A 51,586-nucleotide genomic window follows, 5' to 3' on the forward strand; every position below is an offset into this window, starting at 1 on the left:
AGAAGAGCTTTTTTAATGCAGAAGGCAGCTGGTTTATTAAAAACACCCCTGGAGGGGGGGGATTATTGTTTCCACAGCCCCCAAACCAAGGCTGGAAGCGCAAACCAACGTGGGAACACAGCCCCAGGGGGTGAGCTCCAGGCAAAGAACAGGGCCGCGGCTCCCCAGCTCCATCCCCATTTCGGGGGGTCCCGTCCCCATCAGCACCAGCAGCGCCCCTGGGGCTCGCCCCGTGCCAGGGGCCGGGGGCGGCTGGGGCTGGGGATGAGCCTGACGGCGCCGCAGTCATGGGGTGGGGCGAGGGCCCCGCAGCCCAGCGCCCGCAGGATGCCCCCGGCCAGCGTCTCGAAGGCCAGCTCCACGTTGCGGTTGCTGCGGGCCGAGGTCTCCACGAAGGCCATGCCCAGGGAGGCTGCCAGGTGCGTGGCCTCCTCGGCCGACACGGCTCGCTCGGCCACCAGGTCGCTTTTCTGGCCCACCAGGACGAAGGCGGCGGCGCGGTCGCCGGCGGCCTCGCGGTACCACTCGGGGACGCGCTCGAAGGACGCCCGGTTGGTGAGGTCGAAGACCAGCAGCACGCCCGCGGCGCTCCGGTAGAAGGACCTGGTGATGGACCTGGGCACGGCGGGGATGTGGGTGCTCAGCACCCCCTGTGCCTGCTCCGGGATGAATGGGGCCGGGGGGATATCCCCCAGCGCCCCGAAAGGCTCCCGGGGATGGGGTGGAGCAGGACCCTGATGAACCCAGCCCTTTCGCAGCCCGTTTGAGCCTCCTTGGCCATCCCAGGCTGATGCAATCAGGGAGGTGATCGCCTAACCCCAAGCCCAGTCCCCTTGGCTCTCCCCCGAGCCCAGCAGTGGCTTTGCTGCCAGCTCAGCAAGGAGCTGCCATGGCCCCAAAAAGCGTCCCCGTCACGGAGAGCCCTCGCTGCCCATCCCCGTCCACCCCGGGCCTTTCCCAACGGGGACTTTGCTCCCGCTGCAGCCTCCTCGAGCGAAACCCGAAGCAAAACACCGCAGACCCCAGGCACTGGGACAGGGACGTCCCTCTCGGAAGGGGCTGCTGGGGCAGGGAGGTCCCAGGATCCATCCCCAGGTACGTTTTTGGGGGATTTGTCTGATCGCACCGGGGTGCCCCAGCTTCCCAGGGTGGGGGCGAGCCAGCCGGGTCCCCGTCCCCGTCCCCACCTCACCTGAATCTCTCCTGGCCGGCCGTGTCCCACAGCTGCAGCTTGGCCCTGCCGGCGGGTGGCAGCGGGACGGTGCGGCTGTAGAAATCCACGCCAACAGTGGGGCAGGGCACGGCCCCCCCCGGCCCCTCGGCGTAGCAGCGCAGCAGCGACGACTTCCCCACGGCCGCGTCCCCCAGCACGATGACACGGAACTGGTAGTGGCCCCCTGCGTCGGGGACATGGGGGTCCGGGGGGGCACCCAGCGCTGTCCCTATGCCGGCAGCTGGGCTGGGGGAGAAGGGATCCATGGGGCTGGATGGATCCCGGCCCCAGGGGCTTTGCTGTGCTGGTGGGACCGGGGCCAGGTCTCCACCCTTGTCCCCACCCCACAGTGTTGTCCCTGGGGACAGGGACGGAGCCGTCCTGTCCTCACACCCACCCCCGGACAAACAAAGCAGAGGAGGAGGAGGAGGAGGAGGAGGGAGAGGCTGCCACGCTGTGAGCAGCCCCAGGGGCACAGCCCGGGGGGTGTTTGGTTGTTTGCTCCTTGCAGCTGTCCTTGTCACCTTCTGTCCTTGTCACCTGCCACTGAGCACAGAGAACAGCCCAGAGGTGGAGGAGGCTGCGGGCAGGAGCTGGGGCAGTGCCCCAGGGATGGGAGGAGGGGTTGGAGACTCTCTTGCACCCCCAGCACTCCCCCCCACCAGCTCGGGTCACTCCCATGCCACTCCCCCCACCAGGTCACTGCTGTCCTCCCGCTGGTGGCAGCTTACAGACAGGAACAGCTCTTTTCATCCCCAAATTGCTCTCCACAAAGCACCCAACTGTGGGCACAGCTTCAGCACCGCCTTTCAGTGGCACCTCTGTCTTAAAACAGGCAGCTCCCTCCCCTCTGGCACCCCAGCAGCTGGGGGAAAGGAAAGGGAAGCACCACTGGGCTGCTGCCCCAGCTCCCCTGGGCCTTCACCTTCTGCACCCAGAGGTGTTCTGAGGAGCCCCGAGCTGTGCTCCCCTGCACCACACCGGGCTCAGGACACTCAGCAGGCGTCACAAACCCCAGACACAAACACAGACACGGCAGGAACTTTGGGTGACTGCCTTTATTTAACCCCAGTATTCCACACAGTCTCAACTATTCACTTATTTTAAGTATTTCAAATATTCCCAATCCTCCCCCCAAAGCTCTTTTTCTGCGAAAACTCCCTGGAAGGGATCATTCTTCCACAGCGAGCACACAAACGGCAACTTCAGCAGCACCAGAACCTGCAAGGTTCCCACTGCCTGCGGTGCTCAGCGCTGGGTGCAGAGCAGCAGCTGCCCCAGCTGGGGGAGCTCACGGCTCACTGAAGAGCTGGGATCCCATCACACACAATTGCAGCTGCTTCGGGAGCAGGATGCTGAAGTCTGAGACACCGAAACCTCACTCGGCTCCAAAAAAAACTGGGGAGGGAAGAAAAAAGCCCAGTCAGAAAGAAGCTCAGCCTGACACTGCGCACAGGGGGTCAGCTCCTGCTGGAGCCTGGCCTCAGCCCCATATCCGCAGGACTCATCCAGCAGTCTCCCAACAAAGGCATCATCACTGACCAGGCCGAGCTCATCCCACAGGGACTCTGCCCTGAAGATATCGGGCCACCCAATTACGGGCTGCACTAATTAATTTGATCATTCCCACCTGCAGAGCCCCAGCAGGCTGCCACCTCCAGCACAGGCCGAGCTGCCCCCAGCAAGCACTGCTGAGATCCCCCTCAAAACCACCAAACATCTGATCGCTCACGAAGCCACTCACCCAATCCACTTCCCACTTTCTTCATGATTTCGGCTTTCACCAAACTGATTCCCTTCACGGAGAGGGGCTCACAAGCTCTCAGCCTCTTCCACTGAGGGAATAATTCCTGAAAGAGACAACGGAGCCACTGGTGGGCACCTGAAGCTGGTGGGCTGCTGGGCGCAGAGAATTAATGCTTCAATTCAAATCCAGCCCCAGTGAAACCAGCCCAGGAACCCTGATTGCATCTCTGGCCTCTACGCCAGACGCATTTCCCCGTTCTCCTGACTCCCACTCCCACCCCAGCCCCTGCCAGGGGAACACGCTGACACTGTCATCAAACTGGCCCCTCTCAGAGCTGGGCTGGACCAGCAAAAAGGCCAAGACCAGTTTGAATTTTCCTTTTCCTCCTTTTTTGACCACAAGACCGGTATCCAGATCTGATGGGAAAGGGATCTGGAGGGACAGGCTGCCGAGCTCTGACGAGGGCGCACGCTCTCACCTCGTGTCCATCCCGGCAGGCAGGGCATCAGCTGGGCGAGCTCGGGAACATCGAGGAGCCCTGAAACACATCACAACAACACATCACAACTGCTTCGTGAGTACACGCCGCTGACACAGCCAGCCCACGAACCCAAGCCCCTGTGAGGGAGAAGCCCCCTCAAAAATATCTGAAAATGTATAGGAAGGGCGAGTGACAGCAACAGGCAGAAGAGGCCCAGCAGTCAAAGACCTTCCCCTTGCTCTCGCATGTCGTTGGAGACCTGCAGCTATTTCAGAGCCACAACTCTTGGTTTAACATGCACAGGAGGTAAAAACCAACCTGTTTTGGCAAAACCTGACACAGTTGGAGAAAGAAGCAACAAACGCATCAAAAGCAAAGTCATCTACTGGCTTTGGATCAAATTCGATCCTCAGCTCTGCCACTAGGGCCAAGGGACGCTGGAGAAATCCTCCTTCTGCCCCTACTATACATGATTTTGGTAAGAGCAGGAAATAAGGGGAGTTCACAGATCTTAACGACTGCAGGGAATATTTTAACAAGCCCACCAGAGGGAAATCCTCCCCCGCAGGGCCTCATCAAAGGAACAAGCCCTGCAAGGGATTCAAGGATCCTCCTGCAGGGGACCTGTAGCACCTGGAACAGGAACCACCTTCAGAAATATCTGCGAGCAGAGGGCTGGGCAGTGCTGCTGCCCTGAGGACGGGAGGCAGCGAGGGCAGTGAGCCCCGCTGCCAGCAGTGGGGGCAGCCTGCAGGGCCTGGATCACGCCACTCACCTGCCTGGTGCTGCGGGGCCACCTCCCACGCTGCAGACCACAGCAATCTTGAACTCCAGGTAGATTCTTATGGAGAAAAAAATAAACATTTTAAAGCAGCAGAACAGCAGCAACACCCCCACCTCCCATTCCCCTCGCAGCAAGGCCCCTGGGGAGCCCCTCCGGGCCCCGCGCTCCCCCTCAGGCCGTGTATTTCCCCTTCAGGCCGTGTATTTTCCCCTCATGTTGCCGGGCAGCTACGGAAGCTCCAACTGCTCGGCGACCGTCGAGGAAAACGGGTGGCTCTGGGCTCCTTTTTGACTGCATCTGCCACGGCACCGAGGCAGAGGCAGCTTCGATAGGGCCGGGCAGGCTCCAGTCTTCCTCCCCCCTCCCCTCCGGGCCTGGTTTTTACCTCATCCAGGGGCAGGCCGGCGGCCATGTCACCCTGCATCCGCGCCGCCCGCCATCAGAGCGTCCCCAGCCGCCGCCGCCCGGTAGCCGAGCCCCCGAGGCAGCGATGCGGCGGGGCAGGACGGAGGAAAAGCGCCGGGAGCGGGCGGATGGCGGCGGATGGCGCCCAGGCCGCAGCCCTCAGCCTCCGCCGCCATCACAGGGAAAGGCCGAGGGCGGGCGGCCGCCGGTCTTTTATAGGGAGAGAGCGCGGGCGCTGATTGGCTGCTGCGGCAGGGCGCTGCGCTGCCGCTGCGCCTGCTGGGAGTTGTAGTCCGGGGACCCCCCCCCTCACCCGCCGCCATGCCAGGCCCTGCTGCTCCCCCAACCCAACGTGCCCCAAACCGCCAGCAGCCGGGGTGGGAGGGGGAAACCTCACCCCAGCGCTGCAGGACCTGCGTTTCCAAGCCCTGAACTTGCACAGGGGGCAAGCCGTGCTGTGCCACCCGCCTCCTGCACGACCCCCCAAGCTCCCTGGCACTGACACACAAATTTCTCTCTCCTCCGCCCCTGAGGCGTGTGCCAGGGGCTGCTCGTTGCAAGGTGCAGCAGCCGCTGCAGTTCTCCTGCTCCATGTTTCTGGAAGGCCAAGGGGCACACCCCACCCTCAGGGAATGGAAGAAAAGGTTCTTGGAAGCCAGAGCCTATCTATCTGCCAAGGCAATCCCTCTGTCACATTCCTGGCTCCCGATCTGTAATTAGTGGAAAGGGTTTAAAAGGAGAGCACCTACCCGCTGATTGGAAGGGACTGATGAAGTTTCTGCTGGTACGGATGCTGAAGGCACGGCCACCATGAAGAATCTGGTCGAAAAGCTGGATCTTAGAGCAAAAGCTTTCTGTCCTGCCCCTGAGCCCTAGAGAAAGGGCAAAAAAAAAAAAAAAAAAAAAAAAAAAAAGAAGACAGAGAACAATACTTAGGTTTTAACCTGTTCTGAGCAAAATCCACAGATCAGAAATTCACATCACCCTTTCAAACCAGTAACCCCTCACCACAGACATGCCAGATTACTGGCAAAATAAGCCTGTCACCCATTTAAAGCAGAGGTCTGGAAATGAGCCCCAAACCTTCCATGAGCAAGCTCTTCTAAAAACAGTTCTTGTCAAAGCTGCTGGGACAGGTCACAAGCAGGTGGCCCCAGACTCCACAGCCCCTGCAGCTGTTCTGCTAAGTCACAAGGCATTCCCTGGGGACCCAAATTCTTCCTGGGACAACAGCTCACGAAAACTGAAGCTAGAAACTTCCCGCTCAAATCCTGAGACAAATTGGGAGTTCATTGTAGGAAAAAAAAAAAAAAAAAAAAGAAGAAAAAGAAAGAAAAAGACAACATTGGTAAACATCAGGTGTTCAGGAAGTAAGTGGGGAAAATCCCCAAAGATCAATATGAAATCCAGACACTGCTCAGTAGACCTTAGCTCATCACAGTCTGAGCATGAAGACCGATGGAGGAACAAAGCAGAGCAGTGAAAATCCTGCTGCAGTGCTCGACTGTACGGTCACAAGGCCCTGATGGAACCTCCACTTGTGGTTTGGAGCCTTACATCAACCTGCAGGGGGAGAGCAGATGCTGGAAGAGGCTGCAGCTCCTTCACTGGACACGTGGGAGCAGAGTAAGCCGCAGGGAAGCTCTCTATAAAAAAGCAGGCACCCAGTACTGGTGCACTTGGCTTGCTGGTCCTGGGCACTGAGGGACAAGACAAGCCCTGGCCATGCAACAGCTCTCAATCTGCAGCATTTTAACAGCTTTATCTGCAGAAGAAGCATGAAATTGGCTGAGAGAAATGGAGCACGTACCAAGCAGTACGCTCAAAGCCCACCTTGCAACACTTACTGCACCTGTTAAAACCATCTGGGCTGGGAAATGACTGCTAAGAAAGAAAAGAGCAATAAAACTTGATGAAAAAAAAGGAGATACCTACTGAAGAGTTGTCCTGAACAACCAAAAAGGTAAAGAAAGCATTGTCAGTGCCCTTTTTTCTGAGCTAGTTTTATCAGCGTTCAAATGTAGCTATTGCATTTAAAACGTGCAGCCCATCCTGTCATAAAATTAATTTCTTGTCTAAGTAAATCCCAAGTTAAATCCAGAAACTGGAGTATCCAGTACGGTTTACAAGCGGCACTGGGAGATTGCTAGTCTGGAAGGTAAAAATTCCTCTCTGATCTCATTTAGCAGAAGCTGGGGATTAGCAAGGCAGTAATGAGGAAACCAACAGCACTTAAAGACCAGAGTACAACATCTCCCTTTCTCAAAAGGGATTTTGAAGGATCTGAAGGGCGCTCAGCACCTCTTGGCAGCGTGTGCGACATGAACCTGTCTCCTGAAACTGGCCCAAATAACAGGGATTTTCTTTAGGCAGGCACAGAGGAAACATCACTGCAGGTGCCTGCTCAGACCCTGTATCTTGCACACACTTGGTAACCAAGAGGTTTCACGCCCCTCGCCTTCACACCACTGGAAGCCGGTCAGAATTTCCCCCAGGCTGTCCCCGGTGCTGGCTTTTAATTAACCACACAGTAATGACAACAGGATACCCTGCAAGCCTGGCAGCTTATGGTTTGGCAATCGCCACTCGATGCCCGACAGGAGGAACACCCACCTCGCTGCAGCTCCACGGTTGGCTGAACTTTTTCCAGTCTCCATGACTCAAATTGTCATCCAAGAGCCCCTGCAATTTAAAGAATAATCTACACTGGATCATCACAGCTCAGCCACGTAATGCCATAAGGATGTTTAAGTAATTTCTGTGAGTAAATGCTGCACGCTGAAAGGCAGAATGCTTCGGAATCTAAATCACAGATTTTGATGCAATTTACAAGAATTACATAATCTCAGTGAGCTGTGCTATCACCTGCCTCGGATTTCTTGCCTTTAGCACATAAAGATAAAATGCAGAATTTACCTTACTACATGGAGTCCTCATCTTTCATCCTGCATTATACCAGATGGTAATTAGTCAGGGCTTTTCCTGTAGCCATCCACAAGAAATGAAATCCCACACTCTGTTTGACTTGGATTCCAAAACAAACCCTGCACATCCAGGTGACTGGCTGTTTTGCCGCTCCACATAAAAGTCTCCTCTGTGCTCCAGGTGCTGCAACAGTGGCCAGGAGCTGAAAGTGAACGTTAAGATGGGTAAGTGATACACGAAAAAAAAAAAAGTGCAGAGAGATTACCAGCTCAACAGAACATTGGCAGAGATTCACAAACAACCCCAAAAGGCTGGCAGGGATGATTTAAACCCCACACCTACAAAGTAACGCGAGGGAGGATGCTTTCTCATCTCACCAGCCTGGTGCTGCACCTCTCCCATCCGTAACACAGCAGGGAGAGGAAGCTGCCTCCCGTCTCACTCACCCCAATTCCCTGGGTGGGGAAGCAGTTCGATTTTACCCCTGTCTCTCCAGGGTAATTCCCAGCTTTGATAGACAGCTGTAAGAATTTGTTTTCCTCTCCTAATGCCCTGGGCTTTTCCTGCCCCCCTTCCCTGTTGCTGGGGGCTGCCTCTCCCTTCCTCAGCCAGCAGAGAGGGATCGGCCTCACGCATTAAGGGAGCGTGGCCCAAACACTCCCATCAACCTCCTTCCTAAAAAGAAATGCACGAGCTGTTTTAAGCCCTGTAGCACCCTTAAAGAGGCCTCAGTGGGTAATCTCTGTTGGCCTCTGTATTCCCAAATTGTTCTCCCCATAGGGGCCTGAGGGTCTGTATGTTGGAGCTATCCTGGAAGCTTGGGATGCCACTAATGATGGATCAGACCACTACCAACTTTCTGTGACAAAACCAGAAGACAGCAAAATGATTTTGCCCCAGGGTCACTGTCTGTGAGGGGTGCTACTCTGTGATAACCTGTCCCACTGTCCTTTACACAGTGCTGCTTCCCTTCGTCCTCCATCTCCTGCAATTATCGGCTCTGTGACAGCTGTCAGGCAGCAGCGTAGCTCACGGAGCTTAGATGGATGTGGCTTACCCATCCATTAGGGAGTATTAAACAGGACAGCAATGCTGGCCAGCCACAGAACAGCAACACAAAAAGTAATCGTGGCTTCAGGTCACCTCCTGCAGCGAGTGAGGAGGGCTGCTTTATAAAAGCGAAAGTTTGGGGGGCGATAGAGAACAGCAGGTCAAAAAGGGAACGAAGGGCACACAGAGTAGCACTCCTGTAGCACAGTAACAGAACGATCTAGAAAGCGTGTCACTGCAGAACACAAAAACCTCCTTTACATCACCTCCAGAACACCACTCTATTGAGGGGCATCGTTTTGTTCAGTGCTCAGCACCGCCGAGCAGCTCCATCCGAAGAAAAAAGCGCTCTGCTCTCTTCCACCTCTCTGCTGCCTTTCAAACACATTCATTTCCTTAAATTCAGAGTAACTCAAGGTTAGGACACTGTCTGCAGCCCACAGCAGTCAAAAACATAGCAGGAGGAAAAATTTCACAGCGGGTGAGAGCGCAGGGGTCCAGCACTTGGCACTCTTAGCACTTGTTCAGAAATTTGCTTAATCCAGAGTACGTTACCACCAGCCTCATATCCACGGTACGTTTACCATTGCAGTTGATAAAAAGACCACAGACTGACAAATATATCATAATTATGGACACAAACAAAGGCGTAGTAGAAGTAGGTTTTATGAAAGTATTTAAATTTTGTGGCAAATCTCTGCATCAACATGGGGAGGGAGGCAACTTAGTGCTTTGCAGTAGCAATTCCAGTTACCAAACTATTTCTCGGATAGACATTTATTACAGGTAGTTTATCTGTTCCTGTTTCTCAAAGAGTTTAAGGCACAAAAGCCTGAAAAGGGCTTATAACACATACATAAGTGCTATCATTTTCGCTGTCACCTCTAACGCAACATAATATTAGCTTAAATATATTGCTCGTCCATCCAGCTTATACAACATCCAGTAGAAAAATGCTTTCCAAGTTAGCAACAATTTGTTGCACAAAATATAGATTGCTCTGACCCGTTTTTGCTGCAAGATCTTCAGTTTCACCATATACACTCTGACAAGACAGTGGAAGACGCTGTGAAACCGTAACATCATCACGAGACCATCAAGGCCTGTCCACAATGAGAAAGGCATGATACACAGAGTAACATTTAAACAAGGTTGTTGGGAAAAGTGTTCTAAACTGCTCGACTGCTGAGGAATTATTTCCTCACAGATGGGTGGAGAGGCAAGCCAAACACGCTAGAGACCACCTGGTGGAAGGCATCGGTCTGTAGTAGAGTTATAAAACTCCTTCCTGTCTTTGCTTTCCAAAATGCTCTTCAGGCAGATTGCTTCAGAACACCACGCTATAAGCTCGCTAGCTCAAGATCACAGCTTAGATTAAGCAGAACACAAACTTTCATCGACACAGTTCTTTCCCATACTCAGTTTACAGCAACCTTACCCAGTCACTAGAAAGCTTCTGAGACATTTTAGCGGTATCTGACAGTGACTCTTTGAAAAATAAACACATTTATGGGAGTTGGATCAAGTGACTAAAGACAGTTAAATGGGCATCCAAACAGAAAGGGGGGCAGGAACCAAAATGCAGAGTGTAATTTTACTTAAAAGACCAACTTTTTTATTGTACGTTGGAGTGGAGTCTTTCCCCTGTGCCATCTGGTTGAAAGTTTATAAATTACAAGTATTAAGAGTTCACTTCAAGACAAAAGGAATAAAACTGCTGCAGTTCTAACTTCCACCACGAATCAAAGTTACCATGATGCTCCTACGACACTCATGTCGTACAGGCAACGCCACAGGCCTCCTGTACTTTGAGTAACAGACCTGGGTGCACAAAGGGCCACCCCTCACTACCGCAGGATCCAGGTGCAGCGTAACAGTCCGGAGCGCACTGGCGGGTTTGTCACACAGTCAGTGCCTCAGCAACGAGGCTATAACATGGCTGGAATCTCTGACGAGACAGTGTCCAAAGGCTGCCAATGACAGTCCATCAAGGCATCGTAGAGCTCTTCGCTCTGTTCCATAAACTGTTTATTTGCTTCGTGGACGTCCAACTGAGGCGTCGGGTCTGAAGGAAGAAAGACAGACAAACAGGTCACATGCTAAATGCGTTAGAAAAAAACCCACCCCATAAATATGGTAGTTTTATGAGAAAAATGTGGAGGGAGTCCCAAAACATTCCCATCACTCGCCCAGTCATGAGCCTGACTAGAACAGCCCTGGTAAACCTTTGTGCAATGGGATAAGAGCTAACAGGGTGCAGGTATGTCCCTCTTGCCAGTGGTGATTGCCCCCCTAGCAGAGTCAACAGAGAGAACGCATACCTGCACCTCGCAGCCCGGTGTAGCCACTTAAACTGCCCAAGAAGGCACCGGACTGCAAAGGGGAGCAGCGGAGGCGCAGGCACACGTTCCGGTCTGCTCCCTCCGCTACGGGGTCAGAGTGGATGGCTGGGGACGGGAGCGTCCTACGCTGCTGCAACAAGAGTCACCAGAGCTCGTCTGCCAAAGCCTCGAACATCTCAAAGCATTTCACAGTTAGTAACCACAGAAGTGCCAGTGAATTAAGCCATGAACACGTCCCCTGTTTTACAGCTGGAAGAAATGTCTGTAAAGCATTTCGGGGCAGGAGAGCGACCCAGTGGGTACCATTCTGCTGCTGCCAACGTGTACTTAACATTTTGCAAAAATTGACTCATTGCATTACCCAACCCCCCTGTAGGATTTAAAGCTCACCTACCCCCACCCCCAATCTAAAGGCTCAGTTATCAAACTGTTCCAATCACTTAGGTCAGTACGCAAGTACCAGAGTGCAAAGAAACTAGCTAAGTGAATGGAAAAACTACAAAGCACATCTGGAATAAAATGCTTGTAAACATGTTTGGGTTTAGCTATATCATGTTGCAACACATCACAGGGAAACACAATTAAGAAAAGAGCGATGCACTGGCAAAACATTATTTCAGCTTCCTACAAATTTCAACATATTAGTACATAGGAAATTTAATCAACGAGCCAAAGACACCCCAGAGATATTCTAATTACGCACTGGCGTATTAGTTTCAGCAGAAAGGAAAGCTCTCGTGTAATGCCTTTAAAAGCCAGCGAGGGCTTTCTCATTGACACCATTACTTATAGCCACAGATCATATACAGGGTCTAGCTGCTTTCTACTTCCACTGTTTTTCATTTTCTTTTGTTTTTAAGAGAACAGTAAGATACACTACATCGTGCATACTCCATTCAAGACAGAAATTTGGAATTACTAGTACAAAATAAGTATTTCTTGAGTGAATAAATGAAAACAGCTCATATGTACATGTATATTTAATACCACAATATATTTTAGTGGTTCATTTCAACTAATGACTGCTAAAACAAATATTTTACCAGTATGCTAACTGATATTATTTGTTTTTAAAACAATAAGCACGGTTTAAGTAGCCTGGACTCTAAATAACAAGAATCTATATACAATATAATCTTGTATATTGTAGAAGACCAATATCTGTATTTTCAGGGCAAAGGAGATGTGAACATTACACCACAACTGGTCTCAATGCCAGTGAAGTCAATTTGTTTCAGCCCTGACAAGGTCTAGACTAAGAACAGCAACTGTAAAATAAGGTTTCAAGCCAGGTGACAGGGACCAGAAAATTTTCTCAAACCTCAAATTTACTCAAAGACAAAGGTATATTATACATTGAATTTAGGGGCCAATTTGAGAAAGACTCTCCATCTGCAACCAGTGCGAAGGAAATACACAACTTCAATAAAGAACTGAAGAAACATACCTTCCAATGCATCCTCGCCAACTTCTTCATATGACTGCAAAGACAAAAAAAAGCCCTTAGGACAGCAGATACTATTTTTATTTCAAACAAACATCACCTGTTGATTACTACTGTCATACGCTGACTTTTATAACTGACTGATTACAACACAGTTCTTCACGCACAAGCCCTCCGATCCACTCCCGGGGGAGATCACACACTGAGCTTCTAACAGAGGCAGCAGTTCTTGAAATTCCTGTGGTGCAGTGGGTGGCTGTCTTCATCTGTTTTATCCTCTAAACCAAGGCCTATGAAGGATCCCAGTAGTCAGTCTCAGCACTGGCTGTCCAATTGCCCATATAAAGGAAAACCTTCTACCATGACAACTGTATTTAGAGCCCCCTTATACCCCACAGACCTTTTTACCCACCCAGTCCTAGCAACAACCCCTACACATGACAACAGTGCAGGCCAGGGTCTGCTGAACAGTTCTGCTTCCTCATCAAGTAGCTGTATTAAAACAGAAGAGCTTGAAGATAACGTGCCTACTAGAGTTTAGAAAGCTGTTTTGTGCTGATGGATCACTGCAGAGGGAGCGCTCTGCCCTGTCCTACCTGCATTGTGCTCTGCGTGTAGCCGTACTGGGGGTAGCTGTAGCTGTAACTGCCCGTGTTCTGGTCGTAGCCCCACTGGGCGTAGTAGTTGTGATATTGTTGGTAATACTGGTTATAATTATAGCTGTACATCTGATTGTACTCCATTGGTTTCACACGATTACTTGAAAAAAACAAAGCAGGAATAAGTTACAAATAATGCAGAGCAACTATGAAAAAGCAGAAGTGAAATAGCTTAAGGTACAGAGGGTTTATTCTAGCATGCAAATTTCATTCTTTACAATACGTTCACTATTTATTGTGGTAATTTTTATCATTTGCATAAATGTGCAGAAAGAAAGAAGTGGTTTATACTTAACCCCCTTTCCTGTATTCATATTCATTAATAAAATAAACACTGCTTTCATTCTTTATGAGTAATTTAGTATCACCTCCTGGCTTTGGGAAGGGAAGAGTTTGGGACTACAGGTCTCAGCTTAGAATATCCTGAGCCATGATCCAGATTCTTGGGTCCCTTTTTCTTTCTGACAAATGAGAGGTACTACTCTGCAGCCTCCTGAAACGAGATACTGAGTCTTACTTTACATGAAGAGCTAAAGACTTAGAGTCTTGCAAAAGAACTGGGGTTTCTTTTGGTGAGAATGGTCCAAAATCTCTCCCTTCTGTCACTGTCACAAAGCCTAAGCAACAACGGGTTGTCCCCATTCTCACTGAATTGGATGGTCTTCAATGCAAATAGTTTAAAGAGCTCATAAGTAAAAAGGACTACAAGTAATTAAAATGTATCTGTTTAATAGCCTGTCAGCTAACTAAAATTCTCTTTCCTTGGCATAAAGAGGAAGCAGTCCCAAGAAATTGGGAATCCCACCTAATTATCAGGATTTGAAATAATGAGATGACAAATGTAGCTTGCAAATGAGAATGTCACACGCAAAGCTTTATCTAATGATGAAATCAGTGAGAAGTAGGAAGAGGGAAACATCAGTCTTCTTACCACAGTACATTCCCTTTTCCCTTCCTTATCCCCCCAAGACTTCTGAGGTCACTGAAAATCTAAATATTATTCAAATAGGGAGCAATTACTATTATGTGTATTACCCTAGTGCTACGAGCCCCAAGTCAGACCAGGATCTCATTGTATCAGGTTCTGAACAAACACAGAAAAAAAAGTTAATCCCTGCCCCAAAAATCAGTAGACATTGTAATAGAATCAGCAAGGTAATTGAGCTTTGCTATCCAGAAGTCAATAAGCAGATTTAGATTATTTCAATGCAAAGGAACATATACTTCAAAAATAAACACATTTAAGTACAGTGTGTGTATGTGTGTGCATTTAATAATGTATATAATTAAAAATAGTGTAAAATGTCTAGTCTTGATCTAACGTTATAATTTTTTGATTCCTCTGCATTCTGACACTCCAGCTAGTCTACTATATTTGTGTGTATTCCTTCACTTTGTGATGGAAACATCCAGGATGTGCACCCAAATCACCAAAAATTATTAAAAAATGCACGTGTTTTCATAAGATACTGCTCTTAAATCTGACATCTGTCTGCTCTTATACTCACGCTTTTGGTATAGCCACACTCAAGCGTACAGGTTTAGAGCCCAACCCCACGGCTCCTTGACACTCTGTCAGCGCTCTTTTCTGTTCCAGTTCATCCGTGAATTTCACAAACCCGTAACCTCTGCAGAGATACGGAATAATTTGTATCAAGCAAAAGCAAAAAAAAAAAAAAAGCCATGCTGCTTGTTTTTTTAACATTTACAGTGAAATCTAAATTGGTTTTGAAAAACACAGCAAATAAAACGCTTGCGCTAGGGCTTTTAGGAGAGATTAAATGATTCCCTGTTCCAGTTGTTTTGCGTTGTTTGCAGAATGTTTGACACATGTCTGAGCTTCGGGAGCACTTTCAAGAGCTTCAGAAAAGTAAACTAAACCTTGTGCCAGTGGATTCTGGGGAACTTGAAGTGAGCTGACACGAGAAGTGTTGAAATGCATGAACAGACAGCAGCAAAGCCTCAAATCTATATTGGGAGGATACCGATAATCTGAACGGTTGCAAGTCAGCACAGGATTGACAAGACATTGGCATCATCGCCATACCTAAAACTGCCCCACTAGGAAAGAAAACTTTGCCTTTCCATAGGATTGAGCAGGATGCACTTTCTAATCAAGTCCTTTTTCCAACACAAAGCTATTCAAACAGGCTTTCTGTCATTCCCAACAACCACACGATCCTGTCAGCGTTCTCAACAGTGGACTCAAAAACAAGCTCCTAACATCAAGTTGCTAAAACCTGCTGACAGCACAACTTGAGCAGGGTAACGTGCAGCCAGCATGCCCTCACCTCTGCAGCGATGCTCCCCTGCAGCACTAACAGCAGGGTGTACGTTAGCCAGCGAAGAGACATCAATTGCCCCCAGCCCCAAAAGTCCTTTGCGTGGGATTTGATGCTGTAGTGAGTCAGAAGCAACGCAACAGCATCCAAGGGGCAGTGCCAGGATCCCAGGATGGGATGGGCCGCCTCACGCAGCAGAAAGATCAAAGACTTAGGTGTGGGAGGGAAAGAGGAATCCATCTAGGTGAAGGAAAGAGGTTGGGAGGGAAAGGGCTTGTCTACCCCGGGAAAAGAACGAGCCGTAAGCGAGGGTGTAAATTTACAGCGTATTATCTATTCTGTGGGAACAATGAAATGCAAAATAACACACACAATAATTCTGAAAGTGGCATCACCTAACATTCATAGTACGGCCACACTGGAAGCTATTACAGAGCAGTCAGTGCTCCAGAAAATGCAACGAGCTACACAGACAAGTCCAAATACATATTTACATATACGTATGTGTGTGTGTGTATGTATGCTCCCCATATAGAAGCCCAAATCAAAGCTCAGACTTGTCTATATACAAACTAGATAATTAAGCAAGAGCAAAACTCTCCATGGGTACCCATTCTGTTTAAAATTGGTTATCTTAGTTTAACTTGCCCTCTGTGAAAGCGCTGTGGTGAATTAAACCAGTGTAAATGACATTTAGGTGTTCACACACATCAGTGTGTTCGTTTCTAAGCTGCTACAAAGACTCCTGTAGCCTTTCAGATAGGACCAGGACTGTTGAAGTGAAGCCATGAATATTGCCAGTTCCAAACTAGAGCTGGATGGAGAGTTAGATGTAGTGCACTGTTGGCTGGGTGCAGCAAGGCAGAGAGCCATCCTTCCAACATTTTGGGATTTTTTTTTTTTCCGTATCAGTGGCTAAACCAGATTTTGTAAAGAAAGAAAGAAAGAAAGAAACAAACAACAAACCACAAATCCCCTGCCAAAAATAACCCCAACAATGAGTCATTTCTATGAGGTCAGGACCTCCCTGGCAGACATTCTGTCCTGTCCCAGCAGATAAGAGGAGACCCCCAGCCTGCACCCATGGCATGAAGCAAGGAACAGGCAGAGTACTGCAGCACCAGGCTCCAAGGTCCTCTCCTGCCTGTGCTGGAGGTGCTGGGAGGAGCCTTCCTGAGCCTGGAAGGGCCTGGGCTTCACCAGGCACGTCCGCAAACCCCAAGATCCTCTCTCGCACCACACCAGCACCTGCCTCAGCTTTGAGTAACTGCACAAGTCACAACAAAGCCCTGGCAGCAACAGCCCAGGGGAGCCTGCTGTGCTCTTCCCAGCAATACGTAAACCCCCGTCCCTTCCCCAGCTACCACAGGTCACCTTTCCTTAAGGTCTGCACCTAGGAACTGTTCCCAAAGCCACCTAATAGCCCAACATCCGTCACCGACCACCTATTTTGCACCATGTACAGCAAAACAGGAGCTGGAGGAGGCACCTGGGCACAGCTGGTCTCAGGTGAGGTGGCAGTAACAGCACAGAGAGTGACAGAGCAGCTCTGCAAGAGGTTCGGGTTGGACGTCAGGGAGAACTTCATTACTAGAGAGCTGTTGCAGCACTGGAACAGGCTGCCTGGGCAAGTTGTATTATCTCATCCTGGGAGATTTTCCAGGCTGCACAATTCATGGCTGACCTGATCTTGTGTTGGCAGCAGCCCTGCTCAGAGTGGGAAGTTGGACAAGACACCTCCAGACATTCCTTCAGAGCAATGTATTGAAGAGTGAGAAACCCTTACGTGAGACAGAGGGAGATCTACGGCCACAACACAGAGGCATTGTATCAGAACACTGTGTGTCACTGAAGCCATGTTCTGTTCTGAAAAATAAGGATGCTGCCTAACTGGTGGACCAACTGAGTGATCTCTCTTCTAAGAAAAGAGTTTCATTTTCTGCTATTTAGAAAATGTTTGGTTAAGATTAAGAAAACCAGGGTTTTGACATCTGTTTTTGATGAGACATTTCCAGTGAAGACGAACAATACAGCTACTAACTACATGACAATGAATCATAGTTTTGTTCGCCCTACCCCATGTGAAACAAAAAACTGTAAAGCTTCCATAAGAATGGAACTCAACAGCCGAAAGGCTGCAAAAGCAAAATTCTACCTGAAAGTCCAGGAACCAGTGTCTATAGATCACTTAGACATTTTTTAGCATTTTCAGAAGTGCAGTAACATACTGCCAACACACAAGGAGCCCAACGACAGAAGAGTGACAATATGCCACAGTGACCTACCAAAACCCAAACACTGCAGAGTGAAAATCCAAGAACACTGTATTTTTAGCAGGTATGGGATCTACTAAAATCTAAACTTATATAACTAATATTTTTCCCTTGCTGCATTACATCTTTCCTATTGCTGCATGTGAAGCGAAAGAAAAGAATGAATAAAACATAACTTACTTGGATACTCCTGCCTGGTCCAAAACAACTTTTCCACCTCTACACGATGGATAAACTTTAACAAAAAATTCATATAACATGCCATCATCCACATCAGGAGTCAGATCTCCCACGAAAAGGGAATATTCTGGACTAAAGAAATCAAAAGAAAACTTCTTCAGCACAAATACACACACACAACGCGCTGAGCGACAGCTAACATTGAGCCTACGAATTTGACTTCAGAGAGAAGTGATATTAAAGGACATCTACTTGATATTGCTTTGTATTTAAAGGTAATTCCATCTTTTAGTTCTCAGAGGATACTAAACTGGGCACCATATAGGAATTTCTAACACAGCAAGGAAACATTATTGTATTGTTTATAAATCTGCTATTTCCTACATACTGATCTTAACTTATAATATATAAATTAGATACTTTGATGTTAAAAAGTTTTAATATTTAAAAAGACACTCCTGACAAACCAGCTGAGCCACAAAAAAAGAAAAGCATAAAACTGACAGGTGGTCTAAGTTAACCTCTCTCTGCTAAAGGCTCACGGAGCAAGTTGCTGGGGCCAGAAAGGTTGTGCTATCCATCTGTAACACACTACTACTTCCAGAGCAAATAGAACCACAAGAATTGGTTACCAGCTGTAAATCTCATTCCTTGCCCCATCTGTCATGCCTTGATTCTAATCTCAAGTTGTTATTTTTTTTAAAGATTCATAAATAATCATCTAAAATAAAAATATAATTGCAGAGATATGACTAACACTGCCCTTGGAAATTGCAGGACTGTGTTGTTTTCACCCTAGTACACACCTGCCTGAACATCTCCTCGTGTTATTATTAATTCAACTGTGTAAGCGTTTCTGGGCAGGCATTATGAAAGGTATTCACACCACCCAACTTCAGAAGCCTAATTTAGCCCATTCACCTCCTTACACACCTTTCACTGTCAAGGGAGAAAGATGGGCTCCTCCAGAGGGCAATTCCGAGCGCCTCTCCCTCTCTGCTGACTGCGGTGGTACTCTAGCCAGTTAAGCCAGGTGGTGCGAAACCACTGCATCTATGCCCAGGTGCCAAACACATTCATGGCATTATACGGTGCCAGCGTGCTGCAGCATCACGAATATTTATAGTGTGTCCCAAGACGGTTTAATGTAACCCACATTTTTAATTGTGGGATTTACTTATCTGGCACTGCTCGACAAAATGGTGCAAGATTTGGTTCTATGCATCCCGTGAATTCTCTCCTGTCCAAATCTGCTAGCTGTGCATCTTGTCCAGCAGTGATGAACTTGTGGGTTTACATATTTTGAATACTCTTTGCAAGGTAATTGATAAGGAGACATTAAACAGGCAAAACTAATATTTGAATATTGAGTGTTTACCTGTTATCGGGCTGTTTTCCATACGTTGCATAATTCAATTTAAATCGCTTTGCCTGAAACAAGGCAAAAATGAATCCATACATTCAAATGTTTCCATGTGAATCCAAACAATTAGGAAAAAATACAAGAAGCTAACTTTGTATACTTTAAAAAATGTAATACTGACAGATGTTCGGCGCTGTCAGGCCAGTCAGTTAAGGTAGCAAGAACAACATTTTTGTTTTACTTCAGTACAGCTATAATAATGAAAATCACCAAACAACCTGCACCAAGAGGCTTGGGCTGTCTTTACTTCAACAGTTTATAAAGCTAGTGAAAGATGGGTGGACCTTACATAGCATCAGATTTTTATTTCTTTACGGAAGGAAGGAAAACTGAGGTACTAACAGCAAATATTAAATGACTTCTTATTTTAAGGTCTTAAACTGAAATGATAGCACATGTAGTTGGACATTTGTGAATTACAAGAATACTGACAGGGCAGAATCTGCCACACTGGAAAATGGAATTAATCCCTGATTCTAGAAGCATGCCTACATATTCTGCTCTGGATGATGCACTCATTTATTTGGGGGGAAAAAAAGGGGGAGGGGGTCATCTGAAAGACTTACCTCTTGTTTGATAGTGGAGGCCTCCCTAAACTTTGCACTTAATCTTTTTTTTTTAAAAAAACAAACATTCCCCAGGAGCCTAGATTTGTGTCACTGGCACATCTGGATCTCATAGCCCCCATCCTGTCAGGTTTCAACCCACCTCACATTTAAATTTGACCAAGATCTAAGGAGCTGAAGATCTTCTACCTCAAAATCCTGCGGGTCTCAGTCCCAGAGGCACTCTTACGTGATGCTCAGCACACAGTGACCCAAGCAGGCTCACTGCAGAGTGCAATGGTAACTGCTATTTTCTTCCAAAACATGTCTGACAGAGGAAGAAGCAAAGGGTTGCACTCCTTTACAAGAATACTGGTTTCATAACTCACCCGGGCAGTGGAAGACCTAAGCTGGATTCCCTTGTCAGTATGAGGGGCTTCAAAACCATTTTTCTATCTCCCAACAGGCTTCCAAAGCAGACATCCCTCTGTACTACACAGTGGCATAGCATCAAAGAATTCAATTTGGTCAAAGAAAGCAAGCCTACTGTGAGTCCATAACCTAGAGATCAGAACGTTTGTTTAGTACAGTGGAGAGCCTAGAGTGCTCCTGTGCCTTGCACGATGCATTCCCTCAAAGATAGCGTAAATAATTCTTGGGAAATAGAGCAAAGACTTAACTCTAGGCTATAATCATGTTCCTTGCATGCTTGCATTCACTGGTGCACAGTGGTACACAACTCTTTCTGTGGACCATTTACAAGCTTAGTTTCTTAACATAAAATTGAGATTCCATTCTAAAACACTTTGATCTTTTTCTTTGGATCTAGTTCTTCACTGCAATACTTTGGGTTTAAAATCAATGAAAAAACTGAGAGTATTTCCACTCTCACAGGAACTGGGGACACTAATTCTGTAAGAGAAAGACAATAAGAGCACCACAACTCTCTGTTAGTCCTTTGGCAGATTCAGGATTTAAAAATAAATAAAAGAGTGAGCCACATTTAGTTCTCTGCAAACAAGAGAAAAAGTATCTAAACGCAAGAGACGAGCTGGACAGCTGCCTGCTGAGGGCACTGGTTTAGGCTGCCTACACTGGGGCTCTGTCTGACATCCATAATTCCCTCCATGCATTATGGAAATCATCCCTCCAAACAACACTACATTTTGAATTAAACTCTGGATAAACGCCAGCATTTCCAAAACCAAACTTCAATCATCATCTTCTCACAGGAGCTGTTCTCGTTCTCTCTCTGGTGGCTACGGAAGGCATCTAGGAAGATTACCTTCCCTTAGTCAGGGCCTCTGACTTGCAATATATGGGTTATTAAACGGGACAGGAGAGGACCTCCAAGCCTCTTACCTACCCCTTTTGACAGGGGATGTCATCCTCTTAGGAAGGCTGATGAAATAGTTCAAGGAACACCACCTGAACTTCTCAGTTTCCAACTCGGTGCATTAACTACTCTGAAACAGACGTCCATTTACCTTAACATATCACCCTGTCATAGAGGCGATTCTAGAGCTGCTTTATGAACCAGTCATCCCAGCTACTGCAGCCAAATTCTGTGGGTACAACGGACAGCTGTGTCAGCCATCCCATTTTAATATTCTACACATTCAAGCCAACACCCTAAAATTAGCCTCTATGACTATTCCTCCTCTTCTTCCTAACGACCTAGCTTTTAGGTACCTGAGACATGTGGTATGTGTTGCAATTATAAAATGGACTAGCTCTTTCTCCACCGTAAATGGGTTTGAATAACTTTTCTTTGCTAAGGGCCAAGAATAATGCAAGGCTTGAAAGTCGCTTTTCTCTTGCAAATCAGTGTTACGCAAAACTCAGTGTAAACTTGCAAGTTCAGCTTGTGCATACATCACAACGTACAAACTATAGGAAATGCATATGGAACTACAAATGGAGACAGAAGGACTGTGGTACGTATACTCAACCTATTTTTTCCTTGATCTTCTCTGGTTTCTCATCAGTCCAACTTTGGTAACAGTAGAAAGGCTCAGAAATAGAAAAACACACCACAACATTTCTATACCTGGATATTATCCAGACATTCAAACAAAAATTAACATTTTTTTCAATAATTATCTGAGTAAGAACATAACAGCTTTATGTTCATTAACTTAAGTGTAAAGAAAAGAACAATCCCACTTTGCTAACTAGTTGTATGTAATCATTATTCAAAATACAGTTTCTACCTCTATTTCTTCACAATTTGCTTTTCTACTGGCTGATTTGATTTACTTACCGGTGTAGCGCCAGGAAGCGGTTTTCCATTGATTTTGTGTAAACACTTCTCTGCAGTAGCTAGATCTGCAAATTCTACAAAGCAATAGCCTGCTGGAATTCTGAACACAGACACAGGAGAGGAGAGAAAAGGATTTCAGATTTAAAACATTTGAGGAGGACTACTATATTTTCAGATAACTGCTAGGAAATTTGCTATAGCAGCGATATATGGGACAATTTCCTTTTCAAAGTATAAACGTTAGCTACCAAGCAGAACCTAGCACAGTAATCTTGGATCTTCACTGAAGTGATAGCCCCTACTTACCAGTAAGTCAGGTCAACATAAGGACACAGAAAATACTTTTGCTCAGTTATTCCGCTTCCTCCTTTCACAGACTATAACTTTTCCAACCCAAATTAAACCAACCATCAACGAAATTACAGCATTTACAAAAACACAAGACTACGTTATCCTGCGTACAGTCACCCATTCTAAACGAACTCAAAAGGTCTTCACGTGGCTCTTTCTAAGTCAGACTTCCCACCTCTGCTAGCATCATGTAGCTGCACTAGTGCAATGATTAACAGACTCGTCACTGAAGTCTTCATTCAGCCCAGAACACGTAATTCCCCGATGGACTGTATGCCATACGTGGGCCATTCTGAAGGAGTGCTGAAGCACTGCAGGATGGTTCACTGATGGGGAGGTCGAAGAGCCAGCAACTTCCTCCCCATTGCTATCATCAATACCCTCATATTGTTGGCAGCAATGGTGAAAAGCTGAAAGGGAAAATCACTCTCGTACGGACAGGACCACAGCGATGCCACGTAAAGGGCAAACAGTTCAATCCAAATGTAGAGATGCAGTGGCAGAACGAATTGAGAACAAGCAGAAAGAGTTACCCTGTCAACCTGTTTCGAATGATTTTTACACTCAGTACAAGCTCTCCCATGGTGGCAAAGGCTCTTGAAACAAAGTTTTCATCCATATACGGCTCCAGCTACAAAAGCAAAAAAATAAGTTAGATCAGGGCAACTACAAAAAGGAGAATATATGTGTCAATGTCACCCTAAGCAGTTAAAACATTATTGAGAAGTATTTTACCCTTACACTTCAAAAAGAAGACTCATTTAAGAGGGTCGATGCCACTCAAAACCAGCAGGCATGCATGAACCAGGCTCAACAGTCTGCAAAGTGGAACCCAAGAGACAGCATGAATTTCAGAGAACAGGGAGCTTTCACAGAAGGACAAAAGCCACTCAGAGACATACAGCAACAAACTGAGCGTTCACTACACAGGAGCAGGGGGGTAAGGAGATGGCGAGCTCCTTCTCTCTATGCAAACGGAGGTTGGGCCAGCACTGACAGTACACAGCTGCGGCACAGCCCAGGGTGCTGTGACGAACGGGTGGCGTGTGTCAGGTAACACAGCCCCCATCGAGCTCGGGTCGGGGTTTGCAGAGCCGTGCCAACCTCACGCAACCACGGAGCTCCCTGGGGCAGCACTGGGAGTCCTCTAGTCGCAGCCCGCAGCAGGTCTGTGGGTGCAGTGATTGTGTTGTGGGGTGTACGCGGGAAAGCAGCACGGTGTGTAAGAGGGACGTGATGTGGCTGCGGTCCTGTGTGAATGATGCCATGTGTGAGTGCGGGTGTCTGCATGGTGTAAGTGGCTGAAAAGCACGAAATGGCACTGCAAGTTGGACTGAATCCACAATGAAGGTCCTGGGACACGTTTAGTGGGTGAGATTGCTGGGAGGGTGAGGGTTGGACCAGATGACCTCGAAGGTCTTTTCCAACCTTAATGATTCTGGGGTTCTAAAAGGACGCCTCCGTGTAACGCAAAGTGGCACGGGAAAGAAGAGAACAGAAATGAGGATTGTGTGTGATGCCCATGGGACAGGCAGCACCGTGTGGGACAAGCAACAGGGGTACGGTGGCTGTGTTTGTGAGTGAAAAGAGGGATTGTGCATGCATGGAGTTCATTCTGGCATCACGGGGGTGGGGTGGAAGAGGTGAAGAGGTGTGGGGAAAATACAAATAGCTCCGTGTGAGTACAAATACCTATGGCCTTGTGGTGACAGCCCTGCAGCATGCCTGTGTGCCTGTCAGGTACCGGGTGTTTCCTACACTCGTGTGCATGAGGAAACGTGCAGACTTGTGTGGTCTCTGTGTGCACCTGACAACAGGCGGCCGTGCTGCCTTGCACGTGCAAAAGTTGGCAGATCCCCTGCTGAGGAGCGAGTGTGAAACACCAATGGCTTTTCCACGTGCAAGTCACCGGAGGTAGCCCTGCTCTGTAGGGACGGGCTGTGCGGGTGTCCCTGTGGTGCGTGTGTGTCCATGAAAGGCAGACTCGTAGAGGCAACAGGTGATGGCTGCTGGGGTCTGCACGTTCATGTTCCAGAGAGTTTGTGAGAGGGGTGGCTGAAGGAGATGCTGTGGAGAGGCTGGAGGTGTCCCTTTGTGTGTAGCATGAATACGAGTGCAGAGCTGTGAGTGTGTCGGTGCTGTGAGCGTGTCCCCTGAAGCTTGTGAGCACACAGGTGCCTAGCAGCAAGTCAGCCACAGGCTTGTGAGTGCGTGAGCGCCTGCGAGACCGCAAACACGACAGCGTGAGTGCATGGAGGGACCTGACACCAGCGCGAGGGACACTGGTGCAAGTGTCACGAGCGTGGCTGCGCCCACAGCTGTGGGGCACACGAGGGTCCCTGCGGGGGTGTGCGCCTGCCCACGAGCCTGGCTGTGTGTGAGGTGCCTCCGTGTGTGCGTGTCAGCCGGCGTGTGTGTGTGTGGCTGCCTTGGAAGCTTGTGTGTGTCAGTCAGGGTGAGTGTCGGTGTGTGTGCCTGTGTGAGGCTGTCATTGTGAGGGTGTCACAGGGGGTGTCAGGGTGGGTGTCAGGGAGCATGAGGGTGTCACTGTGCATGTCAGTCAGTGCGAGTGTGCGGGACTCTGTGTGTGTCAGTCAGTCAGTCTGTCAGCGTGAGCTTGCGGGACTGTGTGTCTGTCAGTCCGTCAGCACGAGGGTGCGGGACTGCGTGTGTCCGTCCGTCCGTCTGTCTGTCAGTGCGAGCAAGCGTGCGGGACTGTGCCTGTCAGTCAGTCAGTGCGAGCATGTGGGACCGCGTGTATGTCCGTCCGTCTGTCAGTCAGTCTGTGTGTCAGTCAGTCAGTCTGTCTGTCAGTCAGTCAGTCAGTCTGTCAGTCAGTCTGTCTGTCTGTCTGTCAGTGCCAGCATGCGGGACTGCCTGTGTCCGTCAGTCCGTCAGTGTCAGTCAGTCAGTGCGGGGCTGTGTCAGTCAGTGCCAGCGTGCGGGACTGCTGTGTGTCCGTCAGTCTGTCCGCCCGTCAGTGCTCCCCAGCCCCCGGCAGTGCCCGCAGCCCCGGCTCCCTCCTCCTCCTCCTCCTCCTCTCCCCCCGCCGCACAAAGCCCCGCGCGGGTCCCGGCCGGACACTCACGTCCCCCATCCAGAGGCTGGCGGCCATGCTGCTCCCGCAGGCCCCGGGGCGGGCTCGGCGGGGCCGCGGCTTCGCCCTCCCGGCTCGGCCCCGCCGCTCGCCGTGCCCGCGGCCCTGCTCCGCCGCCGCGCTGCCCCCGCCGCCGCCTCCTCCGCGGCGCCCGGCGGGCGGAGAGAGCGGCGCCCCCGCCGCCACGGGCGGCCCCGGCCCGCGGCAGCGGCCCCTGGCGGCAGGAGGAGCGACGGAGGGAGGGCGGGGGGCGCAAGATGGAGGCGGGCGGCACCGGGGGAGGGAGGGAGGCAGCGGGGAGGGAGCGGGGATACGGGGAGGGAGCGGGGGGCCGGGGGAGGGATCCGGGGACCAGGGGAGGGATCGGGGGTCTGGGGGAGGGATCGGCTCCAGGGGGAGGGGTTGGGGTCGCCGGGAGGTGGGTTGAGGACACCGGGAGGTGGTTTTGGGGCTCCAGGGGTAGGGTTTGAGGGTCTGGGAGGTGGGTTGAGGACACCAGGAGGTGGTTTTGGGGCTCCAGGGACAGGGTTGGGGCTCTAGAGGGAGGTTTGGGGACACTGGGAGGTGGTTTTGGGATGCCGGGAGGAGGGCTTGAGGCTCCAGGAGGTGGGTTGAGGACACCAGGAGGTGGTTTTGGGGTTCCAGGGGCAGGGTTGGGGCTCTGGAAGGAGGTTTTGGGGGTGCCAAGAGGAGGATGGGGATACCAGGAGGTGGTTTTGGGGCACCCTGAGGAGAGTTTGAGGCTCCAGGAGGAGGGTTTGGGGCTTTACGGGGTGGTTTGGAGTGGCAGGAGGTGGTTTTGGGGCACCGGGAGGAGGTTTTAGAGCACCAGGGGGAGGGTTTGGGGTGGTGGGCTGTGGTTTTTGGGGTGCCAGGAGGAGGTTTTGGGACTCCAGGGGTAGGGTTGGGGATGCCAGGAAGTGGTTTTTGGGGTCTAGGGGGAGGATTTGGGGTAGTGAGAGGTTTTGTGGTGCTGAATTGAGGGTTTGAGGCTCAAGGAGGAGGTTTTGGGGCATTGTGATGAGAGTTCGGGGTGCCAGGAGGAGGGTTTGGGATGCTAGGAGCAGGTTTGGGGCACCAGTTGGGGTCCCAGCCCTGTGAGGACGCCTGAGGTGAGGGGCAGGCCTGGGTGGAAGGGGGCGAGATGGGGCCCGGGGCTGGAGCTGAGGAGGAGGAGGAGAGGGCTGAGGGGACCAGGAGATGGGGTGAGGCCATGATGTGAGTGGGATGAGTGCAGGAGCACAGGACAAAGGGGGCACAGAGGCTCTTCCTGCAAAGGGAACGTGAGTTTCCAGCCCCTTCAGTAGTAGACCATGGCAAGAAAATGGGTATTACAAACTCCAGAGTTTCATGTGTAAAGACAAATACAGCAAACCTCAAAGTTTCCTAATTAAAAAATCAATCTTTTTCTGAGATGGGGGTTGAATTCTTTTCAGCTCTCTAAACTGTCAGCCCAGGCCCCCACGCAGCATGGGATTGCCTTAAAAAATTGTGAGGCTTTTAACCAGAGAAAAGAATTAATTACTTTGTATAATTGTACACTAGATTGTGCTGTGCAAAAATATCATGGAAACTCATTGCATATCTCAAATAACTTGGTCTTAAAGGGATAACATTCCTGCCATTGTGTTGTTTTAAAAGCACTTCGGTCAATTTTTCAAGGTTTTCTTGAAAGAGCCATGGGAGGTGTATGGAATAATAAACGGTATGGAAGGTTGTGGGTGGGTGACTCAGACCGCTTCTGTTGGTGCTGGCCCATGGTTTACAAAGCAGGACACTTGTTGGCAATGCCAGCAGGAGGCCAAAGGCTTGGTGTGGTTTATTGGGGTGAGGAGATGTCTGAGCAGCCATAGCCCCTGCTCCCTCCGTCCTGCTGTAGGACTGGCAGGGCAGAATCACCTCTGAATCCCACGTGGAGCAGCTGTCTTGGCCAAACGGGGGCTGCCCCTGGGTGCAGTGTCTGTGAGGTCAAATGCTGCCTCTTCACTCAATAGTTGTGAGATTTGGGCTTTGAAGTCATCACTCCAGCATGTGGGGTTGGATTGGGTATGGTGTGACCCCCCCTCTTCTCCAGTTTACTTTGCCAGGCTTTCGGCATCAAAGGTGGCAGTTCCTGGAGCAAATAAGACCACTGGTTATGATGGAGCAGAGGTAAGTGCACCCAGAGGATCGAGGGCTGCGTGCCAGTGAGCTGGTTGGTATTTTGATGCTGCCAAACACAGCAGTTGTAGTTGCAGGAGCTTCTTGTGAGCCTTGTACCCTCTTATGGAAAGGCAGGCATTGGGCATAGCTGCTGAAGCACTGGCTGTGGTTGTGCAGTCCCTGCAGCATGCCATAAATCGAGCTGATGATGACAGGGACAATCCAAACCCTCCGTACAATGCTTTTGTAGTTTCTGGGTCTCGGCGAGCAGAGGTGGTGTTGCTCTGTTGCTTGCAGCCCGTGAGAGGGCAGCACAGGACCACGGGTTGTTGGCTGAGGGTTTTAAGGTGGTGAAATTTGGCATCCTTAAGCCTGATGTGAGCAGCACAGAGCAGAGGAGCTAATCTTCTGAAACTTCTTGTGAAGCAAAGTGTGAATGTTCACTTCAACCTTGCTCCAGAACATTCTCATTCCAGAATAATGTGTGAAATCGACCAAGAAAAGTTGAAATCGAAAGAAAAGTTGATCACGACGGTTTTTCCTGCAGATGAAAGGTGTAATAAACGTCGACTCTTACTACATTTTTGCAGGAGACTGAAAATCGTCTATCTTCATACTGGGTAGGATCTGTATCTCTGTCATCATTCTGTAATATGGCCGGTACTGAATACTCCAGAATATTAGCTGTTTAGAAACCATGAGTGTGTACAAGTCAGATTAAAAACATGTTTACAGCTTGATTTATTTGTTTTCTGATTTTTGAACCTCTAGGGCATCGTCAGGTCATGTTTCCAAACTCTTTCCTACAACATTGCAAAATCTGGCAGAAAATCAAGACAGCTAGCAAGACCCACCACGGCTAAAACTAAGTTGAATAAAGACATTCAGTTGCCAACTAGCACTCTTTGTGCCTAGGTGTCACTTGCGATCCCTTCACACACTCATCCTCTTTGGAGTCCCTGCTGTGACTGCCTTTCAGGTGTCAGCTTTCAGGATCTTTTTTTCAACATGGCAATTCATCCGCTGGTTAGCACTAAGCTCCGCTTCGCAGAGCCCAAAAAGCTGTTGCTTGTTCTCTGTTATTACCTTACAGCTACCCAAAGCCAGTAGTTTGGTCTTTGTCACTTGATGAAGTGAGTCCAGTGTCTTTAATAACTCCTTTCCATTTTTCTTTCCAGCTGAGTAATACAGAACTTGCTTTTTCCTGGGATAATCCATAGAGATGGATATTGGGCAATGAAAGTGCAAGAGGAAGCCAGGATCATGTGATCGTGTTGGACTGGGAGAAGGTAAGAATTTTATATTCTGTCCCATGTCTGAAGTGATTGCTGTTTATGCGCCTAACCTTGTGAAAGAGCAAAAACACTGCCAGAAGAATATTACCTGAAAAACTGTTTATTTCCCCTTAAAAACTTGAGAACTGGCAAAGAGGCAGCTGCTTATAATAGAAAGACACGGGGATTCCTCTGTGCTGTGTGTGGATGTCAGCTGCCAGTAGCTGAAACATCTGTATGCCTTGTCACCTCTGCTGGGACAGTAATGATTTCATGCTTCGAGGACTTGGTCCTGAAAATCGCTGAGCATATTCTGACTGACATTTACTGTGATCCACTGGAGGTGTGATCCTTGAGCCCCCCAAAAGACTGGGCAATGCTGGCAGTCTGCTTCTTAGCTGGATGCTCTAGGAGCTTAGCTTGCTGAAGGGCTGGATCCGATGAGCTTCAGAGCTCTGTTACCTCTCAAGAACTTTGACTGGAGTTAAGGGTCTCCTGGGAGGCACTGAGTGGTCTCAGCTTTTAAAATTAATGGGTTTGAGCATGAGAATCTGGCCTGGGAGATTTTAATTTGAATCTGCTATTTTTAGCTTGAGCCTGAAACTGACTCAAATAGTTTTTCTGCTTTTGGTACTGTACATTACTGTGTTAGAGCCTTCCCTGTCGGTCTCACAGGTGCCAAGTCCATCCTCAGTCCTCAACAACTGTAGCCAATGGACTGAGATCAGGGATGAATTTGGCCAGGGATAGTTGAAATAATAAAGCCGATAAAAAATAAAGATATATAAAGCAAAAGCTTGAGCTTGGAATGGCTTCTGAGATTCTGAATGTAATTTAAGTAATCCAGGAGAAAATATGCAGTGAAATCTGTTTTCCATTATTGCATGAGATGGCATGTCTTAAATTTTGATCAAGCACAGAGTTTTTTATATGATGAAGATAACAGCTTAAAGTGGTGTATAGGTCTGGGATTTTCTTGTCAATAAAATACTTACAAATTATTGTAGACTTGTCATTCTTATTTATTTATTGATGAAAGTTGTTGTTCCGATCTTGATCTCACAGCAAGTAAAAATAATTTATGACCGAGTTCTAGCTGCCAGTGGTATTCTTAAAGGAAGTGGTAGTCAAAGCTCATTACTGATCCGTGTTTGTCCGCAGCTTTTCTTAGCCAGACCCTGTTTGTTGTACATCAGCACTGTGCAGTGGCAGAGACCTGATGTTCTTCCAGAGACAGGTTTGCCCGTCTGTTCACAGTGTTTGGTGTGGCAGAGTGCATCCGAGTGGAAGAGGGAAAGCTCTTGGAGTACTTACGGTACAGTATTGCTGAGTATTCCTTGTATTTAAGGAAAAGTGAAGAAGCTTAAGTGATAGTGCCATGTTCACATTTTGCTGGTACTGCTATGGGCTTTGTAAGATTGCCCAACAAAGGGATGACTGAAGAGGACAGGGACACTCCATTCTTGTTCCTCTAGAGGAATGTCTGTCAAGCTGCGAAGTTACGGGTGGCTTCTGAGCTGAGTGGCTGTGAGCAACAACATATGGATTTCAGTCTGGAGAATGCTTGTGCACATCAACAAGCAAGCAGGGCTAGAGGAATTTATTCCCAGGTCTGTCAGTCTTCCCTTCTATGAGCAGATGTGCTCCCCTTGCTAGTTTTGCATTCCTTTTCCCACACCATCGTTTGATCCCTGTCCCTTTGTAGTTTGTATCCACTTCATATCTTTGCTGAGGGATGTCCTTACTCATTCCTCCGAGGGAGTTTCTTTGGAGGCCTCATCTGTCCACACAGGGATCAAGTAATAGACCACTGAGCCTCACCAAGCCACAATTCAGCAGGGGCCATCTAGGACTGTGGGTGTCATTAACTAGGAATAGGGTCAGAAAATAAGGCTGATTCTTATTTTTAACATTGGTACTACAGGGAATTCTCCTGCAGGGAATTTCTGAAGATGTCAGTAAGTCAAAGGAGCGTTCCAGATGTTCACAGTATTAATTTACTAGCTGGCAGGGCTCATTTGTTTACATCCTCCATAAGCATCTCATGGGGCAGACTTAATCCTGGTTTTGGATGTTTGATTGAGAACAACTCTGGGGGCATCTCCCAGGATGTTTGTGTTCCATATGCAGTCAGTCGTGGGATCTTTGCCACTGATGTTTTAAGGTAAAATAAACAAACAAGCTTCAGGGCCTTTTGCACCCTGTTGGTGATGCTGTGTAGTTCTAAAAGTGGCTAAGCCAAAGACTTGATATGAGCACTAATGATGTTGCTGAAAACACAAGAGCCAGCCTGTTTAAAATTGTTGCTGTCTGCTTTCAAAGCAACAGAAAACCCTGTTGGGCCTTCAAATGTGGTGTCTGAATGGGCCCAGCACAGGGGGAGGACAGTGCATCAGCAGGCGGGGGAGGAAGGGGAGGAAAGGGAGGCTGAGCAGCATGGCCAGTGGGTATTACCCTGTAATGGGAGAGATGATGGGTGCCTGAGGGTGTCTGTCTTGGATATGGTATGGGTGGAAGGTGGCAGTGCCAGTTTACCAGTCTCCTGTGCGCAGCTCTGTGTGTAGTGCAGTGCAGCACGTGTGGGAGAAGATCCACTCCCTGTTGTAGTTTCTAATTGAAGCACTTCAAGCAGATGCCTAGTGTTAACGGGGCTAAATCAGGATTTGAATGTTGTTTCTCTCAATCCCTACCATGAAGTGCAGATAACAACACTTTCATGGGTTTCAGTCTAACCATGCTCCAAGCAGGGTGGGAGGTGTTCAGTTTAATCTTCACTGAGCATGTGTCTTTTGTGCTCTGTTACTGTAAGTTAAGATCTGGAACTTGGTGGACACATGGAGCAGAGGCAAAGCTGGGCATCGAGTGGAAGACCAGAATCGCAGAATCATGGAATATCCAGAGCTGGAGGGGACCCACAAGGATCATTGGGTCCTGTCTATGTCATATCTGGCTCGATTTGGTGCTCTGTTACCTGCAGTCTGAAAACAGTACTGAAAACAGCAGCAACTGGAGTTTGCTTGGACCTTGTGCCTAACCCCACAAAAGGCCGTTGATTAGAAAAACAACATGTGTGTCGTTGTGGCATGTGAAGGACTCATGAGGATAATTTCTGGAGCAGTTACAAATCTTATCCTTGCTTGGATGCTGCTGGAGAACCAACAAAGAGGCTTCTCAGGGAACTGGCAGAGCTCACTTGTCTTTTCTGTCTCTCCAGGAGCTTGTGTAGGTGAATTGGCATTTACTGCTGGTACATTTCTTCCTAAAACTAAAAGGTAGATGAGGTTCTCCCGACAACTGTTCCAACAGCAAGGAAAACCAGCGTGGGTTTGTAAATAAAGGTGGGGAGTAGCTCAGTAGTGGCACAGGAGAGAAGGATGTGGAGGTTTCAGTGGACCACAAGCTGAATATGATTCAACAGTTGGTGCTTTGTGGAAACAACTCGTTTCATTCTGGCATGTCTTAGCAGGAAAGTCACGTGAGGCACAGGGACAGTAATTAATCATGCCACTCCAGTGGGCAGCGGTGCTCCCACCTTGGAGCATGGTGTTTTAAGAAGGGAAGTACACACAGGAGACCAAAGGAGAACACGAAGAACAACCAGAGGTCTAAAACTCTAGACCTAGGGAGGAAGCTGAAGGAGCTGGGTTTATTTAATCCAGGAATCAAAGATGAAGGGTAGGGTTTGCTAAAGACAGTCTTCCAGTGAGTGAAAGGTAAGAGGGCTGACTCAGTTCTCCTCTAACTCTGCGGTGGGTAGGATAGGAAGGCTGCTTAACTTCCAACAAAGCACATTTCAGTGAGCTTTTTTGTAGAAGGTTTCTTCTTATTAGGCAGTAGGCTTCATATGGGAATTTGTGTGTGGTTTTTATAACCCCCTGAGTATGGCATACATATGCTTGATAATACATGGGGGGGTTGGAGCTTTCCTTTGGGGCTGGGAACAATTGCTCCTCCTGCGTGCTTGGAACACAGGCACGCTCAGTGACATGGAGAAGCAGCAAGCTTGAATGGGTGGGAAAGGTGTGCTGGCATGGTTCTGGTGCACAGAAACATTGATGCCATGTGCAAATCTCACATCCACTCCTGTGGTATTTTAGGTATACAGTATAGCAATGCAATTGTCTATCCAGAATAAACTAGAATAAACAAAAGCTGACCATTTCCATGAATGAGACAATCATGGGTACAATTACTAAAGAGACAGTCTCAAGGGAATTTTGTAAGGATTTACACCATATTTACACCTGAAACTTCAAAAATAAACCAGTTCTAATGAATGAGAAAGGGAAAGGGAGATGAGATGTTATTCATACCTCTTCCAGGATGGGATACCTGTGTTTTTGTATCCTGCAGGGTACATTAAATCTGCAAGGCTGCTCCGAGACTGTGTAAGTGTAGTGAACACTATAGATGCTGAAATTCCCTGGATTTGATAGAGCAGGATCCATTTTTGGAGCAGAACATTCTCTCCCTCTACCCAAAGAGGCTGCTTGAACTGATTCTCTCAGGGAGCAGAAAGCCTGTAGCCACTTAGATCTCCTCCTGGTTGCCAACAGTGCCATTTACCTAGAGCTTCTTTGTTAGTGATGGTTGAGTGCTGAAAGCTTCAGAAAAATCAGTCAAACATTTAGATTGCTTCTCTGATTAAAAAACAAAACAAAACAAAAAACCACAACAGGATCAGGAAATTAGGTTGGAATTCTTGAAGAGTCTTCTAAGTTTAAAAAAACTAAAACCTTGTTATCTGAACTCTTTGACTTGGAGTGGCATGCTCTCAGAAGTAAACTTCATAGTTTGCTTATTTCTCTTCGAAAGGTTTTCATCAGGTCCTGGTACTGGGACAGAAATGGAATGAGAAGATTCTCTTGAGCTTGCTCTTGTTTTGGTGAATGTTGACCTTAAAGGAAGGTAGAGGTCCTCTCTCTTTCCGCTTAAAAGCTTAATATGGGAGGGTTTTCATAGGCTTGAGTTCTGCAGCCAGGGTTCAGCTCTTGTGTTTGTTTTCATATTTTTATTTTTTAATTTCAACCCAAGCAGTTTCTCGTACTTTATTGTTCTTGGTATTGAAGATAACTTGAGATAGTTTAAAACCCTCTGTAGCAGTTTTCCAGGTACTCTTGGCTTTGATGAAAGAGAGCTGGTGCCCATATAAAAGCATCCAGGGAAAAATGATTCATGTCCTTCTTCTGTGTGGTAGAGGGGCTAACGGTGTCACCGTTGCTGCATCTGGCACACAGTGAACAACTTCGATCTCATCACTTGCCTTTGAACCACTTGCAAGCCCTCAAGCTCTTTGGTCCTTCATTGAGTGCTGCTGCTTTCAGAGCTCACCCCTGCGAGCTCAGCACAAGCCTCTAGACCTAAGGAAATAAGGCCAAAAGGCTCATAAAGGTGTCTGGTTTTAAAGTTGCCATGACCCATGATGAAGCCCTTCCTCTTGCCTCCAGGGCCTGGAAAGTTAACCGTGGACAACCCCAGCTTGTAGGGTGATGAGGATATGCAGGTCACGTTGCTGGGCGGTGTGCTGCTAACGCTGGAGTCAGAATCCTTCCTAAAGAGCTGCAAATCTTGGCCAATCATTCCCAGTGCTTTGAGTATCACAAGTATTATTGAAATCTGGAGAACTTTGAGCAGTGAGTAGATCTTTGATTTATCAACACATGGTTCCACGGGGGAGGCAGAGATGAAAGGCGGATGGATTCAGTCATTTCAACCACCCTATTGTTCTCCTGTTTACAGCGAGTTGCTGCTTCTTGGACAAGGTGGGAAGAGTCTGTGGGATTTAGTTCTTTAACAAAAGCATCCTTTCTCCACAATGTTAATTACTCATTTGTGCCAAATGGGGAATGAGAAACAGAGTTTAAGGATCTAATTAACATTTGCTTCTCCTTTCAACAGATCAGTCTTTACACTCATAAGCTCTGCGATAAAACTATTTTATTTTAGTTTCCAGTCATCTGAGAATCTTCCAGCCTCCACAGAATCTGAATTTTCAGGTTAGAAAACAACTCAAAAAGCAAAGCTAGAAATAATATCCTGCTTTTTTTTTTTTTTTCAGAAAGGACAAATATTCATATACCTTTTTTTTTTTTTTTAGCCTGGCAGTGATTACTGTACAGGCTTGAAGAAGTCCCTGTTAACATTAAAGCTCCTTCACCACTCTTTTGTTCTGACAAACCTATAGTGGGCACAGTTTAAAAATATATGTATTTTATCCTCATTTGGCTTATTCCCATACAGTAATAGGTAACATAAGGCACCATTATAGCAATAGGACTGTGTCTAAGTAAGGCAGTGTTATCTTTACCAACACAGGCTGGCATAATTAAAGTAGTGTTGAAAATGCATAGGTTAGGGTTATTGCTTTGGATATATATCAAGGAATGTTACTTTTTTTTTTTTTTTTTTTTTAAATAAAAAAGCATTTCTTCTCAGAAATAAAGACTACAGGGTTTGATTCAAAGTTCTTAATTTCGGAAAGCATTCTGAGGTTTTCTAAAGGTGCCATATTTAGTCATAGAAATAACAAAATGAAAAATACATAAGAGTATTTATAGTAAGAATAATGAAGATTTATAGGGTAACGATAGTTGTAGTGCTCCTAGCCTAGGAACTCTATATGGAACAGAGTGATTGAATGTTTGGCTTCTAAAAAGAGGAAAAAAAAAAAAAAAAGAAAAAAAAAAGAAAAAAAAAGCACACAACAAAAAACAGATGAATAATGGAAAACAAATCCTTTCTCTGGTGAAAAGCCAAACCTGTGTTTTGAAAATTAAATGTTTTTTTGGGTTAAGCAGTGAAAAAATGGACTTGATCTTTGCAACAGCTTGGATTTATTATTGGAACCATTTGGCTGTGCCATAGAGGAGAGGAATTTTCTGGTAATTAGAGCAAGAAGCTGGGAGTCAGAAGCAGTAGGGTCTGTTTCTGGCTCGGGCACTAGCACGCTATGTAGCCTTGGGAAACATGCTGCCTCATTTGTACCTTGGCTTTCCCATCTATAAAATGGGGCTAAGGAAATAATTCAAGCTCACAAATTGCATGCACTAATTAAAGAACATTTCCACAGCACCTTCAGGTCTTTACTGCTACAGAATGGATTTGCACAAGCATGCACCTCAAACCCTTTTGAAAAATCCTGCCCCAGACATTTACACACCCGATTGCCCGGATTCCTAAACCCATGTGTGGGCATCTAATTGAAAACGGCCTGATTTCCAGAAGTTTGTCTGCTGATGAAGAGGAACGCGCTGGGGAATGTTTCCTTTGCAAACAGAGGGATCCCGGGACTGCCTCCCAGCAGGATCCTGCCACTCGCCTGGACCAATTTCACAGCCCCCCGGCTCCCCAGCCTTGACCCCCAGTCCCCGTGGGCTGTTCCTGCAGAGGCAGGTGGGGAACCATCGGCTTGCTCGGCGCCTGCAGCTGGGTCTCCAGGGGGTGCGGAAAGGCTCCTCGCCCTGCTGGCTTCCTTAGGAAAGCAGCAGTCAGGATTAATTTGAGTAATAGCTGCGCATCCTTGCAGGAGCTGCCACCGGTGTCCCCGAGGCCCCGTATCTGATTTGGCTCGGGGCTCCCAGCGGTTCGGTTTCTGAGCCACCAGCTGTCAGCCTTAGAGCTACTCGGCTGCCCCTGCCTTCGGACGATGCCATGGTGGGTGAGTAAAAGGAATGCTGTTCGCCTTGGACGCCGTCCCTCCCCACGGCAGAGGAAATGTGCACTGACAAGGCAGGAAATTCTCGCGAACCACAAGGACCTGGAACTTGCCTGCCGGCTTCCTGTGGGCCTTACCCGACTTTCAGCCTGGGTGTTTAAAGATTATTAATAGCGCTAGTTGCGTTAACAGGTTTATGTTTTTCTCCTTCTGTCAACGAGGTTGTTTCTTCGTGTGCGACCTGCTGGCTGGTTTTGTTCCAAGCAGCCAGGGGAGGACCCAGGAACGTGGCGGTGTGGTGGCACAGCGATGCCTTCGAGCTGATGGGCAGCCAGGCGGGGATTTCGCCTCGTGGAAGGCTCTCGGTCATGAGCGGACAGGCTCTGAAGCCTCCTCTGCAAAACAAATAGCTCCAAACTGGGACAGGCTCAGGATTTTGTTTCACAAGTATTCCTTTTCAGCAGCGGTGCGCTTCTGGACGCAGCCACTTACTCCTTGCTGTGGCTGCTCGTTCCTGTCCCTGCACTGCTCCCTTCTCTCATCCTCTTGTAACCTCTGCATGGCTGCGGGGTGGCCCAGCGAGGGAATTGACCTCAACTTAAAGAGAAAAAAAGCACAAAATCCCCCTTTTTTTTTTTTTTTTTTTTTTTTTTCCTCTTTATTTCAGCTCAGTTCCCTAATCCATATTGGAGCTGCAGAAACAAGTCTTAGAGACCGTGAGGGGTGGAAATATGGAAGCTGCTTAAGCAAAAACAGCAGCTTGTGCAACTAGAGGCGAAGCTGAAGCTCTCTTTTGCCCTGCCCTTGAGTCATGAGGACCTCAAAGTGAGTTTTGGCTGCAGCAGCGAGCAAGACATATGTGTGTGGTTGGGCGTTTGTGTCCAAGGAGACAGTCTGTGTCTTCAGTGTTTGGTCACTGGGTAGAAAGCTCTGCTATTTGTTGGGCATGAAAGCTCTGCCATGGTCAACAAGCTCACAGACTGGCTCTAAGTTTGCAGGAAAAAAGGGTTGTAAGGAGACTGCAAAGTGCCAGGTTCTCTACATTTCAGAAGGAATGTGAATTTTTAAACTAAGTCCTGCATGTTCAAGGATCAGTGCTTCACTTTTTATTCTTTAAGGCATATCTTTGTGCAACGTGGCAACGTGTGCTTTGTGCAACATGGCAAATAGGAGAAACTGGCCATCATTCTAGGCAGAGTATGGGACAAATCTGACCATGGTGCAACAGGAGACAATGTTTTGGTGGTTCAGGTTCTCCTGAACCTCCTGACGTCTCTGGGGGACACGCATTCAGACACAGGGAAGAGCAGACCTAGTTTTTAAGTGTGCTCAGTGCTTCCTGCAAATGTGATTTCATCTTCTGCTTTCCTCTTCAGCTGCTTGTGCTTGGTGCCTACCACAACAGATCTGCAGCTGGTGTACAGGCAGCTACTCTGCTGTGTTTGGAGGAAAGGTGAATTTTACCTAGTGAAGCAAAGGAAGGAGATTTGGGAACACTTGTGCAGCTGACAGCACACAGGATGAGGAGAGCAGGCTGTCCTCCACAATGTCTGCACTGCCATTCACAAGGAGTTAAACAGGGCTTATGGGGTGACTGGATGGTGGGCTGGTTCTCTCCTGAGCAGACTTTTTCACATGAAGAAGTACAGAGATGAGTAAGAGTTCAGCTTTGTTTATTCCAGATTTATTTTGGAGTGTAAAATGTATTGTAAACAACTTTCTTCATAGAAAAGTATGTGCATGAAGCCTGTTCTGATTTATTTTTTCTGTTGTTCAGATTTAGCCCAAAGTGGTCCTAGTTTTCCCCAAATGTTACTGCTTTTAAAAATAAGCCCAACATGTAATTTCACTTACTGTATGCCTTGTGTTTGTCACGCAGAACAATAGCCCCAGCAGAACACTAGCTCCAAACGGCCACCCTGAATCTGAGCTAGCAGTGCTTCCAGTGCAGTCAGAGCAAGAACCCTTAACCCTGAGCAACACAAACAGATCTGGGATTCCTCCCTTGGTCTGGACCCCCCAATTCCCTTTACTGGGTGCCTGGGACACGAGCTTGCTTTGTTCATCCTTCCTGTCCATTGTGTGGGGTGTGAGGAAGGGGAGATCAGAGGCATTCTTTTCTTATGATCCGGCTGAATCTCTTTTTGTTGATTTCATAACGCATGGCAGAGCAACTCTAGCTCCCTCCTGGGACCAAGCTCAACCCATCAGGCTTCCTTTCTCCTGACATCTCTGCTGACCTTCATTTCACTCTTAACTGCTCTGTCAACTTGACAGCCCCAGCGTGTTCCCTGACCTTGCAGCATCACTGCAGAAGTCTCTGAGAGTGACTGGGCAGCCTGGTGGTGGTGGACTGGCAGCACCGAGGCCTGAAGCATGTGAGTGTTCCTTAGAGGTCAGATTTTGGATCCATCTGTTGCTCGTTTCGTCCCAATTAACTGCTGAGATCAGCTAAGGTCCCACCCAATGTGATAAGGCTTAGAGCTGCAGAATACCCCTGGAATATATCTACACGTAGCCAGGCTGCTTGTGCAGAGTGATGGCAGGTCACTGCTCCCTGCTGGTGCCACGCTGGGGGTGCTTGTCCACCTCTCCTCCCTCAGTCACCTCCCCTGGTAGTTAGTTCTGCCTCAGCCTTCCCTCTGCAGCTAACTGTGTGACACAAAGAAGAGGTCTTCTCGACCTTCCTGAGCGTTTCTCTGTCCTTCCTTGCCCTCTGCTCTCATGTTGCATTCTCCTCTCCCCAGGAAGGCAGCTCCCAGCCAGCCTTGCTTTGTCTCCATTTGAAAAGGGTCATGCAGAGCCCCGGCAGTGCCAGGGGATCTCTCCAGTGCTGTTATTCCCATCACAGAAGTGGATGAAGGTTATTTGTGTTTCTTTTTCACCTTATTTCTCCTGGAATGTTTCTTACAAAAGTTCCTTGTTTTGCAGAATAGACACCATCCACCTCTTCAACCACTCTCTTGGCCATCTCTTCTATTTCCATAATGTGAGCCCTCCTGTCCTGAAACCCTCCTTAGCAATGGTCAGGATGCCTAAAAAGACCTGGACTTGTGATTTCTGTTGTCAAATGTCATGGAAAGAGAGGGTGTGACAGGTAACTCTTGGTGTGGCCCCTCCAGGAGTGCAGATCCAGCTAGCAACAAAGCAAGGATGGAACTTTAATTTCCAGGAATGGCTTTGGTAAGAAAGAGGAAAACTTATTGTGTTTAATTTTTTGGTTTTGTCTAAAGATTGCAAAGCATTTTATTGGATAACACTTGACTATTTTGCATATATGGGAAAATGGGGCGCAAAGGAAACTGGGGCCAGGTGATGGCTGTTTTAGGGGGGGTAGCCTATGGAGCAAGCCAGAGTCTACCACTTCTTCTGTGCCAGGTCCATGAATCCTATTTGCTTGTGTGAAAGCTGTGAATCACGCTGAAGCTTTCGCACTCCACAAGTCTAATCAGAGCTGTCCCGAGGCTAAGGGCTGAGTGCATCAGAGAGTGTTGGAGCTGAGTAAAAACATTAAAGAGGAAGAGAGGTGGGTGGCTGCTTCTCTTGTGTGTTTTCCTCTAGCCAGACTTAGACTTGTGTGATCTCCTTGATTCCTGTGGGTGAGTCTTGTCTTACACTGCTGTACGTGAAAGGAGGCCTGGATCCCCTACTGCACACTTTCAGGCCTCCTTCCTGTAATTGCCTCTCAGGGATAATATTACCCACACTGTGTGGTACAGAAGATCTTGTGAATGTGTTGCAGTGCCTGCACCGAACACCCACCTCCCGTACACTGCAGATCCAAACCCTGGGGCTTCTCTGGAATCCCACAACATCTTTGCCCTCTTTGGTCCATGTAGAAGTTCAGGAGCAAGTGAACTCTGAGCACATCACCTTGGCTCTGTCTGAAACCAATAGCTGGGACCTGTGGGACAAACTGGACAGCAGGAGCTCAGTCTTTTCCTGTTCTGTTGGCTGTGTGGAAAGGAAACCTTTATCCTGCCACGGCAGGCTTTGCATGGCTGGCGAGATGCGTGTGGACCGGGAAATCGCATTCCTCTAATGCATTGAGGACGGGTGGTTGGTGCCAGAAGCAGGATGCTGGGTTTATCAGGCCACTGGGCTGACTCTGGACAACAATCCCTGTGTTCCCCAGCCTGACCGATCAGTGAAATCTTTTGTCTGATCTCAGCACTGCTTTTAGCAGCTGGCTCCGGGGAGAAGGGAGGAACAACCTCCTGCAGAGCCGGGCCCTACAAAGCAGCCTGTGTGGGATGGAGGGTCCCCTGCTCGAAGGGGGGTGCGTGTGTGTGTGTGTGTGCACGCGTGCAGCGGGGGGAGCACTTCTGGCAAGCACTGAGCTTGTCCAAATAAACAAAGGCTAAAAACAGCCCGGCCCCGGCCTCTTGAGAAACCCTGCAGCAGATGTTGCCAGTGACTGTAGGTCCTTGTTGGGAATCCCATGGATAATCATTGACAGCAGGGAAACACATGGCAGCGTACGGCAAGGCAGAGAGGGCCCTCTTTGTTCGCAGAAATCACTGGAATATCTGTCTTGTCAGGGCTGGTGAAAAGGCAGTGCCTGGTTCAGGCTCTGAGCGGGGAGCGAGCGGAGCTGCCTTCGCTCTTGGCTCACTCGGACGCTTGCTGTGTGGCCCCGAGCAAGTTGCCTCCTTCCTCTCTGGTTCCTCCTGTTGCACTCTGAGGTCAGTGATAGAAAGCTGCTTCCCCGGGGGGGTTGTGGCCAAGCTTTTAAACTTTGCAAGGTGCTTTGTGGCTGGAAAGCACTGTGTGCACAATTGGTAAATGTTCAATACTGGCGTACCATTCACACGCGGTTCAAAAGAGGAGCAAGGCTGAGAAGTCTGGCTGAAAGGCCAGCTGGTTACAAGGCTGCTTGTTTTGCCACCAGTGAAAATGAGAAATGAAGCAAGGAGAAAAAGAAGCCGGCTGGGTACCATGAGAGATCAGACTGGAACACGCTTGGACTCTCTTCCATGAAATGCTTTTCCCTCTTTTTGCTGCACTGTGAGTTTGTTTTTTTGGCTCTGCTACTCGGTGATTTGTGTTCCCCCCTGGGTCTGTGTGCAGTACCCACATCAGTCCCGTCACACCTGAACACCACCTAGCAGCCTGGTCGGTGACAAGGTCTTCTAACTGTTGTCTGAAATGATATTTTATGGGTCGGGAGCATCCCCAGGGACACAGCAAAACCTTTTGTGTGAGAGAGGAGAGAGAAAGCAGATGTGAATCGGTGTGTTAGTGGAAATTTCTTACAGGGGGCGTCCACAAAGAAGGAACATGGACAGGTGCTGCTATAAAAATACACAGCTGCACATCTGGGCCTCAGAAACACAACAAGCTGGCACCAGCACCTTTCTCAAAACAGGCTTTTCTCTTCTGCTTCATTTTTTATTCCTTCTTGATGCTTTTCCAGCCTCCCTCACAGGAGCTTATAATCTGTCTACTTTATCATTTATCATGCCTTCTAGGCTCAGACTCGCCGCAACTCACACCCTCTGAATGAAGCAGCAGCAGATTGTTCCCATCTGATCCCATTCCTGCTAATGCTGAGAAGTTATAATCAAGATAAAAAGTCACATAAATGGTAAACATGCCAAGAAGCACTGAAAGGAGAGTGTATGGAGCTAAGGGGAAAAGACAGGACTGTTTCATGTGATTGGCAGTCAAGCTAGGAGTATGTGGTGGGAATTACCTCCTGACAATGACTGTGCCAGTTTCACCATGGCATGGTGTTGTCTTTTGAGGTCTTCTGATTTGTACCAGCACATGTGAAAGGATGCTTGGATTCTGCCTGCTCAGTGTGAAAGTCAGTGATTGAGTGATTCTTCACAAGCTGCTTGTCTAGCATCAACAGAGTGATACATCACAAGTCTGAGAATACCCAAAATCAGTGGCTGCTAGTGAGGATGTAGGGTTTGGGTCAAATCTTGTCTTCACTGCTGCTTACCATGTCACCCTGGAAATAGTTGTTTCTCTCTTGTCTGTGAAAAGGGAGGCACTTACTGCTTTTGGACAGTGCATTGAGAGTTTGGATATGGCCGTTTCATGTTTTTTGGAAAGCCTGGCAGCCCCCTTTAGCTGGGTAGTGCTGGTCACAGAAATCCATCGGCCAGAGACGTGGGGTTAGTGCAGTGGGAGCTAGGCACCTTGGGAGTGGAAGGTCAAATAGGTGCTACTTTTCTAAATATCTGAACCTTGGAGTTGACAAGGGAACTGTAGGAAAGTGACTGATTCTGCAGAAAATCCTTTTTTTCTCTGACTTCTCACACAAGTTTTTATTGATCAGATCTGAATGACTTCAGTAGTGCAAAGAGGCTCCCGCAGTTCTTAGGCATTTTAGAAAGCCTCAACGGTGCCTGCTTGTAAACTCTATTCATACAGAAGTGCATCAGCAAACAGCCCTTTCTGGTTCTCTCACAACACAAACTTTCTTCTCATAAAGGAGGAATAGGAACTGATTATCTCCTTACCTGCTGTGGTCACGTTACACCACAGATCTGTCGATTCAAGCAAGTTATTCTTTATTTACGTTAACCCAAACCACAACTGGCCTACAAAACCTGGAATATGTTTTTTTCTGCTAGATCTCCTGTTGTCCTGGTTGTCCCAGTGACTGGTTAGAAGCTTTTCTGGTGGGGTGCTGGGGAGGAGAGATATCACTCCAGAGCAACCCGCATTTTGAAATATCTTGGCTCTGGTTTGCCTCGGAAGGTTATAAATACTGTTCCCAGGACAAACATTCTCCATGTCTGAGAGCTAATGAGCCAAACAGCTGCTCTGAGGCTATCCACCTCTGACACCAGTAAACACTAAGCCATGTGAAAAAGATTTTAACATGCCCAGACGCTCCGGTATAAGAGGTTGTGTGTGTGTCTAGAACGCAGCTTTCTTGCCACATCCATTTTGCACCTTCAAAGGAAAAGCCCTTTACTGACCATCCTCGACACCTGTAACCATCAGAACAAAACCAGTACAGACCATAATCTCTTGGACACCAGTGCAAATCCAGCTGTTTTCAATAAAGTGCACTGTGTTTACGGAAGGAAGAGAGCATAAAGTGTCACAAACATCTCTCTTAGGAAAGTATGCGCTTTTTGTAAGGGGCCGTCTGAAATGTGCCCCATGCAGATGGTATTCACCGATATCCTCTGGCTGTCTGAGCAGCTTCAGGTCCAAAGCACCAGTAAATCCACTTTAACTGGCTGACTAAACTGGGTTTATGGCTGCTTTGCACCACCAGAACAATGAAAGGTGTCTTGGCTCATGCTGACGCATCTGAGCTAAAGCATAAAAGAATTTGTAAACAGGATCTGGGAAGCGTTTGAAGAATCAAATAACTTTGTCTGTAAAGTTATATCAACACAACACAACCGTCCAGGATTCGCTTCAGAAGTGGCATAAACAGGAGCCTTAACCATATGTCAAACCCAAATTGGTCAGAAAAAATGTGCAGGTGATGTTAAAGTCTGTCTTGAAGTCCTGAGGAGCTGGATGAGTGTGCAAGTGTGAACATTTTGTGTAGAAATTTCTGCTTCTCAGCCATGCAGGATCACCAGGATCACCAGGCCTTAATTCCAAGACTTTTTCCCATTAGATGCTTTCCATCTCCCAGATTCCAACCAGTGGTAAACCTGGCCCACTGAAAATAAGCTAAATACATTTGCAACTAACTGTACATAACCAGATCTAGGAGAGCAAGAGCTTTGTTATCGGGTGGATCTCAAAACTGCATCTGATTCTGGTTTCATCAGTAGCTGCATAAGCCCAGAAGAAGCTCCTTTGACTCTGCCTGAGCTCCTGGCACCAGTGGGAGCAGCAACAGTTGTATTCAGGGGCACCCATTCCTGATCCGGGGCTGTGGGAACCATTCTTTCTGCCTCATGCCTGAGTCATGTTGACTTAAACCCAGATGACTTTTCAGTTCAGGCGGTGTCAAGGCAAAGTTGTGAACGGGACCTTTTCATTCATGTTCCCAGTAAGCATGTATCTTCTTAAAATGAAAAAAAAATAAACTAGGTCAGTTGAGCGCATTAAATAGTTCTGTCTCTCTTGTTCTGGGCTTTAAAAAATGTCCCAGTTGCTTAAGTGAAAATTGCTGTGACTTAGAGAAATGCATCCCAAGGCTCCTCGTTTCTTTGTCTGCCTGTCATTAATCTTTGTAAAAGTCTTTCTCTAAGAAACTTACTTGGTCAGTTTGCTTTTAGTAACTCGGGGTTGGATGCTGATCGTAGTTCCTCTGCTCTCATCTGGCATTAGTCTGGTGAAGTAAGTGGAGTGACTCGGGATTTATAGCTGTGTAAATGGGAGCAGAGGCGATCATTTGAAACCTGCTTGGTTCTTTAGCATCTGGAGATCATCATATATTTATTAAAAAAACAGAAAACAAACATCTAGTGATAACTGCTCTTTGAATCCCAGTCTTGACATTCTGTCTAACAGGGAGACGGGGTAAGGGTGGGAAGAGAACAAAAGCAGTGGGGGGTAAAGGAATTAAGAAATCTGGCCTTCATATGCTCATAGACATGGGCAGGATACGTTCCTATTCTGGGTTTTCTGTGCTTCTGACCCCTTGGATTCAAGGGAATTGCTTCTGATTTACACCCATTTGAGTGGAACAGAATCATTCCCTTTCCTTCAGCAAAACAAACATTTGTTACTTGGAAAGAAAAACAGAGGAATCTCAAAATGTGACCCACAGCTGAGCGGAAATTCTCAGTAACGCAAGAATTTGGGTTTTTCTAGTTTGTAAACAAAGAAGGAGGGAGTGTGTTGATGGATGCCATGGGGACTGCGGCGGGACAGTTCGTGGGGCTGTGTAACCAGGAGTCATCCTGCCACGGGCACGGCGGTTCCAGCGAGGTGCTGCAGGTATGGGGAGGAGCAGGATGCTCCAACAGAGGTGGGCTTTGAGCTCTGGGGATGCAGACAGCAGCTTCTCTGCTGGCTCTGAGCCCCCAGTCAGGCCACAACCTTGATCATACAGCCCCAGCTGCTAGAAGAAATGGAGCTCCAGTGCTGAACTGAAGGTAGGCAGGGGTCTAAAGATGCAGACAAATGCTTAGGATAATTTCCAAAAGCACCCTAGCAGCTCGAGTGCCAAAAGCCTTAGGGGAATTGAAGTGAGATCCTCAACTGGTGGAAACTGGTGTAGCTTCTCCCAGGGCTGACCTCTGGTCAGTCTTCGCTAGCTTTCTCCAGGTCCAAGGTTCCCACAGCTCTCATAAATATACTCCATGGTCACCTATACTGAACCATTTTGCCTTGCTTCCCCTCCATAAATACACCAGCACTATTTTGAAATGCCAGCTTAACCTGAGCTGAGCTGCAGAGCTCCCTGACTCAGGGGCTGTCAGCCAGGTATGGAGAACCCAGCACAGCTTCCCTCCACCAAGAGAAAAGAAATACACATGCACATTCACACGCACACTGCTTGCTTAGCACAGTCCATTAAACTCAGCATGAACCCCGGGCCCAGCCGTAACCCATGATATTTATGAATATCTTCCTGTAAAGGACGTGGAAGAAGAATACAGCTGCTGTGGAGCCCCTACCCTCCCTCCCCTTCGCTCATATCTCACACGTGTAATCTCAGCACTGGTTCATGTAGCTGGGGCTGGCAGAGCAGGGTCAGCTCCTGGCTGCTTCTCTGTTCTGCGTTGGAAAGGACAGGACAGGAGAAATGCTTTTGCCCTCCATCCTACGGCCTGGGGAAGGCCCAAATCCCAGTAGGAGCATATCAGTAGGACTCTCCCACTGAAGCCTGGCTCCAGCAGGGGCTGCAGCCGTGCTAGCTGCTGGCCTAGGAGGTGTTGCTGGCTCTGCACAAAGCAGGGGGAGATGTGTGGCCAGACCTGCTGCAGCTCCCAGCAGGATGCTCTCTTTTCTAGCAGCAGAGGCTGCAGCACAGAGGCTGCTGTAAGGGCTGTTGTTGTGCAATGCCTTCGGCATCCTTCCCTGAGAAAAGGGCAAGTGTATAATACTGAGGAAGAGTTGTTACAATTTACCAGTCTGCATGACACAAATATGCTTCTTGCAGTTAAATTTTACAGTATCCTGAGGAGGGAGTGTGAAGAAACTCGGGCATTGATGGTTGCTGACTGTTCTTACTTCAGCTCTGCAGGTGCCATCCAAAATCCCAAGGTTTGCACTGCCCAATTTGCTCTTTCCTGGGGCAGAACAACCCAGGGTGCTCCCAGATTAGGAGCCCATGTCCTGTACGTGGAACAGTGTGCCAAGGAGCCCCAGCTGCAGATGTGTCTCTTGGGGAATAGAAAGGACCTGGTTCTGATCTTGTATTTAGGAGAGGCTTGAGTGGTACAGAGACCGTGCCGAGGTGGTGGTGGTGCTGAAGAGATCAGGACCAGACCTGTTGTCCCCTTGTAGCTTCCCTCTGCCAGGAACCGATGGGAGATGTTGCAGGAATGTGCGAACAGGAACACCCACATTCATAAAGGAGCTCAACCACCACCAAATAAAACTATCAGCCTTGCAGGAAGATGGGAGTTGCCAAACCCTGACCTCATTTAGCGGCCTCATCCGAGAGACTCCAGTGACAAGATTATTTTAAGGTGCCTTTTCCTGTGCTGCTGTGTCCTGCCTCCCAGCTACAAGGCAGCCTGCCCGTGCCAAGCACGCTGTGAGCGTGTCCCACCCTGCTGCTTCCCTGCCGTGCCACTCACCTGCTTAAAGGGTATTCACAGGGCATGACAACTTCAGGAGGCAGCTCAAGGAGACAGAAAACCCTTTCATAGCATCTCCTTCCCATCCCTGCTGTGCCCCACGTCACTTAGGAGTCACTGGCACAGATCAAGGGCTCTCCCTTTTGTCTGGTAAGTCTCTGCGTGGAAGGCTTGGAACAAGCCTCTGCAGGGACAGGGATGGGGTGGCACTAAAGGGTCTGCTCCTTTTGAATGAGCTGCAAAGAGCTTCCCAACTGTCCAATTAAAATAACCCTGGGACAAAAATAGGATGAGAGAGTGCTACTTTAAAAACAAAGCAATTAAGCAAAGCCTATCCCTTCCCCTTCCCGGAGGCTCCTATGGAAGTGGCAGCTTTTGAGCCAGAAATCACTGCTGGGTTGGGTATTTCTGGCATTCGAACCCAAGGCAAGCGATGACCTCCCAGTGCTGGCTCTGGAGGAGAGGCTGCACCGAGCGATGGCAGCAGATGAGACCAGGCTTGCAGGCACTGACACGTCTCCCCTCAAGGCTAATCTTGCCATAGCCTGTGGAAGAGCAGAAATAAGATTGTGAGTGTGGGAAAGAGCCGAGCAGATGTTGGCACGAGCTGCAGCAGCAGCCAGCCAAGCCTGGTGGGGGGCCGTGCAGCAAGCACCATTTCGGGCCTTGAGATGGCAAAGGGAGAATGGGTTTGGTCTTGGGCTCACGGATTTGGGTCTAACACCATGTCCCTGAAAACTGGTGCTGACATAGCTGCACGGCTCTGGGACCCCTGGTAGGTGAGGGTGAGGCTGCCTGCCTGCTGTTAGCAGCACTCCTACCAGGGATCCTCGGGTCGCAGATTGGAGAGCTGCTGCTGCTGAGAACGCACACAGCCAGGAGCTGAGCAGTTGTGTTTGGAGTGTAAAAGCCTTGCCGATCACAAGAGTGCTGCTATAAATGTGCTTCTCTATCTCAGAACTCTTTGCTTGAGCTGCAGGACGACTGTCCTTAAAGTTACACTCAAAATGCCCAGGGAGTGAGTGCTGGGTACATAACTTCAGAAGTTCATCCTGCAGGGAACATGGCACTTGAGCCCCGCTGCCAGCTGAAATCATTCTCAGGTGAAACCAGGGGCTAACATAATCACTGCGGTTGTCACAGGAATGCCAGGGGTAAACTTCTGGCTTCAGTTACATCAGCACAGCACCAAATTAACCTCCTGCTTCTGTTCCTGAGGTCCCTTTGTTGCGGGTGATTTTCCTGCCACAACATTCTTCCTTTCAACTCTTATTTTAGCTCATGTGAAGGATGAAAGAGGGTCTTGCAGCCTGGTCATGAGGCTGGTTCTTTGGGATTCCCTCTTGCCTCAGCACTGCCTGGGCTCTTCCCTTGCCTCTTTGAGTGGTGTCCCTTTGAAACATACCTAGGGCTTAAAATAGTCTTGCAAGCTCTTCCCCGTGCTCATTCTGGAAAAGCGAATAGCCTTTGTGCCAGCATGGGAATTTGTCTGATTCCTTTTGTTTCTCCAAACTCTGGTCACAGGATAGCAATACAGACTAAGCTGACATATTATTCTGAGAAGAATTTGAAAAGCTGGAAATAATTTTGTTCCCTTTGTTCTAGGAAAGGGATCCACATGGCTCTGCCAGCCCTCCTTGTTCGGGGCAGAATGAACGGGTTGCGAGGCTTGCTGGCGTTCGAGCCGCGTCCTGGCCCTTGCTGTTTCCTCTGGAGGAAGATGAGCACAGCAGAGGAGGAACAAACTTCACCAGTCAAGGGGGCTTGCACAGGGACAGCATGTTTCAGTGCTTTAGCAGAAAGGCAGTGGCATTGGTGAGTCTGTGCAGTCGGTTATTTATTTCCCCACGTGGAACATCAGGGACAAATAGAGCTCTGACGGTTAATGCCAGAGTTGAGAACATTTCTGTGGTTTTTGAAGGTGTTGAGTGCCAAGTGGCCAAGAGCTGCCCTGGCAGGAAAACTCTTTTTTCCTTACCTCCCTGAAACAGAGCCAGGCTCCATCGTTTTCATTTTTCCTATCCCCCTTTTTTGAGGTCAGGAAACTTTGGGCTCAAAATTTTAATAATTTTAGAATCCCCAATAACTGTTTTTTAACAAAGCCTCTTGACCTAACAGATTGGCCTATCTCTGCCAGGCAGGTCATTAATTTCCAGTCTAATGCACCAGGGAGAACATTGTGAAATGACTGCATAAAGAGGCATTAGAGTAAAGATGATTCGGGGCTATTTGCCTGGCAAAGAAACGGAACTAGCTACGGCTTTTCTTTTACCTGATTCATGACTGTATTGCAGGGGTCAGATTGGAAAAACAAGTGGACATTATTCACCTACAGCCTGCTTTCAGACCCATCTCTGTGCACCTCTGATGCCAGAATGACATCACGCTTCTGGGAGTGAAACAATTTAAACTATAGAGATGAAAATTACAGGTTTCAATGACTTCCTTAAAAACACCAGCAACAACAACAACAGACTGGGGCTTTGTAAAACTGCTTTGAAAGTGGCTGTTGCTGCATCTCTGGTGTAAAATGGTAGCACCTCTGAGTAGTCCATCAGGGTGGTTGTTTTACCATCAACAGAGTATTTTAAAGGTTATGGTAAAAGCCATACTGCATAAAAAGGCTCTGAATTTAAAGGGCTTTAAGCAGGTTTGTAACAGTAATGCCGTTGTGCCTATACATAAAAGGGTATGAAAAATGCAGCATTTGTAGGCAGAACTAATAGCGTTTCACTGCTAGCTAGTAAAACTGTCACCTCTAAATACACCAAGGGGGATTCTACCATTACACGAGTTTCTGGGGAAGGAGCTAGGGGACAATTGTTTGGGACAGGGGGCTAGGGGAGGGGAGAAGCAGCAGGTTGTGCTGAGAAGCAGCAGGCACCATGCAACATACAGGCAAGCAGAGGATGAGCACTGCATGGCACTGACTCTGCTCCCATCAAAGCTCCACTTTCAGCAGGTTGCAGCCTGCTGAAAAACGTCATCTTCCTCAGCTTGTGTAAGTTCAGGCTGTCTGAAGGCAGCGATGGCTGCAAATACAGCCTCTTTCCTTATCATTTTTTTTGGTAAAATTATGTCATTTTTTTATAACAAGTCTGTTCATGAAGCTTTCAACTCGTGTCTTTTTTAAACATTTGTGATAGGAAATTTCTAAAAAATCTACTAGTGAGAAAACAAATGAAAAAAAAACACACAACACAATTGTGACAGACCGACCTCACTGGTGTGTGACTGTGAGGAAAGTAAAGAATTAGGAACATGTAAGTGAAAGTCTGACACCACAATTCACAACTTATTTTGCATCACTGTGTCAGCGTATAACTTACTGCAGGCTCTGCAGATCTTTGGAGGAAGATCAAGTTCTGTAATTAGCAGTGAAATAGTTGGCTTAGAGCTAATTGAAAGGTGTCTGCATTCCAAGGCTAACACTCCCTTCAGCTGGGAGAAGTCTCTGCCTCCCTCAAGGTGCGAGACTTGTGTTAACGCTGGCTCACAATTACAGCCCCAAGGGCTAGAAAGCTAATTAGGCTTGGTGCTGGGATTCATTTCTGCCATGCAGGGACAGGCTGGGGGGAGCCCTGCTGGGCCTGAACTTGCGGACCCCACTGACCCCGTGCCTCTGACGCCTGCCCCTCTTCTGCGTTGGGATCAGCTGCAAGAGAAACCAAATAACCCAAGGGTCCCCTCCAACCTAAACCGTTCAGTGATTCCCTGTAACAGGGAAAAGGGGCAGGATCCTACTGGAATCACAACCCCTGCCGAGGGAGGCACAGTCCCACAGGCCGCTCACCCCACCAGACCCCTCCTCAGGGGCCTGTGGCCGCCTGTCGGGCCGGGTGAGGTGGGCGGCTGGGGGGAGATTTGGGGAGACCCCTTCAGTTCAGAAGAGCTGATCTGAGGGGACAAGTCCTGGGTTTTCAGGGCAGAGATCCCTGGAGCTTAGGTGATGGCAGAGCTCTTAGTGACCGTGCTCACTGCACAGTCAGGGGGTTGCAGGGCCAGTGATTAACGCAGTAGCCAAAAAATAGAGACCTCTTTAGCACCCTCTCCTTCATAAGCCCTATTATCTTGAGCAAGTCCTTTTGTGCCCCGTCTGTAGGATTCCAGTGAGGACCAAATCCTATAAGGACGGCGTGCTTCTCAGGTACGTCAGAGGTGTGCACCGCAGAAGTCCTCTAGACCAAAAGACCTCCTTAAATGAGCCTGCCCGAGTCTGCCTTAACTATACCCTCCCTCCCTGCATTTTTCCTTCAGGATAATTAAGCATGCAGTAAGTTAAGAAGTGGAAAAACCCCAGGAAGCATCTCTTTCACAGGTGGGTGCAGCTGACTCTTTCCTCCTGGGGCCTCTTCCTCCTGCGGATCTGT

General features: G+C 48.2%; 2 protein-coding genes across 4 annotated transcripts; both read right to left on the reverse strand.

The window, feature by feature from the left end:
- Nucleotides 1-200: 200 nt before the first annotated feature.
- On the reverse strand, nucleotides 201-4,637 carry LOC311218109 (ras-related protein Rab-42-like; the record flags this gene model as incomplete). The annotated part of the gene is made up of 4 exons (XM_084300596.1): nucleotides 201-615; nucleotides 1,193-1,571; nucleotides 2,958-3,063; nucleotides 4,611-4,637. The coding sequence occupies 4 exons, from the start codon at nucleotides 4,635-4,637 to the stop codon at nucleotides 201-203; spliced, it is 927 nt and encodes a 308-aa protein (XP_084156722.1).
- Nucleotides 2,254-25,623, reverse strand: TRNAU1AP (tRNA selenocysteine 1 associated protein 1). 3 transcript variants are annotated; one of them, XM_084300866.1, is made up of 17 exons: nucleotides 25,456-25,586; nucleotides 23,109-23,185; nucleotides 22,901-22,998; nucleotides 22,017-22,116; nucleotides 19,164-19,216; nucleotides 17,786-17,917; nucleotides 14,559-14,678; nucleotides 12,988-13,150; nucleotides 12,395-12,428; nucleotides 8,872-10,670; nucleotides 7,547-7,757; nucleotides 7,244-7,312; nucleotides 5,380-5,502; nucleotides 4,217-4,282; nucleotides 3,439-3,498; nucleotides 2,958-3,063; nucleotides 2,254-2,611 (listed from the first exon to the last, which is right to left on the reverse strand). In XM_084300866.1, the coding sequence occupies exons 3-10, from the start codon at nucleotides 22,984-22,986 to the stop codon at nucleotides 10,534-10,536; spliced, it is 825 nt and encodes a 274-aa protein (XP_084156992.1). In that variant the 5' UTR covers nucleotides 22,987-22,998; nucleotides 23,109-23,185; nucleotides 25,456-25,586; the 3' UTR covers nucleotides 2,254-2,611; nucleotides 2,958-3,063; nucleotides 3,439-3,498; nucleotides 4,217-4,282; nucleotides 5,380-5,502; nucleotides 7,244-7,312; nucleotides 7,547-7,757; nucleotides 8,872-10,533. The 3 variants fall into 3 exon arrangements, with proteins under 3 accessions (XP_084156992.1, XP_084156991.1, XP_084156993.1); XM_084300865.1 differs by lacking the exon at nucleotides 23,109-23,185 and having other exon boundaries at nucleotides 25,456-25,623; XM_084300867.1 differs by lacking the exons at nucleotides 2,254-2,611; nucleotides 2,958-3,063; nucleotides 3,439-3,498; ... (4 more) ...; nucleotides 8,872-10,670; nucleotides 23,109-23,185 and adding an exon at nucleotides 11,006-11,077 and having other exon boundaries at nucleotides 25,456-25,623.
- Between the last annotated feature and the right edge of the window lie 25,963 nt (nucleotides 25,624-51,586).

This window comes from Netta rufina (genome assembly GCF_964035555.1).
Source record: "Netta rufina genome assembly, chromosome: 23".
Classification (NCBI taxonomy): Eukaryota; Metazoa; Chordata; class Aves; order Anseriformes; family Anatidae; genus Netta; species Netta rufina.

Coding starts and splice junctions, on each gene's coding strand:
- TRNAU1AP (XM_084300865.1), bottom strand. CDS start 25,482: ATGGCCGCCAGCCTCTGGATGGGGGAC. Junction 19,217..22,016: donor CGCTTCCTGGCGCTACACCG/GTAAGTAAATCA, acceptor GCCTTGTTTCAG/GCAAAGCGATTTAAATTGAA. Junction 13,151..14,558: donor AGTGTGGCTATACCAAAAGC/GTGAGTATAAGA, acceptor GTTTTTTTCAAG/TAATCGTGTGAAACCAATGG.